The 66,898-nt window shown below is 33.8% G+C and overlaps 2 protein-coding genes and 1 long non-coding RNA gene across 3 annotated transcripts; all 3 read left to right on the forward strand.

The window, feature by feature from the left end:
• The first annotated feature begins 5,837 nt into the window (after window positions 1–5,837).
• LOC133039890 (uncharacterized) lies at window positions 5,838–11,957 on the forward strand. The gene is made up of 2 exons (XM_061118962.1): window positions 5,838–6,352; window positions 11,327–11,957. The coding sequence occupies exons 1-2, from the start codon at window positions 5,841–5,843 to the stop codon at window positions 11,895–11,897; spliced, it is 1,083 nt and encodes a 360-aa protein (XP_060974945.1). The 5' UTR covers window positions 5,838–5,840; the 3' UTR covers window positions 11,898–11,957.
• Window positions 11,958–31,851: 19,894 nt separating this feature from the next.
• Window positions 31,852–39,120, forward strand: LOC115698306 (putative wall-associated receptor kinase-like 16). Its single transcript, XM_030625526.2, has 3 exons — window positions 31,852–32,928; window positions 36,645–36,815; window positions 37,695–39,120. The coding sequence occupies exons 1-3, from the start codon at window positions 32,040–32,042 to the stop codon at window positions 38,936–38,938; spliced, it is 2,304 nt and encodes a 767-aa protein (XP_030481386.1). The 5' UTR covers window positions 31,852–32,039; the 3' UTR covers window positions 38,939–39,120.
• On the forward strand, window positions 33,798–35,797 carry LOC115698307 (uncharacterized). The gene is made up of 3 exons (XR_004008088.2): window positions 33,798–33,910; window positions 34,043–34,119; window positions 35,411–35,797. It is a non-coding gene; the product is annotated as an uncharacterized LOC115698307 (long non-coding RNA).
• Window positions 39,121–66,898: the final 27,778 nt, after the last annotated feature.

Here is a 66,898-nt window from a genome sequence, read left to right on the forward strand (position 1 = left end):
TTAATAACTAAAATAGATTATTAAATAATATTGTCATTTAAAATAATTATTAATTAGACATACAAAGTCTCTCAATTAATAATTAAACCTAGAAACCCTTTTCTTTACGATTTCATCCTTGAACTGTGAGAATTCATAAAGTAGACATCGTCTAACTTTTAGAATTATAATTGATTAATTAAAATCAATTAACTGAGTCTTACAAGCAGTATGGTTTCAACTAGTATGAGGACCATGGGTCTATATAACCGAGCTTCCAATAAGTCGAACCGAATTTACCAAGTAAATTCCCTAACTTATTAATTCCTCATTGAATCCACACTTAAAACTTGGAATTGCACTCTCAGTCATATAGAACGCTCTATATGTTCCACGATATAGACACGTCATTAGTTATCCATTGTTATAACCCTAATGTGATCAATGATCCTCTATATAAATGACCTACATTGAAAAGGCACTATTGTTACCGCTACACCTTCAATGTATTTTATCCTTAAAACACTTAACCCTGTATAAATGATATTTCAGCTGAGTGAAATGAGATCTCCACGATTTATCTTTGTTTGGTTAAGCTCGAAGGAAATCATCCTTTACTTCTATTTGCCAAATAGAAGCTATAGATTCCATATTTATGTTAGCGCTCCCACTCAATTGCACTACCGTGTTCCCAAAATGTACGTATTACCTTGACCCTGAAGAAGGCTTAACTAACAAATCAAAGAACACGAATAACACTCTTGAGATTGAATCTAACCATATCAGGATTAAGATCATTTGATCTAGGATAAACAGGTGATATTGAATTGAATAGATATTACGGTAAATTTTAACATATCTAATCAAAGTTCAATATCGGTCCCTTCCGATATATACTCCATACATCCGATACTGGTAAACTTTGCCAATGTCCTGGAAAGGACATAACACTTTTCCAAGGTGTAAGAATACCTATCGCTGATTATACCATGTCAGTCTAAATCCAATGTTCTGACAAATCAGGGAATAAACTTTTGAACATATGATTAAGATTATATTCCACTGTGCTGACAACACTATAATCTTTAACCAACTCATATGTTCTGGACTTAAAAAGAATTCATACATTATATACATATAATCATGAAATAAATCATGTGAACCATGCAACATAAAATGTTATTTCTGATCTTTATTAATAAGTAAATCTGATTATATGAAATGAATTTTATTTAGGGCATAAAACCCAACATATAATACTCTTGAGATCGAACCTAATCATATCAGGATTAAGATCATTTGATCTAGGATCAACCAGGTGATATTGAATTGAATAGATATTACGGTAAATTTTAACATATCTAATCAAAGTTCAATATCGGTCCCTTCCAATCCAATGTATACTCCATACATCCGATACTGGTAAACTTTGCCAATGCCTTGGAAAGGACATAACTCTTATCCAAGGTGTAAGAATACCTATCGCTAATTATCATGCCAGTCTAAATCCAGTGAATTGACAAATCAGGGAATAAACTTTCGAACATATAATCAAGATTATATTCCACTGTGCTGACAACACTATAATCATTAACAAATACATATGTTCTTGACTTAAATAGAATTTATACATTATATATAATCATGAAATAAATCATGTGAACCATGCAACATAAATGTTATTTCTGATCTTTATTAACTAGTAAATCTGATTATATTGAAATGAGTTTTATTTAGGGTAGAAAACCCAACACCAAATTCCCCCAAACTAAAGATCTACTTATGGTATAATTAGGGTTAAATCTCTTGATATTCAAGGGTTTGTCTTTTTTTAGGCTCAATATGTGTTGAAACAAATAATAGGTTAAGGCTCAAAAAGGGTAACTAGGATAAAATTACAAGGATGGCTTGAAAGGCACAATCGATCCAAGAAATTCCTAAATCACTTTCCTAGTCATGCATAATTTATTATTTCACCTCAAATAGCAAGCAAGCAAGTAGCGTACATGTTGGTTGTGCTTCCAGCGCTAGCAGGTGTACATAATGTGTTTCATGTTTCAATGCTTTGGAAATATGTCTCATCTCCGTCTCATATTCTGAGTTCTTAAGCATTGTAACTTCAGCCAAATTTTTCATACGAGGAGCAACCAGTGCAAGTATTAGACAAAACAGAAAAAGTCTTGTGAAACAAGACAATTGCACTGATCAAAGTGTTATGGAGGAATAGTAAAGTAGAAGAGGTAACTAGGGAACTCAAGACGGATATGCAACAGAAATATCCAGAGTTGTTCAGGTAAATTTCGAGACAAAATTTTTATAAGGAAAGGATAATTGTAATACCCCTAAGATTTTCAAAATTAGATTAGCAACCCTAACTAGTTTAATTATGTATTAATGAAGAATTATATTATTATATAATTTAATATATAAAACTTTACTGATAAATTGCATTTTGAGGCCCCGTTGGTGTACCAAGAGCATTTTCGTAATTTTGACCCGAGAAGGGTAAAATCATAATTTAATGATATGTCGTGCTTATTGATGATATTATTATATAGTATGTGTATTCTGTCTATCTGCAGGTATTTTCTGACGAGTTGGCACGGTATAGTCACAATCGGGTTTAGGCCGAATCAGATTCGGGACCCAAAATACATTTTTGAGATTTAATTTTGATATTATTGTGATAAATGAGGAATTATGAAATATATGTGTTATGTGTGTGTGATGAAATGACTAATTTACCCTTGATTATATAAATATGCTTATAAATGACTATAGGGGTATTTTGGTCATTTGACCATATATATGACATTTTTTCAACAAAAATATATTTTGTAAGTTGAGAAAAAATATTTTCTGGTTTGTTCTTGCTCTAGCCGATCCTCCCTCTCTCTTCCACCTCTAGTTTTTTCTAATTCTATGAATCTTGAAGAAAGCTAAGGATTTTGTGTGATTTTTGGTGGTTGAAGCTTGGGAGAACTTGTGGTAAAACTCTTATCTCTTTTAATTATGTTAATTTTGATTTTAATTGAAACTCTTTGAATGTGTTTTGGTGTTCCTAAGAGTTGTGATGCATGTTGTTGTAATTTTGAGGTTTAGTATGATTTTGGTATATTTGAGCTTATGGATGTGTGTTATTTGCATCTTGATTGTTTTATATGATTTTAGAGAGATCCTAGGGTCCACTTGAATTTTTTGGTTTTGGAGCTTGAATTTTTGGGTTCTTTTTGTTAGATTGAAGCCTTGAAGTTTAAGCTTGATTTATGTGTAATGGTATGGATTGAATTTTATATTTAGTTATTTTGAGTTTAGTTTGTTATTTTGAGTTTGATGAGGCACTCTTTTGAGTTCCAAGTGTAGGATGAATTGTTGTTGGATTGAAATAGGCTTTATGCATGTTTTGAATAGGTTTAATATGATTTTTTGGGTAAAAAATCGAAGTAGGAAAAATGGTATTTTTTTGGATTACAGGGCCCCTTGTCGCAGCCACGGCTGGGCTTGTCCTGGCGTGGGCAACTTGTAGTTGCTCGCCGCCACCGCATTCGTGGCCATGCTCGCCGCGGCGAGGCCCTGTTTTCCCCAGAATTTTTTGGGTTTTTATTTTTGCCATAACTTTTGATTCGAGACTTCGTTTGGGACATTCTTGATATCGTTGGAAAGCTCGTTTCGGGCTCTATATGCTTATCTGTAATTGAAAAGCAAATTATGTGAATATGTAAAATTGAATTTTGGGATTAACTCTATTTATGAAATTCTAGGAATGTGTGATTTGGACTACCGACGCTTGCTCAGGAACACTCAGAAATTTAGATCTTCACATACTTAGGATACCACGTAAGACATTAGTCAGCACGCATACAGTTATGTGCTGTGGCACTTATATTTGGTATTATATATGCTGTGATTAAGTGAGAAACTTGGATTAGAGTTAATACCCTAAAGTGAGCGGTTATGCGATCTAGGGTTATTACTCTAATATTTAAACAATTTTGAATGCAATACTATGCTGTATATGTTGAGATAAAGAATTATGCGGGTAAGACATAATTAGGTTAGACTCGGTAATCAAAATTGAAATCAAAGGTCTTTACTTGTAGTAGTGCATACAGATCAAGAGAAAACCTTAGGAATATATTACAAAAATATATGTGTGCAGTAAATTACATTTATATTCATATAAATACTAACATAACCTAACTTAAAAATATTATAAGACCAATATTCGGGTGTCCTTTAGATGATGGACAAAAGTGAAAAAAGAAGACACTACAAGAAATGTCACTTTTGCCAGCACATTTTTGTACTGACAAAAGTTGGTATTGCGCTGGTAAAATAGAATTTACCTATGATGTGTTGGCAAAAGGAGGTTGGCAAATCAATATTGGTATTAGAACTTTTGCCAGCATAAAATGAAAAGCGCTGGGAAAAAAGACTTTTTCCAGCGCATAAATGTGCTAGTAAAAGTTAGATTTTAGCCACTACAAATGTACGCTGGTAAAACTTTAATCTCTTTGCCAGCGCAGTTTGCGAAATACGCTGGTAAAAGTAACTTTTACCAGCGCAGTAGCGAACTGTGCTGGTAAAAGTGACATTTCTTGTTGTGAGAAAAACTCCACAAAGAATCAACACATTGAAATACAAAAACCCCAAATTAAAAAATAAAAAAAGAAAGAAAGAAAAAAGGCAAATCATTAATTAAAAACAAGATCTAACAATTAATATATATGTAACGAAAAAAAAAGAATTTGTATCTTTAATTATCATATCACAAAATCTAGAACATGGGGTTGGAAAATTTTGTGCTTGGACTCTTCGTTGGAAAATTCTGCGGCTTTACTTTGCTATTTTCACCCTCATAATGTTTTTCTAAAAAATTTCTCATTGCCATCAACAATCGCCATCAAACTTGCAATTTTTCAAGGAAATTGGTTTAGGATAGGAGTGTTCATAAAATAGTTGATCAAATCCAATCTGCACAATACAATCCAATTAATCTAATGCGGATATCCGCATGCTGATTAAATTAGATTGGAAAATTCAAAATCTGCATCTGTGCGGATTGGATGTTGATTGACATGTAAAAATAACCGATCAAATCCAATCCACACATATTTATAGAAAAAAATTAAAAAATTATGTATACAATAATAACATTTTTATGTAAAGAAAATAATAATTTAAAAGTCTAACACATATAATACAATTATATTTCAAAACTTAATAAATCAAATGTATATTTTGTTCTTATATATAATTTTTTTCTACGTACAATTTTTTTTTCTTCCTTTTGTTATTTACTATTTTGTTTATTTTAATGTGTTGTTGAAGATATAAAATAACTATAATTTATTTTATTTTGTTGTTAGTTGTGTGATTTTTTTTTTAAATATTAAATAATTTAATATTAAAAAGTAATCAATCTAAAATAACCGATCCAATCCGCACTTTTGCGGATTGGATTTGAGCTATTGTGCAGATTGGATTGGATCCAAAAAATGAAATTCGCACTTAGTGCGGATCTGATGCACTATGAGCAAAATAGTGCGGATTAGATTGGATAAACACCCCTAGTTTACGATTATAATAATTTATTTATATGTATATATTTGGGAGTTAACGGGAGAGTTAGTCGTTAAATTTAACAAAAAAAAAAAAACAAAACAAAACGTTAAATAAGGAAAATGAAAATTATAATAGTAGTTAGGAATTATGGCAACATGATTTGTGGTTATATAAATTTTATTATTTTTGTCGTATAAAATATTTATATACTAGTTATACATAATTTAGAAAGTTGTTATAAATAATCTAAAAGTCAAGTAATTTATAAATAATAAATACAACTCGACTTTAAAATTATGGCTTTCTCTCTCTTGGTTCTAGAGAACTCTAGTGGCATGCATCCCTCTGTTGCTCCACCGTTCATGGTGGATTTGGTCCATCCAAATTGGTATTGTGATGGTTGTGTTCCTCTAATTCATTTCTTCTCTTCTAAGCCTTCTCTACTTCCTTTCTTTTCTCTCATTAATCCTTGCATTTATTGCTCTGAGGGATATAATGAATATCCATCCCATCTTAATATCCTCTTTCAGAGCATTAAATGTGCAAATCCCTCCCTCTTTCTTCTCATCAGATCTCCTCTCTTCTCGTTCTCTCTATCTCTTTCTTCTTCCTCTCCCCCAAATTTCATCATTACTATATTTAAACACTTTGGGTTTTGGAAAATGGAGGCGGAGCTTGGGTTTAATGATGATTTGAAGCTTCAAATCATCATTTTTCCTACCAGGTCTAGGATTTGGGACAAGATGGCTAGATCCTTCAGGCGATCACAAAGGGCTTTCTGGTTTTACCTATTTAAGGGAAGATCAAGGTACCGTCTTTTCCATTCCATTTTGTCTTTCCATATTATTGCTTTGTATTTGCTGGGTTGGTGTTTGTCTGATAAGATGGATGAGTTCTTTGCTAATGTGTCTAATTCCTTAGCCTTAAACACTGATGAGTCAACTGTGTTTACCTATGAGGTGGGTAGTGTGGATTCTACACAGACCATTAGTCTTCTTCTTCGTCTTCACACTATTCGTCATTTTAACCGTCCGTCTCTTATGAAAACCTTATCTGAAATCTGGTCATCACAGTGTCGGTTTCCTGTGGTTGTGTCTGAACATGCTGATAGTCTTTTCCTTGTAACTTTTGGGTGTGAGGGGGATAAGGGTAGAATCCTTTAGGGACAACCATGACACTTTGCTCAAAGTGTCACGGTTTTTGCTGCTCCTGACAGTGCCTTCCCCATTCTTCCTGAGCAGTTGCATTATGTTCCATTCTGGGTCAAGGTTTATGGGATCCCTTTTATGTGCAAGTCTCTGGAACTTGCTAAGTTCATAGCCTCTGAGATAGGGGATTTGGTTGAGGTGGATCAATCCACGGTTAAGGAGGGTACTGGGCCATACCTTAGGATTAGAGTTTTACTTGATGTTAATCTTCCTCTTAGGCGGGTATTGAATGTTAGGTTTATTAAACTGGGAAGGGAGATTATTAAGTGGATTGATTTTAAGTTTGAGCGTTTGCCTGATTTTTGTTATTATTGTGGTAAGCTTGATCATACTCGTAAGTATTGTCATGCTTATCTACAAAAGTGTGATGAGAGTCCTACTCTACCTCCTTGTCCTTTCACGATTCTTCTTCGTGGAAAGGAAAAGCCTGCTGAAAAAGTCCATCCTTTCCAATACCCTCACCCTCCATCTATCTCTGTTGTTCAGCAGCCTCAGGGGGGATTTCCTCTTCCTTCTATTCCTAACTTTCCCACTATTCAGTTTTCCTCTTTATTCCCTCAGTATCTAACTGCTGATACGCAATTTGTTAATGCTTCTGGCTCTGATGATGTCATGATTCCTACTCCTGTTAATCCTAACAACCTGGCTTTGAGTACTGGATCGATGGATCCTACTCTGCACACTCCTTCTGCTGTTTATGGGGCTTGTTCTACGGATTCTATAATTGTAGCTGATAGGGCTTCTTGTGAAGTCTCTGGGGGTGTCCAATCTGTTCAGCCTATTGTGGGTAGTGCTTCTGTTTCAGCCTTTAGGGCTATTTCTGGTGTTTCTAATGCCCCTGCCAGGCAGGGTGACCCTTCTGCTGTCCAACCTGATTCCTCGGTGCGAGGGAAAGGCCTTGCTTCTGCTTCTGGAGTGAAAAGGGCTTCTTTCCAGCCGCATCAGCTCATGGTTGGAGGCTCTCTTAGGGAAACTCTCAAGAGAGCTAGGGCTAATGAAAGTGATGATGCTACCACTCTTGCTGACCTATCTCTGGAACAGGCGGGTGTTGCTGGGCACACCCGCCCAGAAAAAATGACTATTATCAGTTGGAATGCACGAGGGTTGGGGAGTACTCGTGCGTTCCGAAGGCTCTCCCTGTTGGTGAAGGAGCATAGGCCTTCAATTCTTTTTTTGATGGAAACCAAACTGGCTGCTGGAGCTGTAGACAGAGTCAGGGTTTCTTTGGGGTTTGATTTTGGTTTTGAAGTCCCTAGGAAATATTTTGGGGGGGGACTTTTGCTTTTATGGAAGGCTGATATTTATGTAAATATTTTAACTTACTCTTGTAATCATATAGACTGCCATATATCTTTTAATGATAATACTATGTTTCATTTTACTGGTTTTTATGGTTCCCCTATTGTTGGTCAACGTCCACTAACTTGGAATCTTTTGCATAAAGTGTTTTATAATGCTCCTAATCTTCCTTGGTTTGTTATTGGAGATTTTAATTCTTATTTGCTTTATAGTGATAAAATTGGTAGTAATTTTCATAATGTTATTAATATGGATGCGTTTGCCCTTTTTTTGGATAAATTTAAACTTTCTCCTATGGATTTTCTTGGTAATAAGTTTACTTGGAAACATGGATCTACTTATGAACATTTGGATTGGGCTGTATGCTCTGACTCTTGGGTTGATATGTTTCCTAGTGCTATTTTACATCATTTAGGTTTTCTTGGCTCTGATCATAGAGTATTAAAAGTTGATCTTAAGTTAGATACTTTTTCTATTCCCACTCGCTCTAAGAAGAGATTTCAATTTGAGAATGTTTGGTTAGAAAATGAGGATTTTTATCAAACAGTTCAGCGTTCTTGGTTGAGTCATTCACATTCTAATAACTCGAATTTTGCTAGTTTTTTGGATAAACAAGAATCTTGTATTTCTTCGTTAAAGTCTTGGAATGTATCTACTAATAGTATGTTTAAAAATAAGATAGCTGCTCTTAATAAACGTATTGCTGATCTTCAAAATCATGTTCCTTTAGAAGAGAGTCGTGTGGCTAAGATTAAGATTTTACAATCTCAGTTGGATGCTTTCTTGTACAAGGAGGAAGTGTATTGGAGACAGCGTGCTCGTGTTAACTGGCTAAATGCTGGGGACAAAAATACTAAGTTTTTCCATAGATTTGCTTCTAAAAGGAAAAAAACTAATACTATTAAATTTCTTAAGACTGATCATGGAGAAGTTGTAAATAGCTTAGATGGTATTAGTAGTATTGTTTCTTCATATTTTGCCAATCTTTTCCAAACCCAAGGCTGTGATTCTGGTTCTGTTGATCAGATTCTTTCTGTGTTAGGTCCCCCTTTGGATAATTTTGAGATTGACTATTTAGGGGAGCCTTTTCGGGCTGAAGAGGTAAAGAAAGCTGTTTTCCAACTTTCTGGGGACAAAGCACCTGGTTTAGATGGCCTGAATGCTTTCTTTTATCAGAAGAACTGGTCTACTCTAGGCCATGATCTTGTTAAGGCTGTGTTGGATTGTCTTAATAATGATAAAGATTTTTCTTATATTAATCAAACTTTAATAACTCTTATCCCTAAGAAACAGCATGCTCATTTCATTCAAGATTTTAGGCCTATCAGTCTATGTAATACTCTTTATAAAATTATTTCTAAGGTTTTAGCTAATCGTTTAAAAGTTATTTTAAGTAAAATTGTCTCTCCTGCTCAGAGTGCTTTTGTTTCTGGTAGGGTTATTTTTGATAATATACTTCTGGCTCAGGAAGTTGTACATGCTATTAACAATAGGAAAAAAGGAAAATTAGGTTGGGCTGCACTTAAACTTGATATGGCCAAGGCCTTCGATAGGGTTGAATGGCACTTTTTACACAGTCTTATGTCCCATTACAATTTTCCCCAACGATTTGTGTCTCTTATTATGAGGTGTATTTCTACTACTCAAATTTCTTTTTTAATTAATGGTAGTGTTACTGGTAGTGTTCAACCTACTAGGGGTCTTAGACAGGGGGATCCTCTCTCCCCTTACTTGTTTATTTTGTGTGCTGAGGGATTATCTTCTTTGCTTAGGTTTCATCAGGCTAGACAGCATTTGAAGGTTATTTCTATTTCTCGTAGGGCTCCTTCTTTGACTCATTTGTTTTTTGCTGATGATAGTCTTATTTTTTGCACTGCTACTCGTGAGTCTTGTGATGCTTTAACTGGAATTTTTGATATTTATACTAAAGCTTCTGGTCATGCTATTAATTTTAATAAATCTTCTATTCTGTTTTCTCCTAATGTTACTGCTCAGGATAAAAATCTTTTCCTTACTAATCTTAATTTACAGGATAAACCTTTTATTAGTAAGTACTTAGGTTTACCTCAATGTCTTGATAGATCTAAGTATCACTCTTTTTCTTTTCTTAAAGACCGAGTTTCTTCTGTTCTTCAATCCTGGCATTCTAAGTGTTTTTCTAAGGCTGGGAAGGAGGTCCTTCTTAAAGCAGTCATTCAAGCTATTCCTGCTTATGCAATGGCTTGTTTTAGGTTGCCTGTTAAACTTTGCAGGGAAATTGAGGGTGTAATGGCCAGATTTTGGTGGGGTTCTTCAGGAGATTCTAGGAAAATTCATTGGAAAAATTGGCAATCTCTCTGTCGTTCCAAGTTTGTGGGGGGTTTGGGGTTTAGGTCTCTTATTCATTTTAATCAAGCTATGCTTGCTAAGCAAGCTTGGCGTATTTTCACTCAGCCTGATTCTTTATTGAGTTTAACTCTTAAGGCTAGGTATTTCCCCAATTCCTCTATTCTTGAGGCTAAACTTGGTTATAACCCTTCTTTCTCTTGGAGGAGTATCCTTTGGGGTAGAGATTTGTTGGTTTCTGGTCTGGTATGGAAAGTGGGTAATGGGGAGACTATTGATACTTTAAAAGATCATTGGATCCCTACTTCTAGGTATAAACAGACCCTTTGTGACCTGGACCATCAGTAGTCGAAACTTTCTTATTTTATTGACCCTTTGGGGTCTTGGAATATGGATAGACTTCGATCTTGCTTTGATGATTCTACTATCAATGACATCCTAAATGTTCCTTTTTCTGGACTTGAGGGTAAAGACGAGCAAATTTGGGGGAGGGAGAGTTCGGGGCTTTTCTCTGTTAAATCTGCTTATCACTTAGCTCTTCAATCTCGAGATATCCCTTCTACTTCCTCTTTATTTGATATGAAATCTTTCTGGGCAAGAATTTGGCATGCTAACATTCCTCCTAAGGTTAAACATTTTGTGTGGAGAATTGTTTCCAATTCAGTGCCGGTTGCTGTTTCACTCTACCAACGCCACATTATTTCTTCTCCTTTATGTCCTCTGTGTAATAACTCCCCAGAAACTGTTATGCATGCTTTGCTAGAGTGCTCTAGAGCTCGGAAAGCTTGGAAGGCTTCTGATTTTGCTCAGTTTTATTTACAAAATAACGATTTGGATATTATGCATTTTCTCTCTAATGTGTTCTCAAGTTTAGATAAAGGTTCTGCAGATTTATTGATGTGTTTTATGTGGACCATTTGGAATCAAATGAATAATGTGTTTTTTAATAGATTTGCTCTTCATCCAAAGGATATGTTTGCTTGGTGTCAAAGCTTTCTTTTGCAGTACCTGGATGCGAAACAGACAAGATTTATTCCTACATTTCAGGGTGATCAAAGTCCCTTGGATTTGGATCGGTGTCCACCAGGCAGGTACAAGGTTTTCACAGATGCAGCTATTGATACTGGGAAGCAGGTTTTTAGCCTTAGTGTGGTGGTGAAGAATGATTCAGATCAAGTGGTGGCTGGGTTGGTGAAACCAGTTACTGGGATAATTCCTCCAGTTATAGCTGAAGCTAAAGCTGTTTCTCTTGCAGTAGCTTGGACGAAAATGATCAATTTACCTGTTCATGTTCTTTTTTCGGATTGTAAGATTGTGGTGGATAAGATTAATAAATGTAATTGGAATAATAGTGTTTGTGATGATGTATTAATTGATGTTTACAACTCTTTGTCCTTCAATCCTAGGCCTAAAGTTGTGTTTATTAGGAGAGATGAGAATACTCATGCTCACAATTTAGCTAAGTTAGGTTTAGGATTAGACAGGAAGTTATTATGGAATGGTTCTTTACCTTCCTTGTAAGGACTTGTTTGCTTTGTACTTCTTTTTCTATCAATGAAGCTTCAAGTTCCAGTCAAAAAAAAAAAAGTAATTTATAAATAATATATATATATATAAATACGGTATATTATGTTTTATATGAGATTCTTATATTATTTTACAAATAATGTGTAGTCATGTTTAATCTGTTTTAAAAAGAATACGTTAAAAATGTAAGATTACAATTGCTATGATATTTATATAATTAAGATATCTAATACGTATTAAAAGGAAGTTTTTCTAATATCATATTTAGACAAAGGGCTCCATGAAATTTCGTAGACATCAAAGAAGACTATAACAGTACTACTGTTCTTGTTTCTAGTAGCACATATAGGCATGAGTGGCTGCGCTAATCTGACCACTCTTTTTCTCACTGCACAATATATATTACACTATAAATAAACATTATATACAGACAAAAAATATATTTGTATATTTTCTGGAGAGGTATGCTTTGTTAAGTTATAATAGGCAACTTTATAATTAACTGTTCAAAACAAACTTTGACAATTAGTATAATAAGGGCAAATCCAACACTAAGCTACCTTCTAGGTACTTTGGTGCATCTCATTTTTTATTTTTTAATATAATATCTTTAAACTGACTAATTAGAATAAAAAAGAAGAAAAGAAAAGTAACATTAGGAGCGATGCTCGACAGTACAGCACTTCAAGTATTTACATTTGAAAAGTCATTTCTTTTTGTTTTTAAGAATGGATCTTATTTTACTGACAGCCACATTCGATAGCAACCCACTGGAGTTGCTCTAAAAATGTAGCACTTTGGGAGTAGTTAGTAGTTTTTATATTATTTATTAAGATTTCATTTGGTAACACTTTTACTTTTAGGTGATATATGATTGGGAGGAATAAAAATATAAGAATAAGATTAAAAATGGAAATTAGAATAGGAATGAAATGAAATAAAATTTAAAATGTTTAAAAAAAATGGTAGACATTTATTTGTATAAACTGAAATATATATGTTTATGTATAAAATGCAGAATTAAATCAAACATATATACACTATGAATAAGGATCGAAATACCTCCAACCATTGATTCTTGAGCTTCAAACCCACATAAGCTTTGATCTGCAAAGGAAACTGGTTGATGTGGGTAATCAGGCTTCCTCGCTCTCTCAACTCTCTTTAGATCGAATTTGCTGTTATGAACAGAATGAGTGAGAAGCTCGGGGACCGAGACCCTATATTTATAGGTGAGATACTCCATCAGTATCTGCGCCACATTAATTGTCAGAATATTTTGACAATTAATTCAGGAAATCAAATCAGGTAATGAATATAGAAATCTGACCATATATAGAATATTACATAATTGATATTGTCCAGATTCAATGAATATAAAATATTCATTTATCAAAAGATCAATTATTTATTTATTTCCTTAAATAGAAATTTATTTCTTTAAATAGAAATATATTTCCTTAAATAAAAAATATTCTTATATTCTCCCACTTGGTCAGTATTTAGACTAAAATATTCAAACCCAAATGTTCCTCATTATATAATAAACATACGAATCATAGCGACATGTCCTCATTATAAGTCGAGTATTATCTTCCATGTATTACGATATATTTATTATATAACAATGTACTTTATGTGGCAATGTACTTAAGCGAATAAACCCTAACCCTTATGTTTATTCAGGTCCTCTTACGATAATTTTCTCAGATGAAATTGAGGTGCACATAAATATGAGAAAATATCGAAATTAGAGTTTCATTGAATAATTTTTGGTTGTACAAATATAAAAAACTGCATATAGGTTAACTGAATCCCATATTTACTTTATAATCCTTGAATTTGTGTTGCGGCATGCCTTTAGTCAAGGATGTGCGATCACCCAATTCAGTTTGCGTGATTAATGACCACTTATCACGCCTTTTTATGGCTAAATACTTAATGTCGATATGCTAGCTTCGACTAGTACTCTTATAGTTATTAGCCATAAATATTGTAGCTGAATTTATCGCAAAATTTTCTTAATGGCCTAATGAAACTGTAATTCCGAACTCTAGGCCTACTATGAAACTCTATAATACATCATACGAGATGTATCCTCAAAACAATAAATGAATGTGACTTCTATAGTGAAAATAACAATTAAGATTCTCCACAATATAACTTACTGGTAATCTTAAGGTTGTAATAAAATATTGATTTACGTGAATCAATACAACCAGTGAAGTACGTTAGAATCTGATTGGTTAACTATATTTCCAGATGGTCAATTCATCTAAACAAAATATGTATGAATATAATTTTTAGTATCTTAAAGACACCTTATCACTTTGTATGAAGAATAAAGTGGTCTTAACTTTAGTTATTCTGATACTACTTAACGATCCTGAAACAAATGTAATGCAAAGTCTTATTCAGACGCTTAGGCATACATTAGGCTTCTAAAATAGAAGCGAATGAATGTTCTTAATTTATTTTCACTCCAGATCATTTTTCAGATGCTGGTTCGAGTTGAATTTATCACACTTAAAGATAAAAGTTATATCAGATGAATGATACATAATTTTATTTAATCAGAGATGATGTGGCTACTCTCTAATTAATTAAAATTATATATTATTTATATTCCTTATCTCAAAATAATAATTTGAGATATGAATTATTTATATAGAAAACTTTTATCATCATTTGCAAGTAACATATTGTCTACGTATAAAACAAATATTACTCCCACTAACCTTCTGGTATATAATTATTTCCATAATTCTCTTTTCAAACCTAAAGGAAAAGATGATATAATACCAATTTGTGAGATGTTTGTTTTAATCTATAGGTAGACACTTTAAGCTTACATATGTTCACCACTATTAGAGGAAAATCTTTATGGTAGTCTGTATACCTTCTCCTCTAGTTCACTGTTTGGAATTGATTAATGATTTGAAACGAGCAACAAATGCCAAGGTCTATAATAGAATCATTTATAAAAACAAGTGAGAATGTAAATCTCCTTTGTTATTGATTCTTAGTTCAAAATGAACTTCTTAGCAATGAATATTTTTTATATCTTTTTGTTTCTCAATGTTGCCTAATGAATATTATTGGTGAAAAAACCTATGCTTAATTAATATTCTCCACCTGATTAGGCAACTTTACTAAAGATAAACTTTATTGCTCTTTAAGATATTCATTTCTTCATTCATGGCAAATTGTACTACAACTTCAATTCTTTATCATTTTATAATTTAATTTGTGTCTCAAATTAATATTGTAGTTGAACTCTTATTGTACAAAATGTAATCACTAGAAAACATTGATGTTATTGTTCTAATAAGTCATCTTAAAGATGGACCAACAAACTCTTAAAAGAGCAAATGGTTCAATATGCATGTTATTTTAGCAATTACTAAATAACATAACTTATTAGAATTTTATCAATGACTTGTAGATTATTAATGATTTAGTTATGAATTCTCAATAACCATTAACCTTAAGGGTTGTTGTGAATCATAATTAATTTAACACTTGAGGTGGAAGTTTGAGAAAATATGAATGATCTTTCTCGGAAACTAGGTTCCTAGATTGATCACTCCCACTGATCAAGTCAATTCTTAATTCCACAATTCTAGTATTGTGAGATGGATAATAAAATATGTAACCCTTAGACCTTATAACTTTTATGATGAAATGCTTATTTATGGTATTTGGGCCCAGATCTTTTCTTTGACAATTGTACTCTAACTGTATATGGGTATTTTATAAAATGTGTACATGTCATCAAGTGGGTTTTCAACCTTATCACAACTCAAAATATATTTGAGAAACAACTTTGGTTAGAACACGATTTGATATGTACACCCCATTGAAGAGTATCAATAGACAAAGATTTAGGAAGGTTTGGAGTTTGCTATGTAGGCTCCACCCCATTCCCAAAAACAATGCTTAGTTTCTTCAATCTTTCACACACTATAATTTGGGTGTACCAAGCATATGTATCGGGCAATGAACCCATGCTTTTAAAGAAACTTTACAAATAGACTGCGAGTTTATCCATACTCACGAATTTTAATGTAGTATTCTCCATTTTATATTTGATCTCACTATCTTAATATGCAAAATGTACCATTTCTCTACTTAAGATTTAAATGTCTTTGAAACATATATATTATATTATTTTATAAAATAACAAGCAATATAGTAGTGACATCATTTTATAGTAAAGACCTTTAAATGTGTCTAACTCATAAAGATATGCAAGTTCAATCTGACAATAAGAAATGTGTTATCAATAAGAATTCTTCTACATTATAGCACCAAAGATTATGGAACATATCTCCATAAATAGAATAAATGTTAGTAAATGGTGGGGATATTCACTTGATTTTACTAACTTTATTTAGAACTTGTGTGAATTTCATGAAGAATATGTATTCCAACAAGTCAAAATCGGTGCATATTAGAATTCTATCATATTAGAAATCATACAAGTCAATTAATTTTGAAGACGTGGACTCAAATTTTGCATCTCATTTTTAACGATTACTCACATAAATCTATACTTTTGTAGAAAAATTATTTATGTGAGTAATCGTTAAAAAAGAGATGCAACATTTGAGTCCACGTCTTCAAAATTATTAATTGACTTGTATGATTTCTAATATGATAGAATTCTAATATGCACCGATTTTGACTTGTTGGAATACATATTCTTCATGAAATTCACACAAGTTCTAAATAAAGTTAGTAAAATCAAGTGAATATCCCCACCATTTACTAACATTTATTCTATTTATGGAGATATGTTCCATAATCTTTGGTGCTATAATGTAGAAGAATTCTTATTGATAACACATTTCTTATTGTCAGATTGAACTTGCATATCTTTATGAGTTAGACACATTTAAAGGTCTTTACTATAAAATGATGTCACTACTATATTGCTTGTTCCTTAAACTTCTAAATGTGAGAAGTTATATTGTCTGTGGATAAGATTTGCTCACAGTTACTGACTTTCTTAGGTTTATTTGTAAACCTTGCAAGAAATTATGAATGTGGAATAACAATCTAAAATAATCCACTATGTGTTAATAATCACATTAACTATATTAGAATGAATTCATACATAATAAATTAAAATTTCTTGGTGATAATAAAGTGTGATTTATTTTTCTTAATTATATAGAAAAAACTGTACATTTTAGATGAAGTTATATCAGAATAATTTTTGGAAATTTCTACTGGTATGGAAGAAATTTATGAATAGTGATGTAATAAAATTACATATATAGTTTTGAGGTTTAAATGAATCATGTTTTTACCAATGAATAAACATGCTTAAATATGAAATCTTATTAAATAAAAATTGCCTGTGGGCTAAATTTTTAATTTAATAAGATTAGATTTAGATGTAGATTATGATAGATTTACACAATTTATGAAAAAACTTAAAGTTTAATATTTCTATCTCAATGAAAGGTATGAAACACTTATAAATGTTTCAAAATTTTATAATTTATGATAAAATTATTAAATTAAATCTACATAATTCCCTGTGGGATAAATTAAGAAAATTTAATTTAACATATTAATTATGTAAATATAATAAAATTCCTGTAGGGTAAGATTATTATGTTCACATAATTCATGTCCATTATGTGATCTTGATCCACTTAATATATATAATTTTATATAATTAAGGATGCTGTGGCTACTCCCTAATTATTTAAAATTATGTGGTTCACTAGACACCAAAGTATAAACTGAAGATTAACATTTTACTAAATCCAAAATTGCCTGTGGGCTAAATTTTAAATTTAATAAAATTAGATGAACTTTATGATAGATTTAATTAAACAATTAGTTTAGGAAAATGAAGGTTTATTATCTATCTTTATTAAATTTGTGATAACACTATTAAATTAAATCCCCATAACTCCCTGTGGGGTAAATTAAGAGAATTTAATTTAACATATTATCCTAATTAATTATACAAATATAATAAAATCCCTGTGGGGTAAAATTAGTATACATATATAATTAATTACAAGTTATGTCCATTAAGGTGAATTTTAATTAATATATAATTTTATACAAACAAGGATGCTGTGGCTACTCCCTAATTATATAAAATTATATTTTCACTTTGACATTAGGTATTGGGCTCTACCTAAAAGTAATTTCGTTATTAACATAATAGACAATCACTGAGATTAGTGCTCCTAGTGTGGTCGTCCGAAGATCATTAAAACCGTTCTAGATATGAGCATTTGTCCTAAGTTCATGTTTTCTTATGTCAAACCACAAAATTACTTACATTTTATTCATATTTTATTCATTTTAAGAAGTTTTATGAATATTTTATGAATAATTTTATGAATTTTTATGAAACTTAATGTGCTATATAAAATATTCAACCTATCTTAATGTTTGAATATTTCTAAATATATCTAGCATTATAAAAGGAATTTATGTATAGCATTTAAATCATACAAATCAAAATTAATTATATTAAAAATAAATTTGCCAAATAAATATAAATTAATACAATTATTGTATGATAATAAATTAAATGCTTAATTCCATAATATATAATTAATTATGCATTTATGACCATATAATATCTTAAAAATTTGTACTAATAATCAATTTGTATAAATAAGGTAAATATACAAATTAGTACAATTAATTATATGATATGAATTAAATGCAAAATTAAAGAATATACTTAATGGCAGATTTTGTAAAGCCCGCTTAGTTAATTTGGAAATTAGCAGTTGTTTATGTTTAATTATGAAATTATTTATAGCTATTTAAATAATTTATTATGCTGTTATTTATGGAATTCAGAAATGCATGATTATGTCATCAGTAGTTTTTATATTTTGCATTTCCGGTGTCCGGTATTTTGGAACTCGGCGTTTGGCTCAGTAGAAATCACAACTTAGTAGGTTAGTAATTTGGGGACGGGTTTTAGACATTGGGAATGTCGGGAATGGCCGGGAATTTAGAATGTCCCAAAAATACCCCTTTAGTTTGATTTATGTGATTTTATGGTGGAGGGGCAAAATGGTCTTTTTGCCCCATTAGTATTTTTGTCTTTTGTGATTTATGAAATGGAAAAATAAATGTTTATTTTATTATTACTTGGCTGAAATATGTGATAAATGCTTTATAACTCCTTTTCCCTTAAATTCCACACTTAGTCAAAAAATTAGAAAGAAATTTCAAAACTCACACACAAAGCTCACTCTCTTTTCTCTCTAGTTTCGGCTGTGCATGTGGGTGCTTGGAGCTGGGTTTTGTTCAAATTTTTCAATTGAATTCTCATCCTAATCTAAGCATTTTTCCAAGCTAGGTTAGCTCTCTTGATTTCTTCCTTAAAACTATGAAAAAAATGATGAAATATTGAGTGAAATGCATGATGTTTTTGGTGATTGTCACTGCTGATTATTGTTGTTGTTGTTCTTTGATTAAATGTTGAAATAAATAGGTTTAATGAGATTGTATAGCATGCTTTACTTCCTTGTTCTTGTAGGTTAGATTTTCATGTAAAAAATTATGAAATTTTGAAAGAAATGATTCAATTGGTTTCTGTGAAGTTGCTGGATGTTCTTAGTAGTTTTCAGAGGTGATTATATGCTAGTTTAAGTGGATTTAAGCTAGTGGAATGCATGTTTAGGTGGATTTGCTCAAGCTTGAGTTTGGAACTCAAAGCTTGAGCTCCAATGGTGATTTTTGTATATGTGTTTTCTGGGTGGTTTTGAGGCCTTAGATTTGTTCTTTGGGGTGTTTAGAGCAGGTCTGGAAAGTTTGGTACCAATTGGGGTTGAATTGGTCGAGTTATGAAAATTTTAGTTGGCTGCCTGCGAGGAACCGGAATTCCGGTTGTACATCCGGAATTCCGGATGAGGGTTCTGAATTTTCCGTAACCGAATTCGGTTGGGCAACCTGGTCTGGGTTGGGGAAAATTTAGGGACCCTAGTTTTCCTCGTTTTTATGTTTTTAGGGGTATTGCCATGCTTTTTATCGATAGGGAAACTTTTAGTTCCAAGTTTTAGTCCCCGGGAAGTGATTTAGCGTGTCACTTATAGCGTTGTGATTTTTATGGTTTAGGAGCCGATGTCCGTAGCTCGGCTTCGATTCCGGTCGGGTTGACGGCACACCCGAAATCGGAATCCGTGTAAGATTAGTATAACGGTATGCATATGTAGATTACATGTTTAGCGTGCATGTAGGAAGCTGCTAGATTACATTAGTTATGTATTTAGGCTTCGAACCATCCAACCTGTCACGTCGGTACAGCCGGAGTATGACCGACGGCGGAGTATGACCGATTCGGCCGATCAGTGACATTTGGTTGGTGGTTCGGTCTTATTGACCTATCCCGTCGGTACGAGTGGAGTATGACCGGCGGCGGAGTATGACCGGTTCGACCGATCGGGAGGATACTTGTCAATAGTACCGTCCCTATGAACGTTCGAACTCGGTACCATGTTGGACATGGCAGTAGTGGCTCAGTACCATGTTGGACATGGCAGTAGCGGGACTCAGTATCGTGTTGGACACGGCAGTTAGATTTATGTATGATATTATTATGCTTTTCTTACTGAGTCTGTCGACTCACAGTTTATGTTCATGTGTAGGTAAAGTCAAGGCTATAGCTGATGGACCGTGAGCGAGCTTATGAGATTGTACATGTCGGGGCGGTTAGGCCTGGAGCGTACGATCCTCGGGACAGCAAGGCTGAATTTTTGTAACTGGTCGTTAGACGACTTTTAATTTTATGTAATAGTTAAACAGTTAAAACTTTTGTAAATGATTTTATAAATCGGGATCCCGAGTCTTTTGTAATATGGTTTATAAGTTTAATTAAAAAGAAAAATTTTAATTAATCACGTTTTTCCATAAACCTCGTTGATTAGCAACGAGCTGCACAGTACGTTTAAAAATCACGTAATACGCCTAAGGTAGTTAGGGTGTTACAATTTGGTATCAGAGCCGCCAGGTTGTCTTCCGAAGATCGTCACGACATGTACAATCATCATCAGCAGTTAGCTCGGTTCACGGTTCAGTAAGCCTTTATTGCATTAGTAGTTTATTTATTCAGTTATGAAAAAGAAAAGCCTGTTAGGAAGCATGTTAGTAGCCTGATAGTAAAATAGGCGCATGTTTCGTTTTTATTTTCCAAATTAAGCGGCATTAGTAAGCTCGCCTTGAATACGATCTGATATGCCAACTCTTGGTTTCGCAGGCGGTTCTAACTAGATGGACGCCAGGCGGACTACCAGGAGTCAGGGCAACTCCGTAGGGTCGAATCAAGGACAGGGAGCTCAGTTTCCCCCACCTGCTAGGGGCCGAGGCAGAGGTCCCCGAGGCAGGGCTCGTGGCCGGGGTGATGAGAACCCGCCACAGGCTGCCCAGGCTCCCCACCCGATCGGGGAGCCCCGACCGGGAGTTGCGGTTTGCGGAGATGCAAGCCGGATCGAAGAACAAGACCTCGAGATTCGAGAGGTTGAGACGGCGGGGTGCTCCTGCAGGTTCTGTGCCCATAGTTCCAGTGGCACCTGCCCCTGCTGCCCAGGCCCAGATAGTGGTGGCGGCCCATAGATTGGAACCATTGTATGAGCGGTTCCGGAAGCAGGCACCTCCGGTATTCCTGGGAGGTCCGGATGTAACGAAAGCCGAGCAGTGGCTGACGGTGATTACCAGAATCCTGAATTTCATGGGTGTCACTGGTAACGACAGAGTGGTGTGCGCCACGTTTCAGTTCCAGGAGGACGCGCTGGTATGGTGGGACATGGTGTCTCAGATTCATGATGTCACCACCATGACCTGGGAAAGGTTCCAGGAACTCTTTAATGCGAAATACTACAATGAGGCGGTCAGAAGCGCCAAGAGGAAAGAGTTCGTTCACCTGACCCAGCGGGAGAACATGAGCGTCACTGAGTATACTACTCAGTTTGATCGGTTGGCGAGGTTAGCCTCGGGAATTGTGCCAACCGACTTCAGCAAGAAGGAGAAATATCTGGACGGGTTGAACCCCAAGATCAGGCATGACCTGATGATCACCACAGACGACAGCACCACCTATGCTCAGATGGTGGAGAAGGCACTGCGAGCTGAGGGCGCAGTGGGGTGTATGTCAGAATCAGCCAGTACTCCGGTGAGTGGCGGAGCTCCTACCCCTCCTGCATCGGGCTATAGCGGGGAGTAGTGGTTCGGCCATTGATCGAGGAAGAGGGCACCCACTGCTTCGGCGGCTCGAGTCGAACAAGAGGTTCGGGGGAACCGAACGAGAGGAGTCGTCTGGTGGTACCGAGACCCGATTCTCCTATCCCGAGTGCCCTAGCTGCAAGAGGCACCATCGGGGCGAGTGCACAGGTCAGGGATGCTTTCATTGTGGCATGCCCGGACACTTCAAGAGGGAATGTCCCCGGCTCCGACCGAGGCACCGAGAGCTCCGGCGATACCCACTCCGGCCGGGGTGTTCGCTATCACACGGTGCCGATGCGGATGCCGGCCCATCGGTTGTTACGGGTCGGCTTTTTATTAACAACTCGCTATATTCGGTCTTTGTTTGATTACGGGGCTACACATTCTTATGTGGCGGCCGAGTCTTTAGTAAATTGGGTAGACCCTATGATAGATATGAATCGGGGTTTGGAACCCTGTTACACAGGCGGAGAATTGGTTATCTCCAATAGGTGGATTAGGTCTATGCCGATCGGGATAGATGGTAGAGAGTTAAGTGCGTCGATAGAGATGAGCTTAGTCGAATTTGATATTATTTTAGGAATGGATTTCCTATCTAAATATTCGGCGAGCATTGATTGTAAAAGGAAGATGGTGGTCTTCCAACCGGAAAGTGAAGAACCGTTTGTATTTGTGGGTTCAGTTCAGGGATCTCGGATCCCGGTGATCTCGGCTATGTCAGCGAGAGAATTGTTGCACGGCGGGTGCTTAGGGTTTCTGGCCGTGGTGGTGGACACCACTCGGCCAGACACCATTCGGCCAGAGGACATCAGAGTGGTTCGGGAATTTTTGGACGTTTTTCCCGAAGAACTTCCAGGATTACCACCTCAGCGGGAGATTGATTTCGTGATTGACTTGGCACCAGGGGTGGATCCGGTTTCCAAAGCCCCGTATAGGATGGCTCCAGCTGAACTTAAGGAATTAAAGATTCAGCTCCAAGGGTTGCTTGACATAGGGTTCATTCGGCCCAGTGTGTCACCCTGGGGAGCCCCGGTTTTGTTCGTCAAGAAGAAGGATGGATCTATGAGGATGTGCATCGACTACAGGGAGTTGAACAAGCTGACGGTGAAGAATAAATATCCATTACCTAGGATCGATGACTTGTTCGATCAGCTTCAGGGGAAGACGGTCTTTTCTAAGATTGATCTCCGTTCGGGTTATCATCAGTTGAGAATCCGAGAGGAGGACATTCCAAAGACGGCTTTCCGCACTAGGTATGGACATTACGAGTTCCTGGTTATGTCTTTCGGACTAACCAATGCTCCTGCAGCATTCATGGACCTGATGAATAGAGTATTCAAGGATTTCCTCGATATCTGTGTGATTGTGTTTATCGACGACATCCTTGTGTACTCTCAATCAGAAGAGGAGCATGAGTTACATCTTTAGATAGTACTGCAACGACTTCGAGAACATAAGCTCTACGCCAAGTTCAAGAAATGTGAGTTCTGGTTGTCTCAGGTGTCCTTCCTAGGGCACATTGTGAGTAAAGATGGGATCAAGGTGGATCCCGGGAAGATTGAATCCGTCAGAGATTGGCCGAGACCGAAGACAGTGACAGAGATCAGAAGCTTCTTGGGATTAGCTGGGTACTACCGTAGGTTCGTGGAGGGGTTCTCCAAAATTTCAATGCCCCTAACCGAGCTTACAAAGAAGAATCAGCGATTTATCTGGTCAGATAAATGTGAAGCTAGCTTTCAGGAGCTGAAGCAGAGATTGATTACTGCTCCGGTGCTAGCTTTGCCTTCGGACAAGGAGAAGTTCGTAGTCTACTGTGACGCATCCAAACAGGGTTTGGGGTGCGTATTGATGCAAGCCGATCGGGTTATCGCTTATGCCTCCCGTCAGTTAAAGGATTATGAACAGCGATACCCGACTCATGATTTAGAATTGGCCGCAGTGGTTTTTGCACTGAAGATTTGGCGGCATTACCTTTATGGGGAGAAGTGCGAGATCTATACCGACCATAAAAGTCTCAAGTATTTCTTTACTCAGAAAGATTTGAACATGAGACAAAGGCGTTGGTTGGAATTAGTGAAGGATTATGATTGTGAGATCCTCTATCATCCCGGAAAAGCCAATGTAGTGGCCGATGCCCTGAGCAGAAAGGGTCCCGGGCAAGTAGCTAGCATGGTTCAGATCTCACCCCATCTAGCTGAGGATATGGTTAGATCCAGCATTGAGTTTGTGGTAGGTCAGCTTCACAACTTGACGCTGCAATCTGATCTGTTAGAAAGAATAAAAGTCGCTCAGATGACAGATCCGGAGTTAGTGAAGATCCGAGATGAGGTATTGGCTGGTCAAGCCAAAGACTTTTCGATGTCAGATAGTGGGATGCTTTTGTATAAAGCCAGGGTTTGTGTTCCGAACAGTGCGGAACTTAGAAATGAGATCTTTGAGGAGGCTCATTCTACTCCATATTCTCTGCATCCCGGCACCACCAAGATGTACCAAGATTTGAAACCGTACTTCTGGTGGAGCGGTATGAAGAAGAATTTGGTAGAATTCGTATCGCGATGCCTCACGTGTCAGCAGATTAAGGCTGAACATCAGAGGCCAGCAGGGTTGTTGCAGCCTCTAACCCTACCAGAATGGAAATGGGAGGATATTACGATGGATTTTGTGGTCGGGTTACCTAGGACCACGGGTTTGCATGATTCCATCTGGGTAGTGGTGGACCGATTTACGAAATCTGCTCATTTTCGCCGGTCGAACAACATTTACAGTGGATCAGTTGGCAGAGTTATATGTCAGGGAGATAGTGAGACTTCACGGGGTACCGAAGTCTATAGTTTCGGACAGGGATCCGAAATTCACCTCCAAATTTTGGCAAAGTTTGCAACGGGCAATGGGTACGAAGCTAAAATTCAGTACAGCATTCCATCCTCAGACAGATGGTCAGTCCGAAAGGACAATTCAGATATTGGAGGATATGTTGAGAGCCTGTGTTATGGACTTTGAGGGTTCATGGAGTAAGTATCTACCGTTGATAGAATTCTCTTACAACAACAGTTATCAGAGTACGATAGGGATGGCTCCCTATGAACTGTTGTACGGTAGGAAATGCAGATCCCCTATCCACTGGGATGAGACAGGGGAGAGGAAATACCTAGGTCCAGAGTCAGTTCAGCGGGCCAATGAGGCGATAGAGAAGATAAAAGCTAGAATGCTTGCCTCACAGAAGCGGACGAAGAGTTACGCAGATCCGAAACGCAGAGATGTTGAGTTCCAAGTAGGGGAACATGTGTTTTTACGAGTATCTCCGATGAAGGGGATTAAACGTTTCGGGAAAAGAGGCAAGTTATGCCCTAGATTTACAGGACCTTTCGAGATTCTCGAGAAGATAGGTCAAGTGGCATATCGGTTAGCATTGCCTCCAGCCTTATCAGCAGTGCACAACGTATTCCATGTCTCAATGTTGAGAAAATACGTTTCAGACCCCTCTCATATACTCAGTTATGAGAGTCTTCAGCTTCAGCCAGACATGTCATATGAGGAACAACCAGTGCAGATCCTGGATAGAAAGGATAAAGTCCTTCGGAATAAGACCATAGCATTGGTCAAGGTTCTCTGGAGAAACTTGATAAGGTGGAAGAAGCCACCTGGGAGCTAGAGTCAGATATGAGAGCTCAATATCCAGAGTTATTCAGGTTAGATTTCGGGGACGAAATCCTTTTAAGGGGGGAATAGTTGTAAAGCCCGCTTAGTTAATTTGGAAATTAGCAGTTGTTTATGTTTAATTATGAAATTATTTATAGCTATTTAAATAATTTATTATGCTGTTATTTATGGAATTCAGAAATGCATGATTATGTCATCAGTAGTTTTTATATTTTGCATTTCCGGTGTCCGGTATTTTGGAACTCGGCGTTTGGCTCAGTAGAAATCACAACTTAGTATGTTAGTAATTTGGGGACGGGTTTTAGACATTGGGAATGTCGGGAATGGCCGGGAATTTAGAATGTCCCAAAAATACCCCTTTAGTTTGATTTATGTGATTTTATGGTGGAGGGGCAAAATGGTCTTTTTGCCCCATTAGTATTTTTGTCTTTTGTGATTTATGAAATGGAAAAATAAATGTTTATTTTATTATTACTTGGCTGAAATATGTGATAAATGCTTTATAACTCCTTTTCCCTTAAATTCCACACTTAGTCAAAAAATTAGAAAGAAATTTCAAAACTCACACACAAAGCTCACTCTCTTTTCTCTCTAGTTTCGGCTGTGCATGTGGGTGCTTGGAGCTGGGTTTTGTTCAAATTTTTCAAGTGAATTCTCATCCTAATCTAAGCATTTTTCCAAGCTAGGTTAGCTCTCTTGATTTCTTCCTTAAAACTATGAAAAAAATGATGAAATATTGAGTGAAATGCATGATGTTTTTGGTGATTGTCACTGCTGATTATTGTTGTTGTTGTTCTTTGATTAAATGTTGAAATAAATAGGTTTAATGAGATTGTATAGCATGCTTTAGTTCCTTGTTCTTGTAGGTTAGATTTTCATGTAAAAAGTTATGAAATTTTGAAAGAAATGATTCAATTGGTTTCTGTGAAGTTGCTGGATGTTCTTAGTAGTTTTCAGAGGTGATTATATGCTAGTTTAAGTGGATTTAAGCTAGTGGAATGCATGTTTAGGTGGATTTGCTCAAGCTTGAGTTTGGAACTCAAAGCTTGAGCTCCAATGGTGATTTTTGTATATGTGTTTTCTGGGTGGTTTTGAGGCCTTAGATTTGTTCTTTGGGGTGTTTAGAGCAGGTCTGGAAAGTTTGGTACCAATTGGGGTTGAATTGGTCGAGTTATGAAAATTTTAGTTGGCTGCCTGCGAGGAACCGGAATTCCGGTTGTACATCCGGAATTCCGGATGAGGGTTCTGAATTTTCCAGAACCGGAATTCCGGTTGGGCAACCGGTCTACCGGTTGGGGAAAATTCAGGGACCCTAGTTTTCCTCGTTTTTATGTTTTTAGGGGTATTGCCATGCTTTTTATCGATAGGGAAACTTTTAGTTCCAAGTTTTAGTCCCCGGGAAGTGATTTAGCGTGTCACTTATAGCGTTTTGTGATTTTTATGGTTTAGGAGCCAGTAATCCGCCGCTCAGCTTCAGTTCCAGTCAGGTTGACCGGCACACCTGAAATCGGAATCCAGGTAAGATTAGTATAACAGTATGCATATGTAGATTACATGTTTAGCGTGCATGTAGGAAGCCTGCTAGATTACATTAGTTATGTATTTAGGCTTCGAACCATCCAACCCTGTCACGTCGGTACAGTCGGAGTATGACCGAGCCGGAGTATGACCGGCTCGACCGATCAGCCGACATTTGGTTGGTGGTTCGGTGCTATTGACCTATCCCGTCGGTACAGCCGGAGTATGACCGGCGGCGGAGTATGACCGGTTCGACCGATCAGGAGGATACTTGTCAATAGTACCGTCCCTATGAACGTTCAGAACTCAGTACCATGTTGGACATGGCAGTAGTGGCTCAGTACCATGTTGGACATGGCAGTAGCGGGACTCAGTATCGTGTTGGACACGGCAGTTAGATTTATGTATGATATTATTATGCTTTTCTTACTGAGTCTGTCGACTCATAGTTTATGTTCATGTGTAGGTAAAGGCAAGGCTATAGCTGATGGACTGTGAGCGAGCTTATGAGATTGTACATGTCGGGGCAGTTAGGCCTGGAGCGTACGATCCTCGGGACAGCAAGGCTGAATTTTTGTAACTGGTCGTTAGACGACTTTTAATTTTATGTAATAGTTAAACAGTTAAAACTTTTGTAAATGATTTTATAAATCGGGATCCCGAGTCTTTTGTAATATGGTTTATAAGTTTAATTAAAAAGAAAAATTTTAATTAATCACGTTTTTCCATAAACCTCGTTGATTAGCAACGAGCTGCACAGTACGTTTAAAAATCACGTAATACGCCTAAGGTAGTTAGGGTGTTACAGATTTTTTCAACTTTTATTAATTTAAACAATAAATTACATAAATTTAGTAATAAATAATTAAATGCACAATTATTACATGCCTAAATAAATCATGTAATTAATTACCAATTTAAAACAAATTTCCATTTTCAATTTATACTAAATAACATATTAATTCTAAATATATGTATAAATTAAAAATGGAAATTGAATGAATGTAATTTATTGACTAAATTAACACAAAATAGGAAAATAATTAATATTCCAAATAAATAAAAATTTATAAAAATTTAGAATTTTCCTTTTTTTTTTTTTTTTGAAAAAACTGCCCCGACCCAAACCCGAACAGGGAAACGAATTCCGACGATAAAAATTCATGGAATCACTCCCATTTGAATCTCCATGCATAAATAAAGAGATTCATGTCGGTTTTAGGCAATTAAAACACGTAAAAATTGGACTTTAATTTTAATAAAAAATTTCTAGTCCGTATGAGTTCTTAAAAAATAAATTTTCAAATTTCAATGATTTTTCACATGTTTATATCGATCTATAATACTATATGAATATAGTGATGTATATAGAATTCGAAATAAACACCGAAAAAAGAAAAATAAAATAAAACAACCAACGGACCAAAAACTCCAATTTTTTTATGTTTATATATACACGTATATAATGTATATACCGCATAAAAACATCATAAACATATCAAATACAATTTTTATGCAATAAAATCATATATCGTATAATATATATAAACATATATAAAAAAAATATATATACGTATATATATACTACAATACTTACGTATATATATAATATATAAATAAAATTAAAATATGAATATATATATATATACGTAGATTGAATTAAAATGTATATATATATGATCGGAATCATATGAATATGAATATATATATATATAAAATATATATAAATTAAGAACCGATCGTATACATATATATATTATATATGAAGATAAATATGAATATGAATATAAATATATATATGTATACATATGAAGATGAATATGAATATGAATGTATATATATATAAAAAATTGAGTATGAATATATATATATAATCGGGATTATATAATATGAAAGTATATATATAAAATATATATTATATTATAAATGAAGAACCCCGTAAATGTATGTATACATATGAAACTCAAAATAAATCAAGGCAGAGATATATAATCCGCTCTGATACCAACTGTTAGACATTTATTTGTATAAACTGAAATATATATGTTTATGTATAAAATGCAGAATTGAATCAAACATATATACACTATGAATAAGGATCGAAATACCTCCAACCATTGATTCTTGAGCTTCAAACCCACATAAGCTTTGATCTGCAAAGGAAACTGGTTGATGTGGGTAATCGGGCTTCCTCGCTCTCTCAACTCTCTTTAGATGGAATTTGCTGTTATGAACAGAATGAGTGAGAAGCTCGGGGACCGAGACCCTATATTTATAGGTGAGATACTCCATCAGTATCTGCGCCACATTAATTGTCAGAATATTTTGACAATTAATTCAGGAAATCAAATCAGGTAATGAATATAGAAATCTGACCATATATAGAATATTACATAATTGATATTGTCCAGATTCAATGAATATAAAATATTCATTTATCAAAAAATCAATTATTTATTTATTTCCTTAAATAGAAATTTATTTCTTTAAATAGAAATATATTTCCCTAAATAAAAAATATTCTTATAAAAAATTGATAAAAAAAATTATTAAATTTTTTCAATCTTGCATTATTGGAATGGTCTTTCCTTCCATTTCAAAATGGAATATAGTCATTCTACCAAAATGATAGAAATGTCATTCTATTAGAATGGTATTTCAATGGTTTTAAATGCAACCAAACAAAGGAATGGAATAAAAATTGTTTCTTTTCTATTCCATTCTATTTTATTACCTCCAACCAATTAATCACAAAATGAAAGTAAAATTTTTGTTTTTGAAAAATAAAGATGCATTCTGTAACCACTTTTATTTTTTAATTTTAAAATCAGAAAACAAAAGTGTGTTATGTAAAGTTTATTTTCATTTTTCATTTATTGATTTTATTTAAGTCGGGTCTAGGTTCAGGGTCAGATTCGGGTTCGGTGCTAGGGTCGTGGGAGGATTTGGATCCGGGTCTGGTCAAAGTCTAAAATATTAATTAGAAACAAAATAACTGTTTAAAAAAATATTGAAAGTGATTTTTTTTTTTTGTTTTTAAAATTTGGATTCTCAATTAAAAAATTAAAAAGTGAAAACAGTTTTATAGAACATGTTTTTAAAAAATATTCACTTTTTTCAATTTTAAAAACAAAAAACTGATTAAAAAAATATTACCAAACACCACCTAAATTAAATGTGTAGGATCCAATATTAAATTGCACAAATAATAATATACCAGCTCTCTTGATACTAGACAACTTATCCCTTAGCATTTTTCTTATATTAAAGAATAATTAGCAATTTTACTCCCTGAATTTTTGACAATATTGATTCTGCCCCTTAAAAAATATAGCTTATTAGGAATCCCCTTGAATTTTTACATTTTTAGTAATTTAATCCTTCTCTAAGGTTGTTTTCCGTATTTCGTTTAAATGCTGACATGATTTTGTAAATTAACAATTTTGCCCCTAAGCTTTGATAACTATTAAATTCCACCCCTTAAAATAAAAATGAGAAAAAATCAACTTCTTTTTAGTGAATCTTAAGAAATTAATTTAAATCTTAAAAAATATCATTTTGAATGATTAATAAAATTTAAAATGAAATTGAATTTATAACTAATTAAGAAATTTAAAAAATTATTTATTTTTTGAATTAAAAAACTATTTTGATATAAAAAAAAATATATTAAATATTCAACCTTTGAAAGAACTAAATTTTACGGGTACAAGTTTGAGTCTATTTTTTTTTTTCTCAAAAAATTTAGATTTTCTTAAATAAACATAACACTTTTTTAGTTTAATTTTTTTTCAAAGTAATTTTATATTTTTATTGAATTTTTAATTAAGCTTCTTTAACTTGTGAGTTTATCTTAGTTTATTTAAATTATTTATTGGATTTTCAATAATTTTGGTGTTATTTTTTAAGATACGTGTTTATAAATAAAATAAAATTTGAAAATATTTTTTAAAAAATACTTTATGTATTTTTGAAGTAAACTTAATATTTTTTAATTAATTTAACATTTTTATTAAGTTTTTTTATTATTTTTTATTAATTGTTTTTTAAGGTTGGGGCTTTTTCATTTTACACTTTCAAACCGTTTTTTTTCTTTTTTTCATTTTTACGGAATTCTACATAGAAACTCCTATTGCAGCGTTGCAACTTAAATTGCAACAAAAATCGTATAGAAACTTTTATTGCAACTAGCGCTGCAACTACTTTAAAAACCCAAACCGTAAATTTGAAAAAAAAAAAAGTTTAAAAAATAGTATGCGGAGTAATTTTTCTATAATTTTTAATTTTTTTCTTTTAATGAAAAAAGTTTAAATTTTGTATTGGTCAAAATTTTGTAGTGAAAATGCTAATTTTTAAAGGCATGTAACTGTTATATTTTAGGAGAATTTTTTAACTTATATTTTAAAAAACAAAATCAAGTAGTGTTAAAAGTTCGCGAACAAAAATGCTAATTATTTTATATTAAGTAGTGCAGCAAAAATTCTGCGAAAAAAAATGAAGACTTGGGAAGTTTTGTCAATATGTAATAGCCTACCAGTAGTATGTAACTTCCAAGAAACGACATAGTATGAAATTGTCACGGGTCACCCAACTCAAGAGATTGGCTTCTCTTTTTCTATATTTTGTATAAAATGAGCACCATTAGTTTAAACTAGTAGTATATATCAACATTTTATACAAGCAATTCAGAAATCTCTATTATTACAAAGTTAATTATCCAGTAATATATATATATTCCTAGTCACCAAAATGGGGTTGTTACATGGTATAATACTCCTTCATTTGGCACTAACTGCAGCAGGGATCATCAATCTGCGGCGAGCAGAAGCCAAAACCCCAGATGACCGCTGCCCCAGATACTGCGGAAATGTGGAAATTCGCTATCCATTCGGGATCGGTGGCAGCTGCTACTTGAACAGCAAATTCAACATCACATGTAACGACTCCATAGACCCTCCGAAGACATATCTCGGAAAAGGTAACCTCCAAGTTCGTAACATATCTATTATAGATGGCGAAATTAGAGTGTTGCAGCTCATAGCCAAAGACTGTTATTATAAGAATGGCTCCCAACATCAAAACGATAGGCTCGGGTCTCGGCTGCGGTTGTCCAGCTTCACCGTTTCATCTACAAAGAACAAGTTCACTGCCATCGGTTGCAATACTTTTGCCATTATTCAAGGCTTTCAAGGCGAACAGAGGTACAGAACAGGTTGTATGTCGTTTTGTGATCAAGCTCGAGACATTAACTACTATGGGACTTGTTCTGGTGTTGGTTGTTGCCAGGTTATGTCTATACCTCCAAGACTAAACAATTTCACGGTTAGTTTGAGTAGCATTAATTCAAGTAATACAAAGGTATTGGATTCTAATCGATGTAGCTATGGTATCTTAGCTGAGGAATCTGAGTTCAAATTCTCCAACACCAGTTTCCAAGAATTTCAAAGCAAGAAGAATTTCCCTTTGGTTGTTGATTGGTCAATTGGTGAGTTGCCATGTGAGAAGGCTCGGAAGTTTAAGAATTTTACTTGTCATTTGGAGACAAGTGAGTGTGTAAATTCTAATTCCAGCAATGGCTACCTTTGCCGCTGCTTGCCTGGTTTCATAGGAAATCCTTACCACCCAAAGGGTTGCCAAGGTAACATTACTTTTATTATCTATTATTTTTTCTTTTCTTTATTGATGTTTTTCTGTGTTATTTTTATTCAAACTTAATTAATATTAATTAATTAATTAGTTAACAGTAAAGAGTAAAGAGTGAATTTTAATACATTTTTAAGACTATTCACTATGTATGGATATGTGGGGCGTTCTTAGTGATTAGATTTTTTATATTATTTATCAAATTGAAAATTGGAGAACGTCTCAATATATATTATGGGTGTGTTGGGTAACCATTATAAAAATAGTTTTTTGTTTTTTTAATCAAAAATTTAAAAATATAAATAAAAATTGTGTTTGGTGACTCCATTTTATTTTTTGTTTTTAAAATTAAAAAACAGAATTCAGTGAATTTTAAAAACAGATTTTAGATGGTGCCGTTTGGTAACACTTTTTTAATCAGTTTTCTGTTTTTAAAAGTAGAAAAGTGAAAATATTTTTCAAAAACATGTTCTATAAAACTGTTTTTACTTTTCAATTTTATAATTAGAATCAAAATTTTAAAAACAACAAAAATCACTTTCAATATTTTTTTAAACAGTTTTTTTTTTTTGTAAATCAATCTTTTGGATTACGACCAGACCCGGACCCAAATCCCCTCCCCACAGCCCTGGCGCTGAACCCGACTTTTGACTTGAACCCGAATCCGACCCCGGACCTAGATCCGACTTAAATAAAATCAGAAAATAAAAATAAAAATAAACTTTACAGAACACACTTTTGTTTTCTGTTTTTAAAATTGAAAAACAAAAGTAGTTACAGAATGCATTTTTGTTTTTCAAAAATAAATTTTTTAAAAACAAAAATTTTACTTTCATTTTTTGATTAAAAAATTAAAAAACAAAAATGTTACCAAACGGCACCGATGATTTTAAAAAATTTTAAAAACACTTTTACTTCTCTCTCTCGTTAGTCATTCTTCAGAGTAGTTTCCATGGCTTCAACTTCACCATTACAAGGTAAATCTCTTCTTCTCGGTCTCTATTTCTCTCTGTATATTTATATGGCTCTCTTTTCCTCTCTCTCTATGTATCTCGCCTCTCTCTCTCTCCCTATTTCTCGGATTTTTTTTGTTATTCCTTCGTTCTTAGATTTGAAAATGAAAAAATGAGAAGAGCATGACAATGAAAGTGGTTTCTTAGAGAGAAAGATCTTTTTGCTATTACAGGTATGATTTTCTTTTGTATTTTATTTTAATTTTAGAGTTTTTATTTGAGAAAAATTGTTCTTAGCTTTTATTAGGATTTTAGATTTAATCTTTCAAATTAGTTTTAGGTTTGATTTCTGAAATGAGATTTTGTTGCTTAATTTAAAAAAAAAATAGTGAGTTTTGAGTATGTGAGTGTTTTTTGTCATTAGTTGATTCGATTGGTACTCATTCATTGAATTTGAATACATCAATTTGTTTTGTTAGAACCCTCCTTTCAGATGAGAGAAGGCTCCTGAGATTAATTTGGTAGATACTGTTAGGTATGTAAGTGGTAGCGTTGGTGCAATTGTGGTAGAATAATTGGAATTTCTTCGCATGTAACATCAATGAAACTGTGATTAGGGAAACAGGGAACAATTTCTTGGTGTCATAGGTAGCTATGCTAGAACCAACATCCACTCTGCTCATTGTTTTAGCATCAGTGAGTTTAAGATAGTGAAATTGACACAATAGATAATCTTGAAGAATTTGGAACTATTTATTACTAGTTTGAAACTGTGATGATTAATGTTGAGTGGAATTAGGATTCACTTAAAGGAGTAATAAAATAAGTAACTGGGGTAAATATGTTAACTGATTAACAATCACTACTACATCATTATTTTCATAATATGTCTAGTTATTATGTTCATGAGACTTGCGAATTGAGAGAGGAATCTAAGATTACTATGCTTAATTAGTTCTGAGTAATGATCTGAATCAATCAAGCTAGATTAGAATAGATTAGTGTTGTTTGATGATAATGATGATTATTGGTTTATAGGGAATGGTGCTACCTTGGACTTGGACTGTTGAGAAATAAGAATTTGTCCATACCAGAAGAGTAACTCTGTAATTCTGATTGATAGAAAAACAAATGATTTCAAACACTAATACATACCACTTTATAATTCCCTTTCAAAATTATTACCACTACTCAACTTGATCAGAGGCATACATCAATGCTATTCAATTCTAAATTTTAAATAAAAAGAAAAAGTCTTATATTGATTGTGCAAATTTTTGTTTTGTTAGAGACAAGAGATTGTATTTTTTTTTTTCTTAATTCTATTGTTACTTTATTGTGATGGGATTGGATTGGATTAGTTTCTGCTTGAATGTGTTAGTGAGCTTTATAAATTAATACCCAACACTTGTTGTCAACACTTGATTATGCTTCATTAGTTTGTAATTTTTTAAATTAATTTTATTGTTTTTTGTTTTATATAAGTTTTAGAATTAGTTTTATAATTACATGTCGATTGAATAGATGGTAGGAACAGATAATGAGGTGGTTATTATTGATAATAGCGAAGCTTCTGTTTGGCCTGAAAAACATGAAGAAATTTTTATTGAACTTATGGAAGAAGAAGTTTTGAAGGGAAATAGGAATACTATAACCTTTACAAAGCAATCGTGGAAGCGTATAAAGGAGGAGCTATATGCACAAGCGAAGAGAAGTTACACTGATATGCTGATCATAAATGGAGAGCAAATCGACGATGAAGATAATGAGTGAAAATTATTAACAATTAGAATTTTTTTAATAGTTTTCTTCAATATTAGATAATTATTAGTTCATATTTTATTATGACTTTGTCAGTTTTGTGTTATAGATAATGAGTTTCGTGATTTTAAATTACTTGAATTTTTTTAAGATGTTAATGAGTATTTTTTATTTGATTTTTTTTTATAATTTTTATATATTTGTTTAAAAATAAAAATGAATGATATTCATAATTATTTATTTAAAAAAAGAAAAAAAAATCAAAATTTATGTTTTTTTGTTTTTAAATTTAAAAAATAAAAATGGTTACAGAACACACTTTTATTTTCTGTTTTTAAAATTATAAAATAAAAGTAGTTGTAGAACATACTTTTGTTTTCTGTTTTTAAAATTTAAAAACAAAAGTAGTTATAGAACACATTTTTGTTTTTTAAAAACAAAATTTTAAAAGTAAAAAATCTACTTTCATTTTTCTGTTTTTAAAATTAAAAAACAAAAGTGTTATCAAAAGCATGTCCAATATTAAATTAATATATTCCCACTAGCAACTAGTATAATTTTGTTTTATTATTAATTTATCAGAAATATATCAGCGATATACAGTAACTCTAATGCTATATTATTTTTAATTCTTTGTTTGTGAAAAATAAAAATATTATTGTAAATTTTCATTAAATTCTGGAAAAGAAAAACCCAACAAACAATGTTATATAGAGGTGATATAATAAACTATTTTCTAGAGAGTGAGTGTGTGTTAGACATTTTCGATTCGAATCTTAAGTTATACATTGTATTATATAAAAGGCAAAAAATCTGGATATCTGTCAGAGTCCTGATCCGACGGGCAATTCTGACCCGCAAAACAAACGGGTCGTTATCCAAATCCAATTATATTGATATATATTCTATGAATGGATAACTTTATTATTATTATTTTTAACAGAAATTGATGACATTATTATTGTTTATGTCCTGCTCTTAATTTTTAATTATTCAGATATTGACGAGTGCAAAGGTGAAAATCCGTGCATCAACGGAAACTCTATTAATGTAAATGGGAGCTTTAAGTGTTCATGCCTAAAGGGTTATAAACCAGTCAATGAAAGTGAAACAACTTGCGGTAAAATAAATGGATCACGTAGAGCTCTCTTCCTCTATATTCCTTTGGGTACGTATATTTATTTTAATCAAATTGATCATGCCTGTTCTTTTTTTTTTTTCCTTTAATTAATATTAATTGGTTTTTTTTTTTATAATGGAAAAAAATCCACACGGCGACTTGACTCTAGCTTAAAAGATTCTATGAACAATTAAGTTTTGGAAATAATTGAATAGGTGTATGGCTAGCTAGTTAGCTACATTACGTAAATGATAAATTTATAAACAGAGAGTGGGGACTAGCCAGACTGTGTTTAGCATTTCTCTAAATAATAGTACTGTATATCCTGACAAAAAAAAAAGAAAAAGAAAAAAAAGTAGGACTATATATATATATAATTGATAATTTGAACAAATCTAAATTGATATGCAATTTACCACTTACATTGTTATGGCAACATCTAGATAAGAATAAAATTTACAAATTAGAAGTAATATAGCTAAGCGAAATTATCAATGACTTTTTATGACAGAAATTTGTCAATGATATTCATTATTTAAGGAATATAGTTGTGCAGTGTTATTTATTTATTTGATTATGAAAATAATAATAAAGATGTTGTTTGGGCACTATTATTCTATAACATTAATAATGATATTGTAATAAAATAAAAGGGAATTACCTCATATATTGGTTTTTTAACTTTTTTTTTTTTTTTAAATTTACGGTTTGAGTTTCTAAACTGGTTGCAACGCTAGTTGCAATAAGTATTTCTATATGATTTTTTGTTGCGATTTAGGTTGCAGCGCTAGTTGCAATAAGAGTTTTTATGTAGAATCTCATAAAAATGAAAAAAAAAAAAAAAACTGTTTTAAAGTATAAAAATGATAAAGCCCCTAAAATAAATCTAATTAAATTAAGCATCTTATCTTTTCTATATCTATGCAGGTGTAAGTATAGGCCTCCTCAGTCTTATTGCAATTAGTATAATGCTATATTGGGGAGTAAGAAAAAGAAAATTGATAATGCTTAAAGAGAAGTTCTTTGAACAAAATGGTGGGCTGATGTTACAACAAAAACTATCAAGTACTGAGAAAGGACCTGTTGAGACAACGAAAATCTTCACAGCAAAAGAACTAGAAATGGCCACAAACAATTACCATGAAAGTAGAATCATTGGGGAAGGAGGTTATGGAATAGTTTATAAAGGAATATTCCCAAACAACAAGGTGGTTGCTATAAAAAAGTCCAAATTTGGAGCTCAAATAGTCCCAGCTGAACAAATTGAACAATTCATTAATGAGGTAATTCTGCTCATGCAAATTAATCACAAAAATGTGGTTAGGCTCTTAGGTTGTTGTTTAGAGACAGAAGTACCTCTCCTTGTTTATGAATTCATTACAAACGGAACTCTTTTTCAACATATCCACAATAAAGGCAATGAACCATGTTCCTCACTTTCATGGGAAATGAGATTGAAGATTGCAACTGAAACTGCAGGAGCATTAGCATACTTACACTGTGAAACTAATACCCCAATTGTTCATAGAGATATAAAGACAATGAATATACTTTTGGATGAAAACTTCATAGCAAAAGTGTTAGATTTCGGAACATCAAGACTAATTCCCATAGATGAAGATCAGTTATCAACTTTGGTGCAAGGCACTGTTGGGTACTTAGACCCTGAATACTTGCAAACAAGCCAACTTACTGAAAAAAGTGATGTTTATAGTTTCGGAGTTGTTTTAGGAGAGTTAATAACAGGGAAGAGAGCCTTCTCTTTTGATAAATTAAATAATGTTAGTCAAGTCCTAGCAATGTCCCTCCTCTCTGTTAAAGATAATGATCAATTTAACGAATTCATTGATGATAAAATCTTCAATGATGGAGACATGGAGGTGATTAAAGAGGTTGTAGCTCTAACAAAACGGTGTTTGAGGATAAAAGGGGAGGATAGACCTACTATGAAAGAAGTAGCTATGGAGCTAGAGGGATTACGAGCTATGTCAAAGCATTCATGGACAAATGTTGGTGATGAAGAGTCTGAACATTTGCTTGGGGAGAAACATTCAATTAATCATAATAATTACATTGGTTATGATCTTGAATGTGGTTCGAGTGGTACAACGGCAATGTATGATAGCATGCAAACTCAGCTCATGCTCAATCCATTTGATGATGGACGCTAGATTTACATCTTCTAACTATTTTGATGTCTTAAGTATTGTTCTTATTAACTACTTTTGTTTTGTTAGAACTGTTGAGTGGTACTGCTTTAGTGACTAATTGTACATACAAGGTTAAGGTTAGTATAAATAGAAAAGTCTTGGGAAAATTGTAGTAAACTAAGCTTTAATAATTAAACAACTAGTAATGACAAGCACAAATCACAAACAATAATCGAAAAAAAAGGGTTGAACAGAGTACGGAAAAACCAGAAACAATTAAAGTTGTTAAACAATAAAATCAACGCCAAGATATATACTATTTTAAGTTCGATAGATCGATGTGATCTATGGCTCTACTCCAATTCTGGAACACCACCAAATTCTCTTTATTTATTTTTTTTTAAAACTCAAATCCTCTTTATTGATTGAGCAAGAATAGGTACAATACAGTTGAGATCGATTCTCTGATTAGTTCTCTTAAAGTGTGTAACCCTCACACTCTTACCCAAAAATCTTCTTCATCAATAAAATATTCTTCTTACAAAATCTAAATCCAATCTCTCTCTTTTCTCTGTACCTCTCAATTTTTTCTCTCTCCAATTCTCAACTTAATCTGATCGTCATTTTTTGAAATGTTAAATGTTGGTGGTATTTATAGGCTTAAGATCAAGATCCTAAAATCAGTGGTTGCAAGAAGTTAGGTTGTTAAGTTAGTTACCCAATAACTAACTTAACCAACTCTCATCTGAGCAAGGTCTCCACGTCAGCCTAAGGAAGAGTGCATCAGGGAGCGAGTATGAGGCCTTCTGGAGTCACGGTCCAAGGCACTTGCTAAGGACCTTTCCGGATAGGAAAGAGCCAGGTGGAATCAACTATCGGGGACTACCTTCTAGGATGAACAGCTAGCCATCTGGAACTCCTTTTTGGAGGAGGACTAGCTTTTCCGAAGACCTTTCCCGAAAAGACAAAAAAGTCTTCCAAGACCTGCATCCACAAGTCAACAACTTTTCTGGAATGATAATAGCTTCTTGGAGACTTTTCAATTTGGAGGAAACAAATTCCACCTAGTTACTTCAAATTAAATGTATGATGATGAAGAAAGAATGCAACCATCATGGTTGGTGTTCTAGGAATCTCAGTATACTAACTTCTAAGATTGATCAAGTTCAATTTATTAAGACCTTAGTCCCAACATTAGCAGGATTATCTTCTATTATGACCTTCTCTAAATCAACCAGACTTTCTTCTATCTTCTCTCTAATCCAGTATAGTCTTATATCTATATGTTTGTTATTTTCATGATAAACTGGGTTCTTACAGAGATGGATGGATGACGGACTATCCGAATACACATTCACTCTCCCTTTGATTTATTTTAATTCATAAAGAATTTGTCGAAGCCATAATGCTTCCTTGAATGCTTCCTAGTTGCCATGAATTCTGCTTCTATGGTGTAAAGAGTAACCATAGACTATAATTGGGCCTCCAGCTTATACAGTTTTGATTGCTCAAGAAAATATAGGAAATGGTTGATTTTTTTGGTATCTCAGTTTGAGGCATAGTCAACGTCCATGAACTCTTTTAGCTTTAATTCTCCAATTTACTTTCTCATAGGTTAGATTATAATCCCAAGTTCCCTTTAAGTACCTTAATAACAACTTGTGGGCCTTCTAATGTTCAATAGTTGGATCGGACATGAACTGGCTTAGGATGCTTAGAGCATGAGCCATATTCGGTCTTGTACTCACCATCACATACATTAAACATCCCAAGACCATAGCATATGGTACATCTTTCATTTCATCTTTTCTCCTTCAAACATTTAGGGCATTATTCCTTTGAAAAAACAAACTATCCTCCAAATAGAATGGATGTACGATATGCATAGTCGTTTTTTTTTTGATTTTAAAATAAAATCAAGCAGCAACTATGTTAATTGGAGTTAAGTTTCATTTTTTTTCAAGTTGATTTACTGTTGCATCATCATTTCATAATAGTTTTATTCAATATTGCAGGAATTTATTTTGGACAGCAGAAAAAGAGAAAATACTTGGACAAATGGTTAGTTTGTGTAATAAATTTAAAATGTTTCATAAAAGTTGCATTTCAATTTTTTCATAGTTTGATAACAGCAATAAAATAAAAAATGACAAAAACATGGTTCAGAACTAGAAATACAAGACTTGAACAGAGGAAAGGAAATAGAGTAAGTTTCTATTCTATTTCATAAATATAATTTTTTTTTGTTATAAAAATTAGTGTCAAAAATGTTCGGATACATTACTAACATTAGCAATAACAGAATCAAAACAGTTTCAAAATTGTTGCCTTACACTAATAATAATTTCAAAATCACAAGAAAATGAAGACATTCCATTCCTAGTCTTTTGCAATGGACAATTTGATGATCGAATGAATATTTATGAAAATTATGAAGTTAGTGGACATTACATTTTAATCAATTATAAGTATGAAGAATTACAACGGAAGCTGAAAGAGGTCCTGGAATGCAACCAAGAAAACACCGTTCTGCAACTGAAATATCAAGTGAAAGAAGGATACCAACCGTTGAGGATAAAGGATGATCAAGGCCTGCATTTCTACATACAACTAAAACTGAAGGAACCCAGCTTCACAACATATCCATTGTGTGTGAATGTCATCAACAACCCACCAACAACCATCAATCATCGTTCTTGGAAAATAGTAATGCATTAGTTGCACAGACAAACGCATTTGAAACGATGGAATACAATGCAGCAACGACAGAAGACTCAACAAATCAACAACATACAATTGATGCTACAATACTGGAAGGTGGGGGAGAGAATTTCGAGTTCATGGACTATGCAAAACTTGTGGCAGAGGAAATGGTTGAGCAACTAAAAAAAATAAAAACAGGGAGCCAGGAATCACAGATTATGACGAACTACTAATCACAGATCCGCAACATCCTGAAATAGAAGAAGCACAAATATATAAAGACAAAGAAACATTCCAAAGTGTGCTTGGTTTATATGCAATTAGAAACAACTTCCAATTCAAAGTGAAAAAGTCATGCACAAGAACATACAAAATTTGTTGCTTGGATCGAAAATGCAAGTGGGCACTAACGACATTTAGAAACGGAACGAAGTCATTCATAATTCGAAAGTATGACAGAAATGTGATACACACTTGTGATCTAAACATAAGATTTGCAGACAAAAGACAAGCTACAACGAAGTTGATTGGAAACTACATCAAGCCACGGTTTACCAACATAAAAACAACTCAAACGCCACAAGACATCAGAGGAGAAATGAAACATAAGTATGGGGTGAGAATGAAATACATGAAAGCATGGAGAAACAAAGAGCACGTGTAAGAAGAATTACGAGGAAAATCAAACGAATCTTACAAGCTACTGCAAAGTTTTTTGCACATGCTGCAGAAAACTAATCCTGGAACTATCGTACACATGCAAACAGAGGAAGACAACAACTTCAAGTACTTGTTTGTGGCACTAGATGCTTCAATAAAAGGATGGAAGAAGTGCAAACCTATAATAGTTGTTGATGGAACTTTCCTTAAATCAACATATGGAGGTACATTGCTCTCTGCTTGTACACAAGACGGAAATGGACACATTTTTCCGCTAGCTTTTTCTATTGTGGATTCAGAAAATAACAACTCATGGCAATGGTTTTTCACAAAACTAAGGGAAACATATGAGATTAGAGAGGAACAATGCTTGATCTTAGACAAACATGAGAGCATAATTAAGGTAGCTGCTCAAGTGTTTCCAGAAATAACGCATGCCTATTGTGTATACCACCTGTTAAGCAACCTAAAAGCAACCTTCAAGAAGAATGCAAGCAAGCTTGATAAACCATTCTTCGCAACAGTAAGAGCATACATAGAGAGGACATTTGAATACCATATGAGCGAGCTGGACAGCTTGGACATTCATGTTGGACCATATTTACAACAAGTTTGATACCATAAATGGTCAAAATACCACAGCAAACACAACAGGTATCCAACTATGACTTCTAACATTGTTGAATCTCTAAATGCAGTAAACTTAGCAGCTAGAGAATTACCAATCACAACACTAATGGAGTCATTGAGAGATTTGATACAACAATGGACATACACAAACAGGAAAAAAGCAAAGAAAACCACAACATTTTTAACACCTACTGTAACGCCCTAAATAATTAGGCACGCTACCCAATAAACTTATGAAACCCTAATCCCCTAATCGGGATTATTAGAAAAATATAAGCGCAGAAATTAAATTTCATTAATAAACGGAATAAAAATAACTTGTAATAATTTAAACCTTATAATTTAAAAGTTACAAAAGTTGGGATCCCAAAAATAATTACAAAACACTGTTACAAGTTCGTTTCCTCTAGCCGACCTAAGCGGCAAAACAGAGTCTCAAAATACATCACTGGTAGACCTCAACCCGCTTGGTCTAGTGTAGCCCAAACATGTACATTCCTCGTCCAGCTCCTACACTCATGGCTGATCAAACACAGCTTTACCCTTTCCTGCACAGTAGAGCACCCGTGAGCCAAGCCCAGCAAGACAGTATAAAACATAACACTAATATACTCATCATATAATATAAACAGTAATGCCATTTAAATCTGTCTGTGTGTCACAGACCTACATGTTGGGCTCACATGCCTATTTATGTTTACGTGACGTAAACCTACGTGTTACTCTCACACGTCTATTTATGTCTACCTGGCATAGACCTACGTGTTGCTCTCACACGTCTAAATACAATAAGGCCTTAGAATGGTTCATCTCGGTTATGGTTACCGAGTCCAACCCGATTATGCCTTTAACCTATAACCCTTAATCTCAATATAATCATATACTTAGCATGGCATAGCATTTACTCAACTTATATCACTAGGGTTATAACCCTAGGCTATTAACCACTCATATTAGAGTAATAACCCTAATCCCATTTAAATTACTTACATATATCATATTCAACATAAGCGCCACCGCACATACTCTACGTGCAAACTACTGTCTTTCCTATTGTCCCACAATAACAGAGACTCCAAACCCCTAGGTGCTCCTGATCAAGTGCCGGTAATCCTAGTCACACAACCCGGGATTTCACAAATAGGGTTAATCCCTAATTTCACTTTAACATAATATAAACATGGCATTCAAAACATAGATAATTCAATAGAGCTCGGAACGAGCTTTCCAACGATATAACGAACGTCCCAAACGGAGTCCCGATTCAAAAGTTATGGCCAAAACAAAATCGAGAAAAACAGACTTTCTCACTGCCAAACCCAGTCGCGACGGCCAAAAATCCCGTCGCAGCGACTGGGTTCAGAACACCAAAAAACTCCATTTTTAAGGCCTAAACATGCCAACTTTTCCATAAATTCAAACCTCAATCATACCATACCCAAAATTAACTTCTTACAGATAAAAATCATCACAATAGAGAGCTAACAACATCAACAACAACTCTCAAAATTCAAATTGCACAAATAACCCAAAATCATGCTTAACACACAACTCTTCAAGCTCAAAGACTTGAGCTTTAAATCCTTCAACCTCATAATTCTTCCAACAGCATAACACTACTCAAAACATCATTTCCAACGTAGAAAATAGTCAAAACATCTCATCCAAACCCAACAATCTAACCCACAACAATAACTATCAATTTCACACCTAAATTCATCAAAACAACACCAATTCCTTGAACATGCAAACTCAAGAACAATAAAACCAAAAACATGCTTTTACCAAAATTAAAATTCAACAAGAACTTCAATCAAACTCAGTAAAGGAAACTACCTCAATTCCAATCACAGCAAAGCTCAAAAATCTTTAAATTCCAAGCTCCAAATCAAGCAACTTCCACCAAATCAAAATTTGAATATCAAAGAGGGTGAGAGAGAGAGAGAGAGGATTCAAGTTGAAGGGGAAAACACCAGAAAAATTGATTTTCTTTCCTCAAAAATTCCTTCTTTTATCAAATATAAATCAATAGGTCAAAATACCATTTTGCCCCTAAGGCTAAAAATCAAGCTCACATATACACAAGGGCAATTTAGTCATTCCATGCATAATTAAATCCAATTAAATTTTAGATTATCACCATTAAATAAAAATGCCAATTATTTCAATCCAAATTGCATTTCGGGCCCGAACCCGGTTCGGCCCGAAATACCCGGTTGTGACTATACCTCGCTAACCTGTCAGAACACACCTGAAAAGACAACATAGGCATACTATATAATAATATATTTCTATTAAGCACATAATTAAATTAATTAATTTCATCATTTTACCATTCTCAGGTCATAATTACAAAAATGCCCCTGGCTCACCAACGGGGTCTTAACATATAATTAATCAAATAAATTCTCATATATTAAACTATATGATAATATAATTCCTCAATTATACATAATTATCTAATTAGGGTTTTGCTAATCCATTTCTTAATTCCAAGGTATTACACCTACAGCAGAGAAGAAGCTAGTCAACAACTTTGTGGACTCATTGACAGAAAATGTAAAACCTCTTTGAACTTTAAGTTGCATTACAGTTTCCTAATAGTTGTTTTTCAGTTTCCTGTACAGATTGAAAATTGATTATATTGACCTAATTTGCAGGTAAAACCAATAAACGAGATCATGTTCGAAGTAGTAGAACTAACAAGATCATGGGTGATCAATCTAAAGGAGAAAACATGCAGTTGCAACCGATTCCAAATTGACGAATTACCGTGTGCTCATGCGGTTGATGTGATTAAAGAGATGAACTTGAATGTTTACAACTACTGTTCAAGTTATTAAACGACAAGAACATGGCTTGAATCATACAGCGGCTCAACATATCTGGTACACAATCACACAACATGGGATGTACCACAGAATATAAAAGATATCCTTGTTCTGCCACCAAACCAGAAAATAAGATCCGAAAGACCAAGGAAAAGAAGATTTATAGCTGTTTCGGATACAAAAAAACAGAACAGGTGCAGCAAATGTGGTCAACACAGTCACAACCGAACGACATGCAACAATCAAGCAATAAAATAGATACAACAGAATTATTTGAATTGTTTAAGTCTCTATGAGAATTTACACAGGATGAAATGTTATATTTGATAGATTGCTATTAATTGGCAGAGTTTAAATAGTTTGCTAGTAGTTGCATAATAGTTTCAGGACAGTTTTGACACTTATTAATGATTTATTACTAAAAGAATTTCATTATAAAAAAATTTTAAAAGTCACATATGATTTTTTATAAGTTGTATAATAAGGAGAAGAAAACAGTTACATAACAGTGTGGAATATATTGAGGTAACATGTCACAAATAAAATAACAAGTATGTTGAACACTAAAAATAGTTTGTATACAGTTGCATAATAGTTTATCTATAGTTGGATGACTTTAAAAAAAACAAACATAATTAATTGAAAAATCATAACACTGTTGCTGTTACAAAACATAAAAAAAAAAAAAAAGAACATATTATAACGGTTAATTTCATATATCCTCTAAAAGTTTATAACCAGTTCTAGAATATAAAACGAATATAGTACCTACAAACATAAAAAACTAAAAAATTGTCTGAAAAGAAAATCAACCAATAACAACAAATTTTCACTAAAAATTGACCCTACTTTTTCAATTTAGAAGCCTTGAAAGACATGCTTTGCTTCTCATCCTCGCTATCAATACTTTCATAATTTTTCTTTTGACCGTACGAGAAGAAGAGGGCAGCAAGTCGAGTACGATAAACTTCAATGTCAAAATTAGCAGGAACATCTTTTCCATGGATGAAGAACTCGGCAAATGCAGCCACAAATGCTCCGCGATAACTATTACCCAAAAAGGAAAAAGAAAAAGAACAGTTAAACAACTATTATACAACATAAAATACACTTAAAAACAACAACTCACTTTTTCTGCTAAGATGGAAGACCAGCAATCTCCACAACTCTTAGAGGAGCTTTAGGGTCAGAACCTAAATCAGGAACATGGGACCTATTCTTCCAAAATCCAAGCAGATCAAAAAACAAAGGGAGTAAAACAAAATAAACCTTCATTGCATTCCTAGCTACAGAATTCATTTAGGCAGTCCTCAAAGAAAATATAATCCCCTTATTCAAATAAAGACGACCAAAAACCCAATGACTTTCCTTCCTAAGATTTATGATGAATAGGACATGATCGACTTCATACCAAAGCTTAGAACATGGAATTCGCAGTCCTCTTATATAATGCGCTATTGGGTGAGCAGCATGTATGTGAGACATCTTTGTTTTCATTGCCTTGGCTTTGCAGAACTTGTGGTATAACGATTGAATGGAATCATCGAAAAGGCAGTCAGTTGTTGCGAAATTCAGTGTAACAGCAGAAGAATATTTACCTTTTTTCCTAAGGTAATAGAAGATAGTATTCATATGCTGAAACAAAACAACAAAGAAACACAAAATAGAAAGTTAAAAAATATTTAAAAAACTTAATTATAGTAACTAAACTAAAAAAACAATGATAAAACAACTGTAAAACAACTATCAAAAGTTTAAAAGAAAACAGAAATTTTACCGAGTGATTGATAAACATGTCACAGCAAGCCAAATGATAAAATCAGGTTATATCTTCGACATAATCAACACCTAATCTAAACCGAAGGTAATATATTGAATTCAAATAATTGGAAAAATAAAAACAGAATTCAAAGAAATAACAAAATACAAAACAGAATGAAGAAAATATTCACCTAGGATGTTTTGGCAAACCTTCGCCAATCCAAGCATCAAACTTTGCCTCAATTTCATGAGAGACGGAATCAACAAATGTATTGTTAAGAGCAAAAATGCCCTTCACATAAGTAACCATCTTAAAATCTCTCCCATCTCCTCCAAATTTAGAACTTGATGACATTATCTCCATTGGATTGCTGCTCACATCAGCTGACCCAAAATCAATAAAAGGCGATTTCAATGCCGGTGCATGCTTTCTCTTATCCAAAAGAGGAGTATAAGTAATAGTGTCATCAGCTTCTTCATCAGAAGGAATGGAAACTGCCTTTTCAACAGCAACACTTGGATTGGATCTAGGACCTGAAAAGATAAAATTGGAAAATCAGAAAAATCAAAAGTTGAAAAACAAATATAAAATTGTCAAGCAACTAAAATAAAACATATTTTACCAACAAAGAATATAAACTACACTTACATTGATTTTACCAACAGCTTCTAGACCAGCCAACACAACTTGCTCATCATCAATTTCAAGCTGGCTAAAACCATCAAAAAAATCATCTCCCTTTAAACTAGGTTCTTTGGCCTTAACATTCTCAACATCCTTAGCCCTCTCTTCACTGCCTGCAATATTGATTCACATTAGTAGCAGGAACATCACTAACAACCTTATCAACTCCAGCAGAATCACCACCATCTTTACCCAACTCATCACCATCATCAGAGTCGAAATCAATATTCTCTGGATCAAGTAATCCCTTGTCATCATCCTCAGCATAATCATTAGAATCTTGGGTTACCAACTCATCAGATTACTTAACCTGGATCAAACAAAAGTATTGCAACTAAAATAAAACAGGAAAAAAACTAATAATAACAGCAGTAAAAAAATGAAACAAGAATAGTATAAATAAATACCTCATTAGAAGGTCAACGATGAATGACATTAACTTTTTCTTGAATATCTTTAATTATTGTAACGCCCTAAATAATTAGGCAGTCTACCCAAGATACTTAAGAAACTCTAATCCCCTAAACGGGATTACTAAAAACATTAGCGCAGAAATTAAACTTTAATAACAAACGGAATGAAAAAAAACTTGTAATACTTTAAACTTTACAAATTAAAAGTTACAAAAGTCGGGATCCCAAAAATATTTACAAAACACTATTATAAGTCCTTTTCTATTGGCCGACCTAAGCGGCAAAACAGATTCACAAAATACATCACTGGTAGACCCCAACCCGCTTGGTCTAGCATGGCCTGAACATGTACATTCTTCGTCCAACTCCTACACTCATGGCTGATCAGAAACATCTTTATCCTTTCCTGAACAGTAGAGCACCCGTGAGCCAAGCCCAGCAAGATAGTATAAAATATCAATAATATGTTTATCACACTATATAAACAGTAATGCCATTCTCATATGCATGCATGACACAGACCTGCATGTTACGCTCACATGCCTATTTATGTCAACGTGACGTAGACCTATGTGTTGCGCTCACATGTATAAATACAATAAGGCCTTAGAAGGGTTCATCTCAGCTCTAATTACCGAGTCCAATCTGGTTATACCTTGAATACATAATCCTGAATCTTAACATACTCATATACTCATATATATATCATAGCATTGTATTCATACAACATATATAATTAGGGTAATAATCCTAATCCCGATTTCTAATTACTCACAAATATCATTTCCAGTATAAGCGTCACCGCGCATAACTCTACGTGCTAACTCTACGTGACCCTGTGTGCTCCTGACCAGGTGCCAGTAATACTAGTCACAAAATCTGGGATTTTCACAAATAGGGTTAACCTCTGATTCTACATTCATAAATTATATTTATGGCATTTAAAATACAGATAATCACATAGAGCTCAAAACGAGCTTTCCAACGGTATCTCGAACTCCCAAAACGGAGTTCGGATCACAAAGATATGCATTTTCAAAGTTGGTACTCAAATCTGCCCAAAAACTCGAGGGCGGGCCGCAGCATGCAAAAGCCATGTCGCGGCACCTGAGACCAACTCCCAGGTTCAAACAAGAGGGGCGGGCCGCGGCATGCTAAAGACCATGCCGCGGCACTTGGGTTCCAAACCCAGAAACCAGCAAGCTTTTACACGAAAATTAGCTTCCAAACACAACCAAAACAACCCCAAAACTTAATCAAACTCTCAAATTACCAAATAAAGTTGCTAGCAAACATTAGAGCGTTAAAAATATATATATATATATACATATATCATGCATTAAATTCCAACATATAACCTCCAATTTCAGATTGCACAATAACACAAAATCATACCTTAATCAACAAGAACTCAAGCTCAAGAACTTGAGCTCCAAACCAACCCAACTCAATTAATTTCCAGCAGCATAACACCAATTAACACATAAACTTTAACCTAGAAAACCCTCAACAATCTCATCCAATAATCAATAATAAACTCACAACAATATCATGGAATTAACACACCTAAATCTTTCAAGATCAACACAATTCCTCATACATGCAATTCAAAAGAAAGACAACCCATAACATGCTTTTCCCATAATAAACTCAACAAGAATTCAAATAAAAATTAGTAGAAAACTACCTCACTTCCAAGCTCAAAGTTCTTTAACCTCAAAGCTTCAATTCAAGCCAAATTTAAGCAATTTTCACCAATTAAAGAATTGAAACAAAAAGAGGGTTTGAGAGGGAGAGGGGGTTTAGGTAAGGGGGTAGCAAAACCAGAAAAATTTGCTTTTCCTTAAAAATTCTTTCTTTTATTATTTGTAAATTAAGAGTATATGGCTATAAAGTATGCACACACATACTCAAGGGTATTTAAGTCATTTCACACACACATAAATCCAAATATATATTCAAATTATTCATCAATAAATAAAATGTCAATAATTCTATTCCAAACTGCATTTCAGGCCCGAACCCGGTTCAGCCCGAAATACCCGGTTGTGACTATACAGCGCCAACCTGTCAGAACAGACCTGAAAAAGACAACACAGGCATACTGTTGGGTTTTGTGCCCTAAATAAAACCCATTTCAATATAATCAGATTTACTTATTAATAAAGATCATAAATAACATTTTATGTTGCATGGTTCACATGATTTATTTCATGATTATATTTAATGTATAAATTCTATTAAGTCCAGAACATATGTATTTGTTAATGATTATAGTATTGTCAACACAGTGGAATATAATCTTGATTATATGTTCGAAAGTTTAATTCCCTGATTTGTCAGTTCACTGGATTTAGACTGGCATGATAATCAGCGATAGGTATTCTTACACCTTGGATAAGTGTTATGTCCTTTCCAGGGCATTGGCAAAGTTTACCAGTATCGGATATATGGAGTATACATTGGAAGGGACCGATATTGAACTTTGATTAGATATGTTAAATTTACCGTAATATCTATTCAATTCAATATCACCTAGTTGATCCTAGATCAAATGATCTTAATCCTGATATGATTAGGTTCGATCTCAAGAGCATTATTCATGTTCTTTGATTTGTTAGTTAAGCCTACTTTTGGGTCAGGGTGATACGTACATTTTGGGAACATGGTAGTATAATTGAGTGGGAGCGCTAAACATAGATATGGAATCTATAACTTCTATAGGTATTTAGAAGTGAAACGATGATTTCCTTCGAGCTTGGCTAAACAGAGATAAATGGTTGATTACTCATTTCACGTCGCTGAAATATCATTTATACAGAGCTAAGTATTTTAAGGATAAAATACATTGAAGGGTGTAACGGTAATTTAGTCCCTATACAATGTAGATCATCTATTAGAGGATCGTTGATCAAATTAGGATTATAACAATAGATAATTAATAGCGTATCTATATTGTGGAACATATAGAGCGTTCTATATGACTCAGAGTGCAATTCCAAGTTCTATGCGTGGATTCAACAAGGAATTAATAAGTCAGTGGATTTATTTGGTAAATTCTTGATCTGCTTATTGGAAGCTCGGTTATATAGGCCCATGGTCCACATACTAGTTGAGACCATACTGCTTGTCAGACTCAGTTAATTGATTTTAATTAATCAATTATAATTCTAAAATTAGACTATGTCTAGTTTATGAATTTTCACTAAGCAAGGGCAAAATTGTGAAGAAAAGAGATTCTAGGTTTTATTTATTAATTAAGAGACTTTATATGTCTAATTAATAAATATATTAAATAACAATATTATTTAATGGTTAATTTTTAGTTATTAAATAACTGGAATTGGCAGTTAAGTGGTTAAATTGGAAAATTGGAGTTTTTGAGAAAATGGGATGGAAAAATGATAAAATGGAAAAATTGCAAAGTGGGGCCCAATCCACATCCTATGGCCGGCCACACTAATCAATTACCATTTATTTTTCTATTATTTTAATGCCAAATAATTCTAACATAAACCTAGGTGGTTACCTATAAATAGGTAGTGATGGCTTCAGGAAAAAGATGATGCATCTCATTCCTTCAGAGAAAATATTAAGCCCCCACTTCCCTTCTCTTTTCTTCCTAAAATTTTCAAACCTTGAGTGAATGAGTGAGTGCCCACACACGTCAAGTGGTATCTCAATCATATTGTAGAAGATTGTGAAGAATCCAATCAACAAGAAGGAGAATCAGACTCAAGAAGGAGAGAAAGAGATCCAGGTTCAGATCTTGATAATGCTCTGCTAGAGAAAGGAAACAAGGGCTAGAGATCTAAACAGAAGGATTCATTATATTCCGCTGCACCCAATGTAAGGTTTCCTTAAACCCTTTTATGTTTATTTCATTGTTTTAGAATTCATATTAGGATGTTAATGAAACATACTTGTTAGTAAATCTAGATCCTGATAAAATATTTCCATCAACTGGCCTCAGAGCCATGGTAATGATTTACTTTCATGAAATGTGAATTAAAATTATGTTATGTGTTGGTTTGGATGGCTTCATATGGTTTATGTGTTATTTGATGAATCTATGTGTTGTACAAAATTTTTTCCACGAAAAATATTTTTTTCTGTTTTTGAAAATATTTTTATTTGGATTCCTTGTGAAAAATTAAGTAATTTTCCTTTTTACGGAACTCAATTCCGATAAAAATTGAAAAAGTTGTGAATTTTGGAAGATTAAGTGTCATGGCTGTCGAGAGGGGTGCATCTATCGCACCAGCCACTCGGACAACTAGGGATCCGCGCACGTGCACTCGGACACAACCCGTGTCTTCAGACGCGGGACACTCCTTCGGACACGCCCAGGAGGCTACACACGCCCGTGCGTGATGTTGCATCCGCCAAGAAACCTCGTCTAGGTTCCCTCATCCGCGCGTGTCAAGCCTTATCTGCAGCATTCGAAGGCTGCGCTTGCAGCCTACTGGCAGCATTCACTCCCAAACCCAATTTTCTGGGGATTTTTTCCAATTTTCAAACCCTAAATTTAAAATAAAATATTATTTTTAAATATATTTGAACTTAAATATCATATTTTAAATTAATAATATTTATTTTTTAATAGATTATTATTAATTTTGATATTTTGAGGTTTAAATTTAAAAATTGATTATTTTATTTTTTAAATTATGGTCAGATTTAAAAATTTGTTAATTTTTTTAATATTTATATATTATTTAATTATAAGATTAGATATTTTGATATTTAACATATTTTAAATTAAAAGAAAACTTTATCTTTTTTATTTGAAATATTATATTAAAATTATCTTATGTGACAAATTAAATAATTAATAAATTTGAAATTAACCTAGATATTTTTATAGATATTCTAACCATAATATTTTCAAATTCAAAAATTTGTTATTTTGCAAAATATTTAATTGTTTATAAATTATAATTTTAAAAATGATATTTTACTATTTTATATTATTTTACTTATTACAAATTTATAAATTATATTTTAAATATTTAAATAACTTTGATAGTTTTGTAGAAATTTGAATATTGCTTAATTTAAGATATTTTGACATATAATTAGGAAAATTATTATTTATTTATTATTTTATTCTTAACCTAATAATTATCTAACCATATCTATTTTAAAATTGGTTTATTTAATTATTTTAATTTTATTAAATTATAAGATTTGAAGATGATATTGAAGATATTTTTTTTTTTTTTTTTTTTTTTTGAAGGCAAAATTTTATTCAACCAACAAAAGAACTACAACAGGTCAGGCTTTTCTGCATTTAAAATTGCAGCAGCACAAGAGGGTAAAACCTCTGACCAAAAAGAATTACATCTTTGCTTTAGAGCCCACTTAGCTAAAGAGTGAGCAACCTTATTACAATCCCTAGTTACAAAACGAATTCCCAAACACCCATTGAGAAGATTAGAAGACAAAATTTCATTAATAGGTTGACCCCAATCGGCTCTGGGAGCTTTTTTGGAGTTGATTTGGTGAACAGCAGTGATGTTGTCTGAATTCGCTATGAAAGGTTTAGAATCTGTATCTTGAACAAGCTTGATACCCATCTTCAAGGCCAAACATTCAGCCATCAGAACAGTAGTATAACCGGGATAGAAGCAAACTTTTGCTGCAATTAAGTTGCCCTTATTGTTTCTAATGACAGCAGCAGTAGCATATCCTTCATGATCCATCTTCAAAGCAGCATCACAATTCAATGAAAAAATTCCATTTGGGGGAGCCTGCCACGAGTGTTTCTCTTTTTCCTTCTTCGACTTCTGCTCCTTTGTTGTTGATTCCAGGGTATGAGCAACTAAATCCAAAGCCCACGGGATCCAAGTCTTCAATGGGGTCTTGTTGTTCTGAAAGATTTTCTTGTTTCTGTGGTTCCATACCATCCAACTAATCCCCAAAAAAGTCTCAAACTCTTGTTTAGTGCACTTCTTTTTCATGAAAATCAGAAATTCCATCAGGTCCTTCATTAAACCGAGACTTTCAGGGAAAAGATGCCAAAAACCAGCAGCTTTCCACACTGATTTCAGTCTTGGACAACACCACAGAGCATGCCCGATTGTCTCCACTTTGTTCCAGCAGCCCGAACAAGTTCCATCTATGTTGATACCTCTCTTAACCAACTCGCTTTTCGCAGGAACCCAATTGTGGCACACTCTCCAAACAAAATTTTTCATTTTGGGGGTTAAGTTGGATTGCCACACGTCCTTCCACCAGTTTTGCACTTCCTTTTTATTAGAAGTTTCAGTTTCTTGCTTCTCTTTCTGAGTTAGGATGTAACCACTACCAACTGTGTAATCTCCATTCAAGGTGTAATGCCAAATAATCTCATCTTTGTCGCCACCTGAATTAACTGGAATTCCCAAAACCCAAGGGACATCTTCACTATGCATATGGTTCTCTATGTATTCCTTATTCCAGTTTCCATGATCATTGATTAAGAAATTTACATATGTATTAGCTGGAACCTGTACCTGAGATCTGAGACGGAATGGGGCTCCTCTTGGAATCCATTTATCTTCATTTATTCTCACTTTTGAACCATCCTCCACCTTCCAACGCAAACCTTTTATAAGCAGTTCCCTTCCCCAAATGATTCCCCTCCATACATTTGAACTCCCAGAACCGGTTTTAGCCATGAAGAAATCAGAATTTGGATAGTAGAGGGCCTTTAACACTTGGCCATACAAGCTGTCCGGATTTATAACCAACCGCCACCCTTGTTTTTCCAAAAGAGCTTGATTAAAATCCTCCAAATCTCTAAACCCCATACCACCACTCCATTTATCTTTGCAAAGTTTCTCCCAAGTTCCCCAATGGATTTGGTGTTTATCTTTAGTTGATCCCCACCAAAAGCGCGCTATAAGAGTTTGAATCTCTTTTATAAGACCCTTGGTTAGTCTAAAACTACTCATGAGATACACAGGAATAGCTTGTATGATTGATTTAATCAAAACCTCACGACCGGCTTGAGAAAAAAGACCCATCTTCCACCCTTGAAGCTTGTCCCAAATCTTAGTTCGAATTAGGCCAAAGGCTTCCTTCTTATTTCTGCCAACAAAAGCTGGAAGGCCAAGGTATTTGGAATGGTTTTCAGTGAAGGTAACCCCCATGTTATTTGCCAGTCTTTTTCCTTCATTCTTAGAGATATTTCTGCCCACACAAAGGTTAGATTTAGTAAAATTAATACACTGACCAGATAAGGAAGAATATACCTTCAATACTTCAGATATTGTTTGACCCTCCTCTTCCGTTGCTTCCATGAAAATGAGGCAGTCGTCTGCGAAAAGGAGGTGTGTTAACTTCTTCTCAAGGTTACCGAATCGAAGTCCATGGAGTTTATTAGCCTGGCTTGCTTCATTTATTAGACAAGATAGCCCCTCCGAGCAAATTAGAAATAAGAAGGGAGATAGAGGATCTCCTTGTCTCAAACCTCTTTCCGGCACAATATGACCCCGAGCCTCCCCATTGAGCAGAATAGAAAAAGTGACTGATCTTACACATTTCATTATCTTTGTGATCCATTTTTCATCATAACCCAAGCATTTCATCATTACCTCAAGGAAGACCCATTCAACTCGATCATAGGCCTTTGACATATCGAGTTTAAGGGCCATCTTCTTTCCATTTCCAAACCGCCCCTTCTTCAAGCAATGGAGGCTCTCAAACCCGAGAATGGCGTTATCTTGAATTTGTCTCCCTTTAATAAATGCACTTTGGTTCTCGGAGATAACCTTATCCATGCTAAGTTTCATTCTATTAGCAAGGCACTTTGAGATCACTTTATAGAGGACGTTACATAAACTTAAAGGTCTATATTCCCCCACCATTGTTGGCTCTTCAGTCTTGGGAATAAGGCAAAGAAGTGTATCATTAATAGAATCACAACCTGCATTACTGTTCAGAACTTTAAGGCATGTAGTAATCACCTCCTCTCCTACTTCCTCCCAATGGGTGTGGTAAAATAACCCCGGGAGACCATCCTTTCCAGGGGCTTTGAGAGGATGGATTTGTTGTATAGCCTCTTTCACATCTTCCCTTGTGAACTCCTCGAGAAGGTCCATATTATCTTGGTAAGAAAGTCGGTTAGGAACACAACGATTGAGAATGTCACCCATGTCACCGTTAGGTTTCGAAGTAGTGAAGAGTTTCGAATAGAAGCTGACCAAAATATTCTCAATTTCTCTGTCCGAGGTGCACCATTTCTTCTTATCATCATATAAGCCGATTATTGTATTCTTTTTCTTTCTTTGTGATGCCTTGTGGTGGAAATATTTAGTGTTACGGTCTCCATGAGCTAGCCACAAAGCACGGCTTCTTTGTCTCCAAAGCATCTCTTCCTTTGCTTCCATAACATTGAGTTCCTTTTCAACCTTCCTCCTTTCACTCCAGTTTTCATCTTCAACCGAGCTAGACAGGTGATTAAGTTCCTTTTTAAGTTGTTTTGTTCTAGCTTTCAATTCTGCCTTTCTATCTTTGTTCCAATCTTGGAGGATCTCGCCACAATGATTAATTCTCTTCCTTATACCATGAGTAGAGCCCCAGTTAGAATTATCCAGCCATATCGATTTTACGATTTCGGTACACTCTTCTTCCCCAGCCCAAGCTTGTTCGTAATGGAATCTAGATTTCCACCTAGGGGTTTTAGTCGACCATTTCGATTTAGAATCCGCACATAAGAGCAAGGGACGGTGATCCGAATTCCACCAAGGAAGGAGAGTCACCATTGAAGATCTAAAACTTTTAAACCACTCCTGGTTTGCCATTACTCTATCCAACTTTTCAAAGACGAGGTTGGATTGCCGCCCATTGCTCCAAGTAAACTCCCCACCTTTCATTTGCACTTCCCTGAATTTGCAAAAGGAAATCACATTCTTAAATTCATTCATCTGAGATTCAGGTTTCCTACTTCCCCCTTTTTTCTCTTTTTCTAGCATAATCTCATTATAGTCTCCTCCGCAAAGCCACGCACCCTGGATTAAATCACGAAGTCTTTCCAACAGCTGCCAAGAAGACTTCCTTCCTCTCGGATCAGGACTACCATAAAAACCCGTAAAACGCCAAGAAAACCCCATACCATTTTCCACAAGAGCATCTATGTGAGAAACAGTATATGATTTAATACTCACCACAAAGGTGTCCTTCCACAAAAGAGCCAAACCCCCACTTTTACCCTTATTTGGCACCACAAAGCAATTTTCAAAACCCAGAGCAATTCTGATTCTTTCCATAGCGATCTCATTAAGTCTAGTTTCGGACAAGAAATTCATCCCGGGATGATGATCTTGAACATGGGAGCAAAGGGTCTTCAATGTCCAGGGATTCCCAAGCCCCTGAACATTCCAAAATAAGATATTCATGGCTCTCGGCGACCCAGATTCGCTGGGTTCGCCGCTTTCAAGTTCATTCCAGAGATCAAATCAGAAAAACTAGAAATGTCCCCTGGAGCCTTCCTTTTCCCTGTCACCTCCTTAGTTGTTTCCATGTCTGTTATATTGCTCACAGATGGAGGAGTTGCATTGATAGTCCCCTTCCTGGTTCTCTTTGGTATAATTTTCCTTCTTTTATCCCTCTTAGAGCCCGAGTTCCCCGATTCATCTTCTGTACCAATAGGGATATGCACCTCTCTCCACTCTCCCCCCATTTCATTAAAATTCAAATTCAAATCCAGCCCCTGTTGGTTTCCACCTTCGTCCCAGTGAACTCTTTTGCCCAAACTCAGATTCGTCTTCGCTTCCCTGTTTAAGAATGCCTCGAAATCTGCCCTTTTCTTTGAACCAGAGCCAAGATCTTCTCCGCCATTGATCCCCGTGCTTTGTTCATTAATCCTGCGTGTTAGGTTCTCAAAATCATAAGATAACAGAGGGTTAGAGGATGTTACCTGCAGTTTCTGAGAATTCCTATTGGTAATAGTAGGCACAATATTAATCCCTTGCCCAGATAGCGTTTCTCCCGTAGGTTTTTGTTTTACTGATTGGGCTTCCATCTTTTCCAGTTGTGGCTTCCTGTCTCCACTTCGAATAGGAGTGTCTTCAAATCTCAACCATGGTCCATAGGCTATTGAACTTTGATCCTCTCCTGTATTGATCTTTGTAGGGTGTTCTCCACAGGCCTTGAAATCATGTCCCACTCTCCCACAATTGAAGCACATGAATGGGAGTCTTTCATATCTGAATGGTAGCCAAACTTTGCCTTCAGCACTAGGAAATAAGAACCCCGGGCAAAGTGGCTGGTCAATTGAAATCCACACTTTGAACCAAAAATTCCCATTCAAAGCTATCTTGGCCACTTCTTCCTTCTGAATAGCTATCACCTCTCCCGCCATCGTAGCCAGACGTAACATATTGTTTCTAGTTATTGATTTCATAGGGAGATTTAATATTCTTCCTGAAAGAGGAAATCGTTTCATCTCGTCTTCCCATTTCAACGGTATCTTGATGAGTCTCTGAAGAATCAAGACCCCATTGTTCAGTATCCAAGGAGATTTACTCTCAATTCTATCCAGGTCCTTACCGTTCTTGAATGAAAAAATCAAGAATGAAGCCTCTGTTGTAACCTTTTTGATTTTGACTCCCCAGTCAACTTCTGCAAGACCCCAAACTCTCCCCAATATGGTTCGAATAAGGGCTCTGTTCAGGTTCTTGGTGGTGCAAAATCTCCCCATCAGACACGAGTTTCCCACCTCTGCTTCCCGGTCTTCGTTTACTTCCCATCCTTCATCATCTTTCACTCTCAGGTTGTTCGCACGATCAAGGAGATCATCCATGGTTATGTCAAGCGTGTTAGGCATTCCTACAGGAAAGGCTCTTCTCAAACGAGAGAGCAAAAAAATGTTTTTTCTATGGTTATGATATTTAATTTAATTTAATAAAAATAATTTAAATAAACCTAGATATTTTAAATTAGTTTTTCAATTTTCAATTTTAAATTTTGAGATATTTAAGGGTTTTTTTTAACAACCCTAAATTTTCAAAATTTAGTTGGTTAGTTTAAGAATAATAATTTAATTATATTAATATCTTATTTCACATCTGTTACATGGACAATGTTTGTTTAATTTTATATTGTTTATCTAAAAAAAAAAAAATTAACAAACCTATCATTTATTTGATCTAAATTGCTATGATTAACTTGTTGAAAGATCCAATGATCTGATTTTAATTATAGTTCAATTGTCAATAGATCTTATAAATAATTTGTAACAGGTGAATTTTGTACTTCTTTCATTTCTGTAAACCTAGTAACATGATAGGGCCCATCCAAATCATTTGACCTGTGTGAGCCTATATGTTTGCTATTGGGCTTAGATGCATATAGAAAGCCCATTTAAGTTTTACTAAGTAAATGGACTAGGTTGCTAAAATAAATTTTGACATAAGTAAATTTATTTAGGCCCAATTTGAATTGGGCTTATTCAATGAATAACAATTGTTTATTTAAAGGTTAAATTCCTCTTCTTTGGGCCTTGTATGAGAGTTAGGGGGCCAATAGCAGTGGGTACGACATACTGAACCCAGCCCTCTCTCACATTAACTACCCCAATTATGAAGGCACATTTGCCTTATTTAAATAATTGTATTACGTTAATTATATTAGTCTAACCTAATTAAAATTGAATTAGCAACATAATTAACTTTTAAAATATATGGAATTTATTTTTCATTTACTATTTTAAAGTTAATTTTAGAAAAATACTTAGTTAATAATATATATTTTCTAGATAGTTATTTCTAGTACTAGTTATATTTTTCTAATAATTAATTACGAAAATATTTTAAGTTATAAATTAATTATTTATATTAATTAATTTTAAACCAATTTAATTATAAAATATTTTTCCTAGTATTAAATTAGAATTAATAATTAAGTTTCTTTTATACTTAATTATTTAATTCTTATATTTAATACATTTAATTAAATTGAAAATTAAATATTTAAGTTGATTTCATTCTTGATACTTAAATATTATTATTTTCATGATATTTAATTAAATAGAAAATTATTTTAAGTTTGAAATCTTGTTTCTGAATAACTTAAATTTGAATAATTTTCAAAATATATTTTATTTTACTTTATTAATCATGTTTTTATTCTTTTCGAAATGAAATTTTTTATTTAAATGCTTAAAATTTCGAATTTTATTTGAAAAATAGATTAAAGTTGAAAATTATTTATTTTAATTTTGGACCAACTCAAATCAATGATTTTTTCATTTAATGGTTAATTAAAATAAATGAACTAAAATATATTATAATTAGAAAATGAATTAATTAGTCAATGAAAGTCTAGATAGATATTATCTATTTTGCTTGAAGTATTTTTCTAATGATATTTAATTAAATAGAAAATTAATATTTAAGTTGATTTTCATCATGATACTTAAATATTTGAAATTTTCTTAATATTTAATTAAATAGAAAAATTATATTTTTTGTTGTAAATGAATTTTATTAATTAATTTTGGACCAACATAAAATTAGAATAATTTTCCAGGCTTTATTTTTATTTTATTTTTAAGCATTTTTCGAAATAAAATTGTATTCTTATATACTTCAGTTTTTTGAAATGCAATATATATTTATAGAAAATTAAATTTGAGTTGTAAATTAATTTAAATTAATTATGATATAACTTAAATTGAATAATTTTCTAAATATTTATTGGAAATTATTACTAAGATGGAAATAATTCATTTTATTTTCATATCCATCTAAGTATAATTTTATAAATATTAAATTAAAATTTATAATTAGAATTTTTTATTCTAAATTAGAAATTTTCATTAAATAAATATATATTTAAAATAAATATTATAAGAAAATACATTTTAAATAATGAGCTTTTATTATTAGGACATTCGATCTCCATTGTTGGTACTATATTGTTCTTGTTTTAGTGAGTAATCCTCCCTAACGGAGGAACGTTCATTAGCAATTTAATGCCGTAGAATCTAGAAAGATAAGTACTATTTGTAAGTGTTTTATTTTAGTATGGATCACCCTAATGGTGGTGACTTTAATAAGGCTTACAAAAGTATGAAACAATGGTGGAAGCTCATAAGATAGAATGGCCTTGACTCTCGCCTAAACGGGACAACGCTGGATTCTGATCTTGATCGAATAAAAGGTTGTTAGAATGTTTATCATTTTAGATGAGTTGACAACTCTATTCAATGGATGGTATCTTTGACTCTCGCCTAAACGGGACACTGATATCAGTTTGTTGGAGACCTTATAAATTATTTAGGATTGTATGTTTTAGTATTTTCGCTTGTCACTCCTACTTGCCATATGTTTAATAATTTCTAAATGTGTGTGAATTTATATTGAGCCATGTTATTTTCTATTATTAGTTGTAGTTTAATTTTGAATCTTCATTGTTGGTCTAACTTGGCTTGTTGTTCTAATGGGACAAATCCCTAATAGATTGTCAACCATTAAACAAACATAATAGTGTTAGATCTCGATAGATAAATATTGTAAATGCAACATCTAGCTGTTCATCAATTGATGACACCTTAGACAAGTGTTAGGCTATTTTTAGGCTATATTTTGGATCGATTTTATGTTCGCTTTTCACAGTTTTAGGACGGAATTACGCTTGTTTTCTATGTTTTCAGGTTCCTTGGAATAGTAGAGGTCTCGAGATGCAAAAGTCCAGTAAAAGACGAGTTGAGCCAAGAAAAACACCTTTTTGAGGAGAGATGCATATCTGGCCGCGGCTAGATTAGCTTGGCTGCGGCTAGATCACGAAGGTAGAACCCAGAGTTTTTGAGGCTCCAGTCACTGCGGCGAGATACACCCTCGCCGCGGCCATATAAAAACTACAGAAGCGTGATTTTAAGCATCTATCTGACCGCGGCGAGACACAGCTTGGCCGCGGCAAGATCCCGTACGGCCCAGGGGTAAAATTGTCCGACGAACCCTAAAAATCACTTATAAATAGAAAACTACGATTGGAAGTCAGGGGAAGCGATTTGGAGACCTAAAACACAGAAGAAAGCAGCAGGAAGAGCAGAGTGATTCAAAGTGAAGATCCATAATTTATCCACCAACAATTTCTTTCTTTATTCCTCTTTAATTTATTTATGTTGAATATTGTCATAGGAATGGTTATGGATTTGTTTCTGAACTAAATTTCCCATTTAGGGAGGATGATGATTGTTGTTTAATATTTTTGCCTAGTTAATGTTTAATTGTCATTCCTCCATTCTTGTTTGTGAAATTATCTTTATTTGTGCTTAATTTCATGTTTAAGACTGATCACCTTGTGCATGCTTTATGATCTCAATTCGAAATTTGAAAAGTGAGAATTGATAATGCTAAAATTGGATAATCGATGATTTATGTGAAACGAGAGTATTCACATGACTTATGTGACAAGTAGGTTATTGCTTAATGCTAATTTCATGTTAGTTTAATTAAGAGATTAATTAGAGAACATGTGATTTAGAACCTAGAAGATCTGAAAAGAGCTAGGTTAATTTTATAATCTGTCATTCACTTCAAGAATAGGATAGCAATTAGGCATTAACAATTGGGTAAACAAGCAACAGGATTATCCTCCCTATTATCTCATCTTGCTCAACTTTCAATTGTGTTATTAAGTTTTCTGCATTACTTTAATTCTTTTAAATCATAAAAACTTTTGATTTGCCAAATAGAATTATAAGTATAGTTTAGTAGTAATTAATCCAATTCCCTGTGGTTCGACCTCACTTGCGTGAGCTACTACTTGACTGCGTATACTTGCGTAGTGTTCATAAATTTCGTAACAACATGTATTTACAATATGAAACAAGAAGATTATATAAATAAGAATAACTTTGACTCTTGCTAATCGGAGGATTGTTGGATTCTTATTTAAATTCGAAATTATCCTTATTCCTCTTAGCTTATTCATTTCCAATTAGCTCAATAATATATCATTGGATAAATGGTTTATAAATCATACAATGTCATTCTATTTTCTCTTAAGAAATTGAATGGCGCATATGGTTATATTCCCGACATTCTATCCTGAAATGATATAAATCCTCAATCTAAAAATCTCCTACTTGTATATGCTTACTTTAGGCAAATCAGACATAAAATTAGATTAGTAGTGGTGGTCCAAGAAAGATGAATTACTCATGTATATTTGGTATAAATTTAGGTCTTTGACTTTAAATTTCAGATTCCAAATAGAAATTTCTTATATTTCTATTTCCAGAATACAATACAGTTACACTTTCACAAGTGATTAATATCCATCTTCTATCAATGGATTCAAACTGTATTTTAGTATGGAATATGAGTTTAGTATTCTGTAACCAGGATCCACTTGCACTATTCTAAGAACTCCTTGATGTAACTAAACATAAGTCATCAAAAGACACAACCACATATTTTATAAATCTATGGCATTTATATCTTGTTCATAGTGGTTTTGACGAGATCATTCTCCGCAAAGAGACAATATTCCTATATCCACTGAAAGTATAATCATCTCATTCCCAGATGGATGTACATTCAGGGGTGGATATGAGTTTTCGTTATATTCTTAAGACGATCACTCTAGATTTTACCTTATGCAAAAGAAATTTGAAATGTTTGAAAAATTTCATGAATTTCTAACAATGGTGAAAAACCATTAAGGTAAGTGGTTAAAGATCTTGCGAACTAATAGGGGTGGAGAAATAATTAATAGATATGCAGTTCAAAGATCATTAAGTTGATTTTTGAATTATATCCAAACTTACGTCCCCAGAAATTCAATTTGCATATTGATGATTAGTTACTAGTCGTTGCCTAAGTCCTTCTAAGGTAATACCCTAGTGAAAGGAAAATTTTAGAATGATGGAATGGTTGTGTACTTAGTATAAACCATTACTAGATTCATGGATGACCTAATCATAATCTTAAGAAAAGCTAGAACTGTTAACCAAGATTTGCATGTTTGTTAGCTATTCCAAGTGATTAGGGGTGGACCATCCCATAGTCATTAGATAAGAAAGTGTTTGTTTAAACAAATACTACTTTTCTAAGAAAATGACTAAGTCTGAAAATAAAGTAGCAAATAGAGGAGATAATTTTCTTGATTCCAAAAGTGTTCTATCATCTTATTCTTTATAAGATGGTCCCACTGCCTCTGTTGTCTTGACACAACCGAAGAGGATAATACCATTTAGATTCTTAGACAAAAGTCACAGTACCTTGTCGTAGTGGGAGAGTTTCAAGGAACTCGCCCTATTATGACTTGGAAGACACTAGTGATTAAAATCCATTGTGAGTTTAAACAAGTAATGGATTGTCAAAATAAGAAACTAAGAAGAAAAGCCAAGAGAACTATGGTCAAAACCATTCATATGGAACAACCAAAAGTTTTCTATTACAAGGACAAGAAAGGAAATTTTCGTTTGTAAGTCTATTCAATGGACTTAACAAAACTTCTTATTCATGGTATTATAGGTTTGAGTTTATCTAAACCTATGGCTTGTGGTATACCTAGTAATTTACTTACTCTAGTGCATGCAACTTACTTTAGTAAGATGCTGAATCATTTTCTTTTCTAATGGAAATCTATAGAAGCTTCTCGACTTCTAGACATAGATTTTATTTATCTAAGGAAAAGTCTCAACTATTCTAGAAAAGATAAAGCCATGAAAGAATTCCTTGAATCAACAGTAAGAGGTCTCAGATATGCTTTAGTATGCCTTAGACCAGACAATTGCTGTTGAGTGGGAGTAATGAGTAGGTATCAGATTAATCCAAGAAAGGAACATTGGAAGACAATCAAGTAAATCTTAAGATCAAGAAGAGGAACTATATGTTAGTCAATAAAGGGTGTATTTAATACTCTTAGACTACACCAAATCAGATTTCTAGACTTGCCTTAGTGTTAGAAGGTCTGCTGATGAGATGGTGATTACTCTGGGGGTGGAGTAGTGATTTTGGAGAAGTGTAAAAACATATATGAGGTCCCTAAGTCTACCAGAGAGAGATTGAATGTTAAAGTTGCAGGAAAGGTACCTATTCAGTCTAAGGAAAGTTCTATACATTTTTGCCACTGTTCCAACATTTCTTAATTACTAGTGGTACTTCCTGACTAACACAAAAGTAGTTGCCAATAGTAAAGAATCAAGTATCCCAATAGAGTAGACATATAGAGAGGAATTTCACAATATCAAGAATTTTGTGATTAAGGAAATGTAATGGTGGAGAAAAGGATGTGTTGAATACAACCTGTCAGATACTGTTACAGAGAGTATACTACATACTACACTTGATTTGTATATCAAGGTGTTGAGATTATTTGAAATGCACTTTTTGTTTTATATTAGTGCAAGTGGGAGTTTGTTGGGTTTTATGCCGTAAATAAAACCCATTTCAATATAATCAGATTTACTTATTAATAAAGATCAGAATTAACATTTTATGTTGCATGGTTCACATGATTTATTTCATGATCATATTTAATGTATGAATTCTATTAAGTCCTGTACATATGTATTTGTTAATGATTATAGTGTTGTCAGCAGTGGAATGTAATCTTGATTATATGTTCGAAAGTTTAATTCCTTGATTTGGCAGTTCGCTGGATTTAGACTGGCATGATAATCAGCGAAGGTATTCTTACACCTTGGATAAGTGTTATGTCCTTTCTAGGGCATTGGCAAAGTTTACCAGTATCGGATGTATGGAGTATACATTGGAAGGGACCGATATTGAACTTTGATTAGATATGTTAAATTTACCGTAATATCTATTCAATTTAATATCACCTAGTTGATCCTAGATCAAATGATCTTAATCCTCATATGATTAGGTTCCATCTCAAGAGTGTTATTCGTGTTCTTTGATTTGTTAGTTAAGCCTACTTTTGGGTCAGGGTGATACGTACATTTTGGGAACATGGTAGTATAATTGAGTGGGAGCGCTAAACATAGATATGGAATCTATAACTTCTATAGGTATTTAGAAGTGAAACGATAATTTCCTTCGAGCTTGGCTAAACAGAGATAAATGGTTGAGTACTCATTTCACTTCGCTGAAATATCATTTATATACGGAGCTAAGTGTTTTAAGGATAAAATACATTGAAGGGTGTAACAGTAATTTAGTCCCTATACAATGTAGATCATCTATTAGAGGATCATTGATAAAATTAGGATTATATCAATGGATAATTAATAGCGTATCTATATCGTGGAACATATAGAGCGTTCTATATGACTCAGACTGCAATTCCAAGTTCTATGCGTGGATGCAACAAGGAATTAATAAGTCAGTGGATT

The sequence above is a fragment of the Cannabis sativa genome, chromosome 7 (assembly GCF_029168945.1).
Source record: "Cannabis sativa cultivar Pink pepper isolate KNU-18-1 chromosome 7, ASM2916894v1, whole genome shotgun sequence".
NCBI lineage: Eukaryota > Viridiplantae > Streptophyta > Magnoliopsida > Rosales > Cannabaceae > Cannabis > Cannabis sativa.

Bases quoted from the DNA above. Each gene is read 5' to 3' on its own strand.
- LOC115698306 (XM_030625526.2), top strand. From the start codon at position 32,040: ATGGGGTTGTTACATGGTATAATACTCCTTCATTTGGCACTAACTGCA. The intron at 32,929-36,644 runs GTAACATTACTT...TTAATTATTCAG, and splicing joins CCACCCAAAGGGTTGCCAAG to ATATTGACGAGTGCAAAGGT. The intron at 36,816-37,694 runs GTACGTATATTT...ATATCTATGCAG, and splicing joins CTTCCTCTATATTCCTTTGG to GTGTAAGTATAGGCCTCCTC.
- LOC133039890 (XM_061118962.1), top strand. From the start codon at position 5,841: ATGGCTTTCTCTCTCTTGGTTCTAGAGAACTCTAGTGGCATGCATCCC. The intron at 6,353-11,326 runs GTACCGTCTTTT...GTTTTTTAATAG, and splicing joins CTATTTAAGGGAAGATCAAG to ATTTGCTCTTCATCCAAAGG.